Consider the following 72,089-nt stretch of genomic DNA (forward strand, 5'->3'; position numbering starts at 1 on the left):
TTGGAAATCACGTCTGCCCTCTTTTTGAGGCAGCAATCACAAGCAGTTCCCATTACTGGAAGACATGTATGAATTAATTACTGTCCTCAGGGCTTGGTAGCACCATAGCTAGAATCCATCCAACAGACCGTTCTTATACCCTGGAGCAGACTTATGAAAAAGGGGTGAGGAGGAGGTACCTGATAAATAATTGCTCAGGCCGCCGGCACTGCTTCCTTAGCTGTTGAGGGTACTTGTGATTTGATTCCTCACAGCCATGTTCATTTCTGCCTGATTCAGCAGTGGAGTGGAAATTTCGTTTCTTCATTTCCTTACTATTATTTATTGCTGGCAGCAAATAGCAATTTTTAAAAAAAACAGAAACAAAACAAAACAGTGATTGCACTAGAGGAGAACACTAGAAGGAAAAAATTCTTGGCAGATGCTCGTAGTATGAGGGAAATTTATGTAAAATTAGTGAAACTATAACATTCAGAATGAGTGGTGCTGGTTTTCATTACCTAGTATTCCCTGTTGTGTCAGGAATGAGTAAATTATGCCACGCAGAAGCTATTTATGCCTGAATTTATCCTCATCCACTACTTTGCGTGGAAGGGAGGCCACTTCTTTACAGGCTGTGGCTACTGTGTTTGGAGTGCCTTGTATTTAGGGCATCGTTCCTGAAAATCAAGTTCATCTTCCGGGGATCTCCTGAGTCAGTTCTGAAAACTCAGAAATCAGTCAACTTCAAAACTTTGGATGCGGTCTCACTGACTGCATTTCACCTCCTTTCTGTGTGCAAGTGAGGCAAGAGTGAAACAGCACTGCACTGAGGAAAGATGCTTTTGTTATCGTGTGGCTTGCTTTCCCTTCTCAGTTCATTTCATGTTTTTCTTTTTAAGAAAAGTGTCCTTTTTAATCCCTTCCCACTCCCTCTCCCAGGATGGAGCCCTTAAAGCAAGTGAGACAGAATAATAGAGCAGTAATGCTGGTTGGTTTGCTTACATCTCATATTTATGAAAAATGTTTTTTTCTGTTGAACCCCACCCTCTGTCTTGACACAGCTGCTCTGACTGTACTCTCCGTGCAAGCCAAAGCTGTCATTCCTCATTGGGCGCTTCCAGCCTCCATTTTACTCAGAGAACCTGAAGATGTCCTGTGAAACCCAAAACACACCCACTGGTATCCATCAGAGCTGTTTCTACTGACGAGTTCCCAAGCAAAAATGTTTTCTTGTTGTGCATAGTAAGAAATGGAACTTTTCTGCACACAAGTTACTCAACAGCAGGATTTTTTGGTTACCGCTTTCTGAGATCTGTTGAATTGGGAGTATCCTTTATTTTTTTATAGGTAGAAAGTCAACAGTACAGGAAAGTAACACATATAGGAGGCAAAGAAATCCTTAATTTTTCAGTTAGGCTTTTTTTATTTAAATCAATAGTTTAACAAGTGCTTAAACTTCCCCGGCAGTTTAATCTGGAACATAGTTGAAAAGAAAAATACCTTCTATAACTTTACAAAAATAAAATGATTTTTTTTTTTAAAAAAATCCTGGACTTTAAGCAAGCACACTCCAACTTATGCAAGATAGACATTATATCTTAAAATACAGACTTCTGTTCATAAAAATTACTTTCTACCCCAGGGCAGCAGGCTCAATATGTAAACGGTATAGAAACAGAGCAAGAACACCTGTTTGATTTTTCTGATCCCTTTTGTCCTTTTTCTTAAACGGAACCTGTTAAAACAATTTGCCCAAGAACTTCTTCAGGTTACCATTTCTTCTGTCAGGTGGCTCCTTAAGTAGGATATTACAGTGGTGCTGAGGGAAAGACTTTCACCTTTCAACACTGGCAGCTATTGAAGGTATTGACATTAATTGTTTCACTTTTTAAAACTACTGCATTTCTGTATGGGACAAATCACTCATTTTGTAGGCTGTCCGCTGCTAAACCACTTGTGGTTTAACTTTTTTAGCAGCCAGGGCTGCCAGCACATGAGGTCAGGTTGGAGAAATAAAATTAATGGAATATATTGCATCATAAACGTATACGGTGCTGTGCAGCAGTTAATTGAGTGCGTGGTGAAACTAAAAGATCAAGGAAGCTTAGCTCCTAGTTCTATGCCTGTAGCTTAAGAGAAGCCCTGCAGAGAACGTGGATTGGCAAATAAACTGCACTCTGAAGACTTACAACTTTGTTCGACTTGGCTTCTATAGGCAAATAGAAAAATAAAAGATAAAATATGTAGGCACAAGGAGGGAAGCTGATGCAGCATATATGAACCCGGATCATAACATTATGGTTTTGGTTAACACTACAAATAAACTAGATTAGTCCCAAATCAGACTTCTGGCAATGCGCTATGAAGGTCTCTTTCAAATGCATCCTTTTAAGCTATCTCTAGGTTGTCACCTAGAAAAGAAAGAGTAAAAGGAGTTCTTGTACAATTTTTACATTTGTCATGTTTGCATTTAGTGTAATCGTAAACCTCAGAAAACGTAGATCTTTGCAAGTTTGTGATTTGAAATGCAGTTGAGACATGAACGTGCTTTTTAGAGGTAAGAACCAGAGAGGTGTTTCTCTTGAAACTGTTGTAATATTTTTGACATTAAGAAATTTCCAGAGGAGCCATGAAGCACTAAGAAATTGTAGACAATTGCCCTGATGAGTACAGAGCATCATGCTGCAGTTCCTTTACTCTTGGCTTCAATCCTACCCCACAAGCATGGGCAGGTTTCAGCTGGGACAGAGTTGTGTGTGGCACTTGCATAGAGAAGGAACAGGATCTGACAACTCCCAGCCATTGGTATTTTTTCCAGAGATGAGATGACCTAACATGGAGATGGTTGATGGTGGTGGAAGAAGCTTGTTTCATGTGATCTAAGGACCATCATCCCATACCCGTCCTCATAAATAAAGACTAACATGAATTCACTCATGCCCCTGTGTTTTGAACAGAAGAAACAAAGCTAGCATTTGAAAGGACTTGTTTAATTATCTTGTAATAGCTCAGTAACTCATTTGGAGTTAATGCTGGTGTTAGTCTGCTGAATAAAAAACTCAAGCCTAACTAGAGAAAACCAAACTCTGTCCTGGTTCCTAGATTGTCTTTCAGAAGCATTGTGCCTTGTTTTTTGACCTCTAGTTAAAATTATCTTCCTGATACTTCTCTACCAGCAACTGATCCAGAACTGACTCTTCAAGTAGGTTTGACTGTGCAGCAGAAAACCATCAGGAAGTGCTGATCAGAGCAGCTGTTGTTCATAGGGCTTTATTCATTGTGGCGAGTTGGCTTTCAGCTCCTTTCAGTAGGCTGAAGGAGGATCTGATATCAGGTGCACAGATGAACACTTTCTCTGGTGATTACTGAACCATCCTGAGCTCCGTTCCTCACTCATAGTGAGTTTTCTGTGACTTTCCATCTGTCTAAGGAAAAACCATGAAAGATGCAATCTGACCTGGCTGTCTCAAACCCAGGTGATCCAGCTTTGTTCCCACTCTGAGGAAATTTGTGTCCAAAGCTGACACTAGCTTGGAAAACCTGTCAAGGAAGCATGGACTTTGAGGAGGAAGGGAGCCTGAGCATAGCCATTTGCAACTCTAAATAGAGTTGCAGAATGCGTTAGACCCCACTTGCTTCTTTACTTTGTCCACCTGGCTGACACAAAATCCAAGGCACAAATACTGCATATGGAGTACGTAAGGCCTCAGGAATATGAAAACAGCAGAAGTCCCTGCAGCCTTACTTATTGGTGACTTACCTGTACTGTTTGCATCTGACAGAAAAATGCTGCTTCTGTCTGGCTTCAAGGGGGCTTGGTTGTAACTACTTGCTAGATACAAAGGGGGTCCTCAAAGTAATTACATAGCTAAGGCTACGGAACAAGAAAATATTAAACCGCTGGTTATTTTTACAACTTAATGATTGTAAAAATAGCTTAAATTACTTAGAGTATTTTTTTAATTAGACGTATCAACTGTTTAGCACTATCTGAACAGAGGGCTGCTGATTTGGTGTTTCTTTTTGTGTTAAGAGCTGTGAGATAAAGGCTAGATAAATCTTTGTGGATTTCCTCCTTATTTACATATCTACATCAGAGCTCTGAAGTCTGAGGTGTAATCCACTATCCCAGTACTGGCATGACACCGAACCCTTCCCAAGACCTAAATTCTGATGAGAAACCAAGCGCTGGTGAGAAGAGTACCACAATGGTAAGATGGCAGAGACGACTGAAGCAGGATAATAGTGTTCTACCCAGCAGTTGAAAAAAAAAATAAAAATAAAAAGAGACCCCCTCCCTCCCCCCAGAAGTCTGCAGTCCTAAAGTGCAATTACTTTTGTGCAGTCATGTCAGGCCAGGGATCAGACTGGATGAAGTTCAAAGCACAAACATCAAACGAGTGCCGTTCGGGATTCGAGGAGGAGGGGGGAATTAAGGAAAAAAAACAACATTTCTCAGGCATTCAAGTGCATCAAGAAAATAAATGTCTCTTTCTTTCTGAAGAAAAACAACCCCCAGTCTGGTGGAATCCTGGCTTTGTAGTCATGAAAAATAAGGGTTTTTTTCACTTCTAGCTGAGAATGGCCCAATATGACACAGTACAAATAAACAACACCAAAGTAAGAGCTGGAATGCTAGGATATTTCTCCGGTGCCCTGCTGTTGTATAGCCTTATTTTATTCTCCTCTGGTGACTCTTCAGATCTGGGTACTGATGAAGCACACTGAATTAAAGGCATCTGGTAAGAAGTGGCTCTCTTCTCTGGTCGGTCGGGGCTGGACCCGTCGCTTGGTCTCTGACCGTTGTACAGCAAGTACCTGCCCCGGGCGTCCTGCTCCATTTTGAAGATTTCGTACTCGGTGTGAGGTAGGCGTATGCCAAGCGCGATGCAGCCATTTGTGTGGGTGACGTCTTGCTGAACCCCAACTTGCCAGGACCCCTGCGCTCCACACTCATTCCCGTTGAAGACGTTGAGGAGAGAGGCTGTGGATATATCCATGGGAGTGACCTTCATGTGATTCACTGCAACAGAGGAAGAGAGAAGCTCTCAGCAGAGCAACGAACACAAAACAAAGACAATGTGTGGAATGGGGTATACCTCTGAAATCAGAATTGTCTCTCCTTTTTCATTCTGAAACCATTGTTTTATATTGCAAATGTGGCCAGTGAATCTATTCGCATCAATTTACATCTTTGACATAATTGCTTCTTGCACAGAACACACACAAACTCAGTAGAAGAAAACCTGATGGCAACATATCTAAGTCAGAGATTAAGCAGAGCTTTTCATAAATTCCAGACAATCCTTTACAGATAAAGACTCTTTGGTTATACTAGGAGACAGCTAAAAGAGGAAACACTAAAACTTTACTCATGTTTTATTATCATCCATATTAATCCATAAGCAGCGCTGTTCATAATGTATTTTTCATCATTATTTTAGCACAGTACCCTGTAAAGCTAATGAAATAATTAGTTCCAGTTGGAAATTTTGTGAAGTAATGCAGCTGCATTATCTTCATGTATTACCTGTCCTTTTTTCCATGAATTATAACATATTCCTTTACTGTAGAGAGATGCTTTTTTCTCATAAAGTTTGGAAAAGCCAAATCAAACGACCCTATGGAATCTGAATAGCGACTATGCCTTGTGTGTGCTTGACACTGTATATCAAGAAAAGATGGGCTGAAAGGATCAGTGCTGACCAAAACTCAAGCAAATAACCAGCCTTCGTGCCTCCCAACACACCAAAATCCCAAATTCTCTTGTAGGTCATTAACATTCACATTAATTGTCCTAGCTGGTGTAAAAGATCATCTATAAAAAGCCTGAAAGTTTTATCTAAACCGAATGAATGACCTTGTAGGAAGGTAAGCTGGCAAACTATAAAGCAGAAATTTGAGCAAAAACTGGATGTCACCCCAGGAACTGGGCTGGAACATGCTACATACAGTTATAAAGAGCAAAAGCTCCGACAGGCAAGGCTATCTCCCACCTCCTATGAAAATCACAGATTAGTAAATTACTTCTTATAGTTAGATGCTTTCTTAAATTGTAGCCATACTAGAAGCTGTACGTTTCTCACATGGTAACTGAAACAAAGAAGAGAAGAGCCCATAGAGTGCTTGGGGCTTCCAGAGGCTCCACTGGGGATGGCACCATGGCTGGATATCATGTTTTGGAGATGTTTGTTTGTGTGAGTGGTTAAAGCCACTGAGTTCTTTCTAAGCAGAATGCTATGGGGCTGTTTGCACAGGAAGGCTTTGCAGCCACAGGGATCTGGGTGGTGCTACCAATAAGCGTTCCTTCCCAAAGTACTCCAGGGGTTTTGGTTAGATACATCTAGTTATCACTGTGGTGGGATTAATCAAAGCTGTCTTGAGGGAGATTGTTATTTGCTCTAGGCCCCCTTGGAAGCTGATGAAAAGATACATGATGTTGCTGTTTCTGTCTTCAGCAGAAAACATTTTCTACCACATATGACCTGAAATGCCTTCTGAAGGTGCTTTTTTCTTTCTACAGAAGGAGCCCTAGGACACAGATCTAATCTCAAGCACTGTGTTTACATGCTTGAAGCCTGGCCACTGGACTCCAAGACTTAGCGATGCGAAAACTTATTCTCTTGCATTGTACTTAAAGATCTCTGCCTCAAATGAGTATTGCTTCAGTGGTGTGAAATACCACACTGTTGTATAGTTTGGCTGGGCATTCACACAGTGCCTGAGAACTTCACAAGAAATGACAGAACAAAATAATCAGCAACCAAATTATTATAAGCAAACTATGCTTTAGTCTAACTATGTGACCATCTCCACCCCCGGTGTAGCGAGCCACTCTACCTTTGAACACGAACTCCGTTCCACCCATCACTTTGGATGAGTGCACTCCGCGGCTGTACCGCCCCTTGGCATAGATGGTGAAGGTGGGGTGCTTGCAGATGGGGTCAGAGTAGTGGTAGTAGTGACCTTCCCAGGTATTATTGTTGTCGTGGAAGATGAAGTGTCGAGTGAGGAAGAGGACCTCTGGTCGCACCTCACAGCGCTGGCTCACCCACTCTCCGTGCAGCCCTATAGTCAAATCTGCCTTTGGAGGTAAGATGGGAGGATGGTGCTCGTCTGACCGGTAGATGATTCTGCACGCAATGCATGTGCGGTCGTGGTTCTGAAATAAGCAGAAAGGAACTCTCATTAGGCATTATCTGTGATAGAGGGCAATGAGTCAGGCTCCCCATTTCATGTTAAAGTAACACCAGCTCAACATTTTAAGGAATACTTTCTTCTTATCTTTTTTAATGTTTTCCTGCAAATTCTTACCATTCAAAGCATCTGAAACATGGCACTATGTGGTTTTGTATGTATAAGACTGCATAGCAGAAGTGGAGTTAGATTAATTCCCTCATCTGCATTTCTCTGAAATAAACATTTTACTTGAGCTTTTTATTGGATCCTTCAAATCACAGAAGAAGCTGGCAGATGATAATTTACTATGGTTGGGACTTCACAACTCTTGTGTTAGAAATGAACACATTTGTTGAGCTCTTACTTTGCATTTGTCTTCCTTTTAGTTGTTAATTTGGGTACCATAGATGGACATGGGTGTCCTAAGTACATTTTTCAGTTGGATGGCAGCCTGGGAGAACAGTAACCAGCTATTTTAAAACCTTTTCAGCTTTTCTGAGCCTTAATGTAAGCTTGTGAAATGTACACTACCACCAGCTGCCACCAGACACAGTGAGAGCTTTATGGGCCTCTCCAGCAGGAATGGGTTCTGTGGTGCCCGCTGGGCTTCATGGTGGCTCATTGCTGTGAGCTAAGCACCGGCCTTAAGGAACCAGGTAACCCGAGTACTGGGGGTGTCTTACGAGCAATGTGAATGCTACAAGTCCATGGCAGGAGGGGAGGGAATTCCACGCTGAGGCTACCACCTCCTGACATCAGAAACTGATACCAGAAACCTGTATGCTATTCCTAGGGCTGTTTCTGCCTCTGCAAGATTTCCTCATGTTGACAAAAGAGTTTGGCCTAGCTATTCTCTTTTTAAACTTTTTTTTTTTTTTAAGTTTTTCACTTCTTCAATGGCAAGGTAGACAGCAGCAATACCATTTGTCTCTGCTTTACTAAACCTTAAGTAAATTTTATGGACCAATAAAGGATTACAAACCTAATATTTTAGCTCATTCCATTTATGAAAAAATATTAGATCAAGAAGAATAAATGCTGCCCTGCCAGATAAAAGCAGTCTTTTATTTTTTGCTAGTGCCTGTTTTGGGTTGACCATGTGCTGTGTTTATATCTTGGGATGTCTAGTCAGCTGGCGATGTGCAATGGGGCTGCAATCTAAGCTGTAAGCAGCCTTATACTCAAAGTGAAAGGCGAGGACCACACAGATGGCTTGTCCCTTCACCTTTCAAGGACACTTGATCCTTCCTGGAGAGAGGAGGATGCACTAGGTGGGATACTCACATCCATTTTTTTCAAACCGCAAGGTGTTTTCCTGGGGTGCAACTCAGGGTGCTCTGAGTTAAAAGCTGAAGATCCCCATGCAGCCATCAGTTAGAGAGATTCATACAAATATTTTTCTCTTTCTGCCTCTTTCCAGCCCTGTTTTCTGAGAACTCTCTGAGCTCTCTCCATTATGTAAATGTTCTTATTCATTGCTCATATTCTAAAGCCTGTGTGAGCTGTGATAGAGCCAGCATTTCCCCACTCACTCATTCTCCTTCAGCTCATAACACATTATGGGTGTCATTTACACAGTCTTACTTAGTGTCCTGAATTTCTCCAATAATATGACCACAGGTAGCTTCAAAGAATCAACATACAATTCTCACAATATATCCCTTTCACACATATTAAACAGGATTTATATATATTTGCACCCACACCAGACCAGGCAGACACTTAGAAGTCAATGAAATCCACGAAAAGTCTACTGTTTTATATCCCTTGGATGTAGAATAATGGTCTATGTGCAAAATAACTATCAATGATGCAGCTCAGGCTGATCTGAACCAGTGCTGACCAGCAGCCACACTTTAAGGAGGAAGGAGGTTGGACCTGGTGACCTCCAGAGGGTCTTTCCATCCCAAAACACATGGTCTCCCAGGAACCATGTGTCAGCATTCTATTAAGTAGATGCAGTTCTTTCCCACTGTGGAGCTTGTTAAGATAGATTTTAAGATAGATTTTTCAGCTAAATTCTGCAAGCAGGTGCAAGGGCCATTAGTATCTTAGTGAAAATACAAAGAATATTTAATAGAGTAATTTAACTGCAACTGGCAAAGTTTGCACAGATTTGTGCCATCATAACCGTCAGCAGAGGCTGGCACAAAACCTCTGGTTCTCCTGAACACTGAAAACACAGATAACACACAAGGACTGTGAAACTGAGTAATTTTCTGACACTGCAAGTTTCAAATTGGATTTTCTGATGGACAAGGGAGGAACGAAGAGCCAGTTATGTTTCCTATTTTGCTCTAGATTTCTTGTGTGACCTTCCTGTGTGACTTAATCTCATTTCATAGAAACACAGACAACTACAGCTTTTCTGTCTGGGACAAGGCTAAGTAAAAACACCGAGTTTTCAGAAAGTAGACAGAAATTTCAGGGACCTAGATGTAATTAAAAATAAAATAATAATAATTATCATAGAGAATGTGTGTAGCTCTATTCCTGGAACAAACACTCAAATACTATCTGACAGAAGCCCAGTGTCCACCTTCCTCTTGCCTGCAATAAAATCTCACTAGGTTTCATCTGTAAGTTTCTTTGAGACTTACAAAAGTAGTCTGCTGAGCCTCTATTTCTCTTCAGGGGACACCAGGAACTTCTCTGGGAAGCGATCTGGTTTATTGGGTGGTTTGTGGCTCAGAATTGCTGGGAGGCAGATGACTTGTAAATAGCTAGGAAATGAGTTGGTGCTGGGGAAAGGTGAACACTGCTTTAGCACATATTGATCAGCAGCAGAGCCACCTCATTTCCATTTTGCTCCACCCATGAATGGACACTGTTCAATGCGCCAAAGAATGAAACATTTTTGAAGTGTAAGAGAAATAACATTTTGTCTTGTTGGATATCGACATCCAAAAGACGCTGCTGCTGCCTTGCATGGACACCTGCAGTGATGCAGGACAAGGGGTTGCTCTGTGGAAGATCATGGGACGGACTGGTTGTCACTAACAAAGTAACGGCTAATAAACTACAGTGATGACAGTAACTATTGCTGTGATTGCCTCACTCGCATAAAGTGAAACAAGAAAGTGAGGAAAAGACTGTGTTATAAAAGTGAACATAGCTTACATAAGCTGAATTGGTCAATAGTAGGAGACAAATTCTGTTACAATCCATTTTCTTTTGAAGTGAAGTTGAAAGCTCCTATGACCTCCCAAAGGAGACCCTGGCAGACCAGGATGGGCCAGCCAAAGTGGTTTGGTTTGTGTTCACATTTCTCTCTCAGGAGCCTGTACTCCACAATCAGTTTGTAAGCCAAGGCAATTTAACCTGGGAACCAGTGGTTTCTTTGCCCTTGTTCAAAATCTGAAGAAAACCAAACAGAAACCCAGCCTGTTTTCTTCTTGGTCACCCTTGGCTGTTTGTGGGATTCCTCTGTTGTTTCTCAGGTCTAGTGAATGAACACGAAGGAGATCTGGAATCAGTCCTATTTGCAGCAACAGTATTTTTTTTAGCTTGTAACCAGGAAGGACTATCAAACATAAATGTTCTTTTTGCCATTTTTCTAGCCATGATTTAGGTATGTTCTCTCCTCTGCAATGTCCCATAAGTTTTATGAGCCAAGGCTCTGATGCTGGGCAAGGGAATATTATTGTTGTTTCATGTCCTCTCCATCGTATTGGGAGTACACTGGTGCAGACTGGTCACACTCACAGCTGCTTATTTCCTTGGCTATGGCCAGCAGCAAAATGGGCAGAAAGTCCATGGAGCCCATGGAAAAAAATCATAACTACAAGCGGGCTCTTTCTCCTTATCAGAGGTGGGTTCGTTTTTTGAGGCATAAGGAGGAGTTACCTCCCAAAACTTCTACACTTCATGCAGTGCGACTATGCTAGCTGTCTTTACACTGTCAGTGGAGGTAATTCCTTGGCCAAACTTAAGGAAGGTCCAAATTAACTCACAGAAACTGAAGTGAGGTCTAGTAATATAAACACTTCTCTGTAGCTCATCTGACTCTTTGATGTCTGTGGTCCTTATCTTGAACTTCTCTAACTCTGCGCAGCCCTTCTAATTCCAAAGGCTTTGTACCAGCTCTGAAAGCTTGATAAGAAACGTCCAGCCTGCCTGTCTCCTAATTACTACTGATGTGCCCCAATGAAGGGGCTGAGGTGAATGGACACTTTCTGCAATAATGAGGGAGTGGGACAGGAAGAGGTTGGGATGGTAAGGAGAGAAGCAGAAGTACCCTTTTCACAGGCTAGCTCAGGTACCTCATACAGATGCATCCTTCCCTGAGACCAGTGCTAGTATCTAAGCCCACTTAAGTTTCCTTTTTTTTTTGCTGTGATACTGTCTTTCATGGAGTTATGACCTTCTTAGTGGAAGAATATGCCACACGTAAACTCCCTTACTACGATGTCCAATAACAGATAAGAGAAAGATCTAGTTTTGTTATGAGGCAATTGGACTTTATAATTATAGAGTAATTTATGTTTAACAATTGATTGCATTTTTCATTGTTGCTTTTTCAGGTTGGCTCCTCTTGGATCTTAAGTGGCAAACCACTCTCTTTCCATGTGTCTTAGAGAAAGACTATTTTCTAAAACTCATGTTCAAACAAAGTAGGGAACAGAGGCAGAGGACATTCGAGTCCAAACACGATTAATTCCTCTCTAATAATAAGCTCATTTGGGCATGACATAAACTAAAAAGCAATAAAACGAGCAGTGGACAGGATGAACATCTGTTCTGTGTTTTGATAATCTTAGGTGTACAATGCAATATTCTTAATAGTGGGGCCTTGCTAGAAGGACCACCCCCTGAAATGGCTGCTCCCCTATAACTAGAAGATCCCTTCCTGTGAAAGGTGGCTGCCTCCTTGCAGCTCTGCAATGCGAAATCGATGGTGCCCCAACTCCTCGCCTTCTTGGGTTTTTCCTTAAAACCAATTTCGGAATTAATCCACGAGGCCGTGTGAGCTGAAATAAGCCTGAATCTCTGTCTGGAAACTCAGTTCTCGTACTTGGGGAGAAAATAATTTGTGATCTGAGAATTTCCACCAACATTTTTCCTTATTCCTCCCTCTGCTGCCTCAGCTGAAGTGGTAACAGGACCAGAGAGCTCTGGAATCCAAGCAGGGAGGTTTCTAATAAAAACAGCAAACAAGGCTGAGCTTCCTTGATCTTTTTCCCAATTGCTGTGAATAGTCAGAAACATAAACCCTCTCAGCATAGTTTAGTTTTCTCTTAAGAACTATGGGATTCTATGGCTGCCTAGGACTAATTTGACTCTAATCAATTCACAATGTTTTTTTTATGGTCCAGGCCAAAAAACTATCATGCAACTGGGATGTTCATTGAGCAATGGTGAAATGAGCTTCAAATAACACCTGGAAAGATCTTTTCTGAAAGCTGTTCTAGTTTTTTTTTGAACACTTTTGTATTTCAATGCTGTTGCTACAGAATAAGCCATCTATGAACCAAAAACTTTTCAAAACGTAGAGAAAATCTACCCTTTCCTTATGGTTCCAGCAGATGCTGAAATCGGTGCTTAATACCAAGGAAAGGACCAACAAGATATATTGCAAATTTTAGGGACAAAACAAACAAGCATTAAAGTGGTACAGATTAGGCTGAAAATATAGTTCTTTTCAACTAAACACCTTGTTCAAACACATTTGCTCTCTTATGTACCTATTTATTCTTTATATCCTGAAAAATGTTTTCTCTATCTCAGTCCAAAAATTTCAAATCACTATTTGTCTGAAATGGCTGAAATTGTAACTCAACTCTTCTCTTGCAGAATTACACTAGGTGAATATTCTGATATTTGGCTACTTACATAATGGAAAATAAACATCTCAACTATAACTTACTGTTTTCTAAGGGAAGATTCATTGCTCAGAGCACTTAAGAGTCTAAGAGATACATTGTATTCTTAGCAGAACAAACTGAAAAATTAATGTGATGCTTTTAATTAGATTCTTATTTCAAAAAGAACATGGGAAATTTTTAACTGAGTATACACAGTCTGGAGCAGGAGAGATACAAAACAGAGTTTTGTTTTCTGGTATTCAATTTCTCTCTGAAAGACCAATGTTTCTCTTCAAAAAATTAGAAAAAGGATTTTTAGGGAATTTTTTTTTGTATTTTTAATGGAGAAATTTGACCATTGTCTGACAGGCTCTCTGTCATCTTTTATAGTTGAAAATAGCTGGCATTTTTCTAAACCAGACACATTAGGAAGACAAAAGCAGAAGGTAGCATTGTGTAGTAAGCTCCTAAACCATGCAAAAATATGACAACTCTCATCATAAGAGGCTGGATGTTGGTGCAGACGTGGGACTGCTGCTGTTTGGAGCTGATCCCTGCTAAGGAAAAGCAGCAGACAACTTGGAGTAGTGGTAAACTCGATTAGTTTTCTCAGTAGCAGTTTGTTTTACACCTGCAAAGTCTTTAAACTTGGTTGAAACGACACAGCAATTTCCCCAGGTAATTTGGGAAATCATCTCTCCTTCTCTTTTTATCTGGAGCCACTGCACAGCAGACACATCCTTCCCATAACATAAACTGGTTAAGAGATTCAGGTATCAGCTCTGCCTCAGCAAGATAGAAAAGCACACACTCTTTGTAATCAGCTGGGCTGCCTTCAGACTTCTCCTTGCTCTCCTCTTCCACTCCTCAGCAATGCCAGTGTCAAACCAAAACCCAACTCAAAACCTTTTGCGGAGCAGTGGCTTGTTTCTGTAATGCCCCCCTTGGGGCTCAGGCCTTTCAACTTCCATCTTTTATTCAAACCCAGATATTCAATGTGGCTACACTAAGTACACCCTTCCCTCTTTGTCCCAAGGCCACTGTCAGTTGGCCTTGGTCTCTCCTCAAGGGCTGCTGCCACCACCAATTATTACTCAGTTACAATAATACAATGCTGAAGTCACTTATTTCAAATTTCTGTAGCAATATTCTGCCTTATCAAGTCATGCACTGAAATGAATAATATTTCTACAACACTCTACTTCCACTGTCTGAGCCTCCATGTCTGTGCTGGTGGCTGCAGCGCAGGAAGCTTGTCTGGAAGAACCAGGTTCTCATTTCATATAAAACTGCCCTGATCTGCACTTGTTACCAGTGTGTAGCAAGAAGTAGGTCTCATTCACGGTTGGAGAAGGAGGACAGGTTGCATCTATATGTAATGCAAGAAGCAAGGGCTAGCAAAAGCCCCAAGTGCTCATCCTGGCTCCCTTCTGCACCCTTCCATCAGTGGGAAAGATGCTCCTGACCAAGCTGTGGAGCTCCACACAAGGCAGCCCAGGCTATGGTTGTTCACGAGGTTGTGTTGCTTTTGCATCGAGGGCTTCCCTTTTAGGGTGCATCCTGTGGCCAACTTGTCTAACATGGGCTGGGTCCAGCCTGTTGTATCCAGCATATCTTCCTTAGATGGAGATGGGTAGTGAGGGACCAGGTATTGGTTTTCCTCAAGTGCAGGCTCAGGCCTGAACTGCCTGTACAGTACAGACCTAACCAGTGCCCAGGGATCTTGCAGGGTCCAACAGTCACAAAAACCGGGATAAGAAACCCCTGCCATAAGAACACATGTTACCATGAGGGAAAGCACTGAAGAAGATGGAAAAGAAATGCTGTGCTTAAGAATGATCTCTCACACCCACCCAAATACCATGTGTCATGGGCAAGGCTAGTTGGGACTGGAACGAGGCATGTCTGGTCAGGGTGCTTTAAACCTCACCACCCGAGAAAACGAGGTGCTGGGCTTTAGTGTTCGTAACTGAGTATTCCCAAGATGAGTGCAAATAGAAGCCCTTGCGAGAACATCAACTCAATGAAACGTTTCCAACTCAACAAAAGAAGTTGGACAGCTTTGCCTCACATTGCCAAGGAGTTGAGTCCAGAGAAGGGACACTTTTATGAACTGCTCAGTATAACATCACGCTCTGCTCCTCCACTGCATTAGATAACTGCAGACCAAGACATCTCTTTAACAAATGGCTACAATCTCTCTCCACCACAAAAGTGATAATTTGCAGGCTTTCCATGACCTCATGTGAAGCTGAGTTGGCTAATGTGCATTAGGCTGGCTCTGGGGAGTTTACAAGCACGGCTGACACAGTTAGAATTCAGCCTGCCAAACAGAATGAAGAATAACAAAGATTTAGAACTTTAATTAAAAATTCTGAAGCAAGTGAAATGCCGGAGAGAGTGGTTACTCCTTTGCAAAGTTGTCTGCTTGGGATTTTTTTTGATGAGGAACTGAGGAGCTGCAAACAGGAAGGAGGGTGGAGATGTGTTCAGACTTATCTGCAAATGCGCACCATATATTTTAAGATATTGAGGAACGTTTTTTATTAACTGCTCCCACGAAGGGAAAGATAGCGAAGGAATCTGAAGGCACTATCATTACACAACTGTCTGATCTACAGTGTTGATTCTGTTGCACAACCCTGCATAAAACTGAAATAAACACAACTGACTTGAAATGCAAAAGTCTTCTGGTTGTTCTTTTCTGATACAAACTACTTCAGCCTGGGCAAAAGACAAGAACAAAGAGAAAATCGGCCTTTTTCTCAGAATGTGCTTGCATGTCATCTATCCCATTAAAATTATACTAATTTATGGTGACATGAATATTCTGGGAAGTCTCAAAAAAAAAATTCCTGGAAAACCCGAAGAGGCAGTTTGAATGTCCATCTTCAGGACCAGAGTAGTCAAAAATGAAGCTGCCTTATATGTTTACTATGCCTTTAAATAACAACCTATACAGCCCTCTGAATCATGTAGCAATATTACCAGTGAGTCCTCCCTCCTCTCTTACAAAAGATGAAGCAATTGTGGTTAGATGCCAGCAGCAAGGAAAGTGTCAGTAGTTTAGATACATTGAGTTGGGCTGAAGGCCTGTGTTTTATTTTGCTAGACTATATAGCTAATGTTGATCCCTGGTACTGTATTTGCAGAACACAGTGATAGTTAATTCAACAAAGATGAATAGGGTTTTAAAAGTGACGTGCAGCTTTTGAAGGTTCACAGAGAAAGTGAAAACCAACCTTTTGCTTCGGCCCTTGCCTAGCACTAGCACTGCTGTAGGCAGTAATTGCAGAGTGGCACCTTCAAAGGAACTCTCTTCTGTGCAAGGCCACAGCCAACAGTGCTGCTGAGCGTGGCAAGGACCGGCCTCAGCTATGAGCTGTTTGCCTCTTCTTATCTCTGCAGTGCATCACACATGCTGTATTGTTCATAAGCCTGGAATTAACCTACTTGAGCGTTCTTCTGAATGTTCTTTCTTTGCTCCCCTCATAACTTCCATAACCATGAGCCTTTTGCAAGTAATAATGAACAAAATAAACCCTTCAAGTGTTAGCTTAATCTAGAAGTCTAGTGGCACTACTCTAGTAGTAAACAAAGAAGTTTTGTCCTCCAAAATTACACTTTTTGGTTGAGATACTGTTTTGCATATTTCTGTGAAGTGCTTCACATGTTTAACATCTTTGTTTAACACATTTATTAACTTACGCTCACATTTCCCTGGGAGCTCCTCAAGTGCATAGCATTCCCCTACAGATGAAGTCACTGAGTTTCAAAGACATGAAGAACCAAATTTTCAAAAACACCCTTTATTCTTTCGCTGCCTGGCGGAAGCAACGCCCAAGCGCCAGGCTCCATACGTTGAATCTGTATTAGCTGCAAATACCGACTGCTAGAAGTCATCTCCCAGCAGCAAAAAAACTTGTAATAGAGAATCGATCCATTGGAACTGTGTTTTAAAGGAATAATGTCTTACTGAAAGTGTGTGGCTAGCCAGTGTTTGAGCACAGCAAAGGCAGATGGAAGGTTATCCTAGTGCGTTATGTTTTAGGCCTCCTTTGATGTTAGAGACCACTCCAGCCTTATTCCTAAATAATGATCTAACTAGAATGACCGGTCACCACAGCCCTGCTCTCATCTTTCACATTACTCTGTCAGATGGTAAAATAGCACAAGGCGTTCTTTGTTTACAAAGCACTATTGCTGAGGCAATTACATGTAATGTGTCCCAGTATTGCTGTTGTACACATTTCCTCTAGTTTGAGAGCAGATACCTCTGAAAACATCTTCTGTCCTTCCCCATTGCAAATGAATGCTATATCCAAGCCTTCCTTTGCACTACAATTTGCTGTATGCATTCTTAAATAAGGTGTGAGTTTTTGACCAATCCGCCAGGCTCCTTAAGTTTGTTCTAATCAGGAATATTTTGTATAATAGCCATGACGATGGCCAAGCAGTTCCCCTGTCCTGCTCTTCCCAACCATATGCTCTCTCACGCTGGCTAAAGAAGCTGCACGTGCAATAGCTTGAACTGCTTGATAAACTTTGCAGCATCAAGAGACATCAAGGATGTTTAACCCTATTTATAAGCAAGTCTTAACTGACATTTTGAGCTAGGCTAGAGGACCGGTATCCGTCAGCTGCACTCAAGAACTTCCATGTATTTTACAGGAGGGATTTGTTTAAGGTATGCTCTTATCTAAGAGAATTCGTAAAGCCTTAAGAGATGACATATATATTTTTAAAAGATCCCTAATTTTATATGAACACTTGAGATATAGTAATCTGTGAATTTATTCAGATTTGTAGCTCAGCATAAAGCTGTCTGGTTTTTGGACAGCCGTTTTGATTTACCATTCTGTGGTGAAATCACTGCAGGAATCTGGAGAAGGTCCAATTCTATTTGTTTAAAGTCCTGATCGTGTGGCTTTGGCATTCCTAACATATCCAGCAATCATTTGCTTTTAATTACCATTCATTTCGACCACATAAGTAATGAATGTGGCTACCACATCCAACTTACAGGCTGTGTAAACTCTTGAGCTGAGTGGAACTTTCCTCTACATAGAGGCTTAACTATAAATTTAACTCAATATGTGAATCCTCTTAACTTATTTTAGGCAGGCCTTTATAAGTTTAAAGTAAAAATAAATAAAAAGGAAATGAAAAAAGCCTTAAATGAAAGATTCCACACAATACACCTGATTCACTTCAGAAGCAATTTCCTGGCCTCCTCAACCTCTTGGTATGACTGTAGAAACCTTAAGAAAACAAGTTGATTTAATGTTTCTATTTATTCATGGTGTCCAGTTTCCAGAGGAGTCTGTGACTTGTAGTTTTAAACTCAATTTAGCATTTAAACTCATTTTCAGCTGGGTCCCAGTGGAGCAACAATTAGAAAAGGAAAAGAGTTCAAAGAAGAAAGGTTATAACCTTTCAGCGGTATGTTTGCCTGGACTTTTTTTTTTTTGTTAAAAAAAAAAGCTTCTCTGTTACTATTCTTCCTACATTCAGCTAACACTAGGTCAGACGGCTGGGTTGTGAACCTGTTGGTATGGAGAACTTCACAGTTAGGTACAAACCAACACCCTTAAGTCTTTCATGGCAGCTGAGGCAAAAGTCCATTTTTTAGGGGTATCGTTATTTGTTATCATGCTGAAAGCCTAGTATTAGCAGGTCCCAGTTCTCTTGAGAAAAAAGAAATCTCACATCAAATCTCAGCAAAAGAGACAAAAAGACACAGAAAGAAGCTGTGTTGCACACTTTAAAACTTGTGTTAAACCTCTGCATCTTTTGTCGCTGAAGGCTCCAGCTGAGACTGGTGTCTCAGCAACCCATCGGCTATATATATATACATTGTGGGAGCCAAGCAGGCCTTGCAGCCAATGTTTGGAGGAGAAACAAACTCTCCAAAACTCATAACTGGCCAAACTGGGAGTTCAGTGGTGGCCTGCACATGAGGACCTGGTGCCCCCATTTATGAAACAACAGCAGTTTCATCACGGTGAGTTGGAATCTGCATGTATTCTGGTGTACTCAGAGTTAACTTGTGCCTTCTGTAGGAACAGGATTTTCTGTAGCCAATATGAATGGGCTTCCACTGTCATAAATTCAGCCTTGAGATTCAGCCCGTACCAAGACCTGGCTACCAAAAATCTTATTTGGAAGCACTGGATTTCAAGAATACCAACACATAGCTAGTTGGCTTGTCTGCTTTTTACCTCCTCTAGTTCTTTTAGACATATGATATGGAAGCCTCCCCTTGGAGCTACACCACAGTCTCCCCCAAGTGCGAGTGCATGGGTACCCCCAGGCAAGACCTGTCCATTGGGACAAGCGGGACTACAGGATAATGGTATGCAGGGTGACCCTGGAAGGCAGTCCGAGGCTGCTCCTACTTTCTACACAGAGATGTCATCCACTCAGGTCTGAATAGATCGGATCATGCCTGAAATAATGGACTTTGTGAATGTAATGAGAGTTTTCAGCGCTCTCATGGTTTATGGAGCTAACCTGGATAAAAAAAAAAGAGGCTTATGCAAGATTTGATCCCTTAAATATAAGCATTATATTTTAGAGGCATTGTAATTTAGAGGCAAAGCATGATGGTAGAGTAGCAGAAGAGACCAACATGAATATAGTTACCAGTGTGTTCTAAAATAACAGCAGACCTGGACAAAAAAAATCTTATTTTTATAAAGCTGGTTGACAGTACACCTGATGACTCTGACCGTTAAGAAATTACTACAAGGTGGAAGTATTAGCATTTACTATGCTATCTATCAGCCCATAATAAGACAGCTAGATTTGACCAGAAAAAATAATTAGCTACGTGAATTAAATCAAGATTTTGTCTCTGTTTTATGTGGTTGGAAAAAGATGTACCATATTTTCTAGAACAGATACAACAGACAGCTGGTGTCAGATAATCCGTACCCACAGATATATGCAAGGAAGAGACTTAAGAAAGAACCTTCACTCCCAAGTAAGCAAAGAAAAAGTCAATGTACTTGTTTGAATCAAAGAAAAGTAAAATTTGGATGAGCAATGAGCTCTTGTTCATCTGTTCATCTGCTGTTTCTGAAACTCTCTGTTTTGGGAAAACATATTTGAAAAGAAAATGCAAATTTGTTCCTGGTCACTTGAAGAGAGCATAAAAATGACAGAAATGACAGCAGCTTTCATACTGAGACACAGTGGACTGTGGATTAAAATTATCCCTAGGCCAGGCTATAAAAACAAATAAAGGCAGATCGTGTAAAGTCCTGAACCATTGAAATTTGCTGCTCAGAAGGGGCAGATGTAACCCAGGGCAGATGGTTTCACATGGAAGGGAAAGCCAAGGTTTTTTCACCAAACTCTCTCTTCCCCTGTTGTTGTTTTCTCCCTTTGCTGATGAGCTGTAGCTGATTTTTGAATCGGTTGTGATTAGATCATTAAAAATGGTGATAACCCATTAGCTGGAAGTGATGCTGCAGCAGCACCCAGCTGGAGCACAGCGGCAGCAGAAGCTGACAATGTGGTTCCAATCGTTGCCTGCCTTTGAAACGTCACCAGGAAAGATCCATAGACAGACCTTCTGCTACAGGCCATCAGTGTCTACTCCTCCTGTTTGACTTTTATTTAACTTCCTACGGGTTGATCAGTTCCCAAGGAAGCTGAGGGCATTTTGAGGCCCCTTTGAAAACTGAATTATCAAATGGAATCAGAACCTCGTTCAAAATTCACCTGTTTTTCATTTAATTTATGTGTATGCCTGCGTCTGGATCCATGACCTGCACAGCCCATCAGTTTCGTTCCCTTCATGCTGCCCCTTTCATGTGTCTACATTTCAATTTCCTCTTTTTCTCTTTAGGTTATGGATCACTCAGCTTCCATATGCTGACAGAATTTGATTTCCTCTCTCCCTGGTACTTCTGCGGCTACACAAGAATCCACTGATGCCTGTTTCTCTTGTTCTGTTTCAATCCTGGGTCAAACTTTCTCCTCGGCTGCTAGCTTACTACCATGGTCCCATCCAAACACCGCCACTTGTATACAAATCTTTGATTCCACCTTCAGAGTGGCCTTTATTGACGTTAATTCACCAGACTACTTGCACATTTGATGCAGTCTCATAAACAACAGAAGAGTTACTGTTGTCAAGAAATATTCTCTATGACCATTTTGTAATTGGCTGCATCATCTGTAAGTGTGCAATCCACCTCGTATTTTAGAACCCCACTTACATTTTAGGTTACACTAGTGCACTGACTCGTAAGAGCTGAATGTGGCCTTTGTCACTAGTATCTTAAAAAGAGGGCATATATACACACACGTACCTTGGCATTTTGAAGAGGAGGTTGGTAACTAGAGGGCCGATAGTACCTCCTCTGAGTAGCATCAGTATGAATGTCTCCAAGAAATAGCTCTTCTACAAGGTGGTCTAAATTGTGGTGCAAGTACTGCTTCTCCACACGGATCAGCTGGAGTTCGTGCATGGCAAAATTCAGAGCTTTGGTGCATTCACAGCCATTCTCTTCTCTCAGCAAATCATAGCTCACATCTTGCTCCCAGGGACTATCTGCTGGTATAAATCCAGGACAGGTATCGTTCACCAACTCACTTAACTTTTTGGCTACTGCTTCGTTGTGGCATATGATCTGTATGCTGCGTAGTTGATAATCAGCTTCAGTGCCCCCTCGGATGATCCAGGATGCTTGGCGGAGACGTATTTTGCCACGTATAACTAATGTGTAGATAGGGTTTGTGCAGCGATTGCCACCATAATAAAACTGATAAGCTTTAAATGTATTATTGTGGTAGAACCTGTAAGATCTTGTGATGAACTCTGGGCCTGCTCTAACTTCGCAGCTGTGGGGAAGACAGAAAGTGATGGAAACAAAATTTTAGCAAGATGGCACATTTTATACACTACAGGTAATAAGACTGAGTAAACCCCCATGGGTCCACATAGAAATTTGGGTGCTAATGTCCCTCTAACATAAATGGGGGTAAATAGAAATTTGGCATCTGTCGCCTGCCAGTCAAACAATTTATCTGCAAAACAAAATAACTGCTTATTAAACATCTATTCTTCTCTTTTGCATGGTAGATTTAGCCAGAGGACTGATAACATCAGAAAGTGAAGCGCTGAATATCCAGGTAACAGTACAAAGAACTGGTTTCTATGCCGCTGTACAAGCTTCTCAGTGCAGCTCCACCAGTTCTGGTCTGCAGAGGATGTGTAGGATCACGTCCTCAGCTCTTCCACTCTGACTCTCAAGAGGGCAGTTAATGAAAACTGCTGACTGTTAATGCAAATCTCCCATTTGGCTTGAATGTGGAACATGCAATATTCAGGTTTTCAGTTTTTATTTTTGTTTCTTTTTTTTTTTTCTGAAGATCTGAATGGCAGTTAAATCCCACTTCCTGTAGAAAGTCCTTTTGTGCCTTTAAACTTGTCCCTCCTGTCACATGCATACTGCTTAACATGAATACAATCCTTTCCATTAAAAAACCACACAGCCTTCCCTATTATGAGACATTTTAAATAAGCATGTGAATATTGCCCGCTGAGCCACAGAAAGCAAAATAGCTCACTGAATTAAAAGTCATCATGTACAGAGAGTAACAGAGCTGGTGAAACACAGCTTCTTAATTTCTTTTGCTAATAAAACCTGTGCTAGACACACGCTCTGAATATAAGGACTCATTCAACGGATCTAATGCATATAGTCAAAGACAGTACAATGTTATGTTTGAATAAGCATCCATTTTGGCAACTTGCTGGGCTCCTTCCTATTCAAAGAGAGATTTAAAGATATTTCACAGCATGCTGTTTCAAATCCAGACTATAAATTGATTCACTGAGACAGCTTCATAGCATGCTATTCTGACGTACATAATGCTGCTCCTTCTCCTTTTATACATAAACATATAGCAAGCATCTGGAATTTAGACCATCCCTATACTAAAGCAAATATTTCCCCTGCTGCTTAAAATGGGAATATTCTTCCTTCTTTCTCTGCTTCCTTCCCCTCTTCTCTTCCACCTATAACACTCACACATTGTTTTCTCTTTCCTTACCCAGTAGAGACCCAGTGTCCCTCAATACTAGGAGGCATCTGCACAGTGATCCGGGCTCCATTGTGAAGGTGTTTCAACATATGATGACACTGTGACTCCTTGAAAGCCCTCCATGCACTCTTCTCCAAGGACCGAGGATGGGACCTGCTGTCCGGGTGAAGAAGAGCAGAACCTTCTCCCAGCCCTGTCATAGAAAAGAGTATAAATGATCAAGAGGTCCTTGTGAGAAACGCTTCAACATGATAAAGGAAGTTGAGAATATCTTGTATTGAATGACTCTTGGTTGCAGTGTTACGTGTCTAGGAAAGTACTGCTTGCATTTCTTGTCTTGTCTTTAAAAAAACCCACAAATACAGAATCAATCATAGAATCCTTAAGGTTGGAAAAGACCTCTCAGATCATCGAGTCCAACCATCAACTCAATACCAACATGCCTACTAGACCTTTTCCTGAAGCGCTACATCTGCATGTTTTTTGAACGATGGTGACTCAACCACTTCCCTGGGCAGCCTGTCCAATGTTTCACCACTCTTTCAGTAAAGTAGTTTTTCCTAATATACAATCTAAACCTTCCCTTTTGCAACTTGAGGCCATTTCCACTCATCCTATCACTTGTTACTTGGCTGAAGACACCAGAACCCACCTCACTACAACCTCATTTTGGGTACTTGTAAAGACTGATGAGGTCTCCCCTCAGCCTACTTTTCTCCATGCTAAACAATCCCAGTTCCCTCAGCTGCTCCTCTTAAGACTTGTGCTCCAGACCCTTCACCAGCCTCATTGCCCTCCTCTGGACATGCTCCAGCAACTCAATATCTTTCTCTTACAGAAGGGCCCTGTACAAGAAGCTTGTCCTCTCTGTTAGCCCACTAATAATCCACTGCATAGATTTACTTTACAAAATATACTGGGCAGAGGACTTTAACCGAAGAGTGGTGTTTCCACACCCAGGTGATGTGGTCGGGACGATCAAAAACCTGGATCTGGACAAACACTCTGTGGTTTCAGCCCACCTCTAATTTGAACGCTTCTATAATAAACTTGCAAATAAAGCCAAGGGAAAACAGATATTAAAAGCAAAGCCTCTGCACAGAGGAAGCCTCTGTGACGACTGACATGGGTCAATTAAAGGCAGATTCTGCTATTTTTATTTTAAAGGGGAAAAAGAATTTCAAAACCTAATTTTATGTCCAGTGAACAGTAATTTTGGTTTCTAGTAATGTATACATACAAAACCCACCAATGCTCTCTCTACACAATATTAAGTGAACAAAATGGATACATAGCTTCAGAAGAAATGCATCTTTACTCTTTTAGGCACAGCCTGCTCTTAGATATGTTAGAAAACACAGATCAAAAGAAAAACACACATTTAGAGGTTAAGAGGTGAAAAACATGAACCTTATATAATGGGTTGGAAAGTGTACTACTTTGCCAGAAGGAATTTAAGAACTAGCAGGCTAGAAAACAAATATGGGTGAAGGTGAAGGACTGGTTGCATGCCCATGAAGTCAAAGCATCTGTCTCAGGAGTGGGATGTCTCTCTAACACATGCTCCCAAGCACAGGGTCTGGGATTCACTTCCATCTTTTCTGGTGCCCTCTTGGCTGACCTGGCTCAAGAACTGGGCTCTTTGGGATCACCAGTGTGTGGTGCAACCCTACGCCACACCAAGCTGCCTAACACTGGATCCTACACTTTATTGCCGAGGCACCATCTAAGAGTGAGGCACGTGCTTGGGCAGCACACAGCATCGCCACAGAAATTACAAAAAAATAAGTATTGTTTGTTTCTAGGCAGACACCATTACAAATTTTTGCCATTTCCTATTGCAAAAAAAAAAAAATTGTGTCAGTGATTCATTATGTTGGCTAAGTCTTAGATCTTCCAGAAAAAACTTAAGTTAACACCTGGGAAAATGGCATAGCTAAAAATATAAATACATGCCAACCATTTAAAAACAGCAATTCCTAGGCTAAACAAAGGCAAGGACTTACCCAGTAGGCAGGGTAAAGTATGATCAGAAAGAACACAACAAATACTTGAATGTAAACAGTTTTCACCACTGAATGATCTCAAGATTTCATAAGATTAATGAATACAACCTCACAAAGTCTTTACTGGTAAATCTGGTAGCTTTGTTGCAGGTTACAAATAATTCTTCCATCTGAATGAGAATTTATGGCCCTACTTTCTAAAGGGTAATAAATACTAGGGATGCTTTGATATTTGAGCATACCATCTAAGATGCCCTTAAAGGAGCCTGATTTTCAGAGGGTCAGTACCTCTCCCTTTCTGGAAATCACGGCTTCTCAGGTAATTCTACATTGGTAAGCAGAGCCACTCATGTTAGTGCCAAACAACTGCTGTTCTGCAGTTACAAACAGTATGGCCACTTCAGAAATGCTATAGTCATGTCAGGGTGACACTTTGCTTAGGCTAACTGCATCTTTGGAGAGGCAGGAGTTGCTAGACAGGGTCAATGCTTCATGTGCACGGTGGTACAGCCTCTTGGGCTGAAGCCAGCACCTCTGCACAGCAGCTCTGTTCCGTGCTATGTCTGCAGCCCACTGCACCCGGAACATCAATTCACGATCTGAAAAACTTGGGTTTATCTGAAATCTTGTGCGTATGGGGTGGATAGCACAGGCCTGCACACTGCCAGGAGAACAAGTTCAGCTAGTTACAGGTACCAGTATATTTATTTTTGTCATTCTGAATCACAGCTAGTGACTGACAGTTTGCCTTCTAAGAGTCTTCTCTATCTCTAAGTTTCTACACACTCAAAAAGCCCACATTACTTCAGCACCTCGGTCTGAAATGGAGCGAGTGCTCCTGTTCGCGGGCTCTGAGCATCTTTTAGGTCAGAAGTGACACCGCCTACAAGGTTCCTGGTAGAGGCAGTAACCATCAGTACTAACTGTTTCAATAGAAACATAGCTGTTGGGGTGTCCCCTGCAAAGAAATTATCTCCCAGTGACTAAGTCTTTGAAAATTTACATCTCCGTTTGAAGTTGTTAAGTGTTTGAAATCTACCATCAAGAGGTTTTGAAATAGTTCAAGTGACTACTTCCAAGGCATATTTATTATACCATTGCTTTTAAGCAGCTGTATTTTGCCTAGCTCATGTCATATGATTCATGAATACAGACACACTTAAAAGTGAATGACTTATTCATTTAAACACACTTGGGCATTTAATTTCTCCAAGCAAAAATCCTTCTGCGGGAGGATACCATCTTGTATGTGCACATATCAAAGGAGAAAACGCAGTAACCACATTATACATTCCCAATTATTCCCTGGAGCACAAAATAAAAAGAAGGGCGTTTTGAAAAGAAGTCAAACTTTATGTGGTATTCTACAATGTCTTTTCTTTGACATAGCTCAAAAGCAATGTGGTCCCAGCTCTTCCTATCACGTCTGTAGTTCTGTCTGCAGCTTTTAAATGATAAGCTGTAACCAGGGGATGAAAAGGAGATTTGCATGGATAGCCCCAAAGATCTGTACCTGCAAAGAGGGTATTTGTTTGGGACTCTCCATCTATTGAAATATTACAAATGAAAGCAGGAATAAGTTTAGGTAATCAAGACATGCATGAAAACATAAAGTCTGCAGAGAAAGAGGAAGGGATGCAGAAAACACACACGTGCTGTCCAACATCACATAAATAGGACATTAACATCAGAATATGAATTATGGTATAAAATCAAAAGGCAGCAACGGGACCTTTACCTATGTGTGTGTGTTGCTGGGGCAAGGAAATAGTTTAGCACAGGCTCTTTTCTTACCAAGTAATTAATTCAATGCCTTTATATTTACTGACACATGCCTGCACATATATGACTACAATACAAAGGTGCCATGACTTCCTCTAGTTCCTTCTCAAGATCAAACATAAGACTGGTGATATGTGTCCCATGCAAGACATTAAACCAGACATCATCTTCCTGTGCTTTTCCTCACAGCAGGTGCTCAGTGACAGCACAGTGTCTCTTGCTCCACCCCTGGCAGTGTGCAACGAGGTGTTGTACAAAACCAAGATCCTGCAGGGATGACACCACAAATTTTAAAAGATCCATTTGGCCTTGTTAAATAGGGCATTGCTAGAAGGCTCAAGGTTAAAATGCGCTTTCATGAAACTGGGAAAAGGCTTTCATGGCTCTTTAAAAGCCCACTTGGGAGCTTAGATGCAGTTGCACCATAGTTGGAGCCACTACTTTCATTCAAAGAGATCCAAGTCTGCTGTTCACTACAGCACAGACAGATGTTTAGGTTCCATGACAATCCCATTAAAGTATCTCAGACTCTCCCTGACTGACTTCTAAATTTTTGTGCGTTATGAAGGAATCTTACCCACTTGTGAAAAATAAACAAATAAACAAAATCCACCACTGCATCACTCAAAAGTGTGACGGACTTTAAACAAAAAAAACAGTCTTTGCATGAGACTCATAGCAATAATTCTGTGAAGCCTCCGGCTGGTTTTCACTTTAGCTACAATACAACCACAGTTCATAATATTGTACCACTCAAAGGAGCAAGTCCAGAAAGAAAATGAAAATTCCAGAATCTATCAGAAATGCCAGCTAGAAAAACAAAGCAAACAAAATGCATTTTCTGATGAGTTGATACCCAACTTCTCTTTCATAATCCAGCTGTAGCAGTGTAGATTACATCTTTAGCATCAAACTAATTTAAAATAGCATAAGAGGTGCTACAGCTAGCTGGGGATCTCTTCTCAGACCCTCACAGATCACATTTGATAGAGACTGACGCAACATCCATCTGAATGGGAAAGTGGAGGTCTGCACAGCTGCCACTCCAGGAAGACACAGATAGGAGCATGTAGTACACCAGATAGGGGACTTCAGGTTCTCAGGTTATAAACCTGTATCTGATGTGGGAAAAACTAATCAAGATAAAAATAATTGTTAAGGGAAGATAGGATACTTTCAAGTTCTTCAAATACTTCTGCACATAGCTGCGAGTAAAATACAAATGTTAAAAGGACAATCTGTTGGCAGGCTGTTACCCAAATATGTTCCAAAAATGACTATCACAAAGGTTTCCATCAACATTTCTACAAAAAAACACGTGAGCTGCTAGAATAAATGTTTTAATTTTCTGGAAAATAGCATGCAAATAACGTACAACTGCAACACAGATAATGATAAAAAGAATTGTGCTTGAACATAAATCCTTACAATTTAATTCAAGCTTAAACACCCTGGCCAAATTATGTTCAGCTATGCCAGATTGCAAAAGTATAATGCAAATAATCTTAAACTGTTTAGATTTAATCAGTTTAATTAACACCTTTACCAGAATTTAAACCATGACTTCTAACCAGACTCAAAGCTATTAGGTGTTCAGCAGGTTCACCCTTTGCTAAATAGGAGAAAAAATGTTACCTGAAAGTAGGATTCAAACCTGGGTTTAGATTGGGATCACTGATCAGGGTCCACTTCACTTTTTCTTTCATTTATAGCAATGTAAATCCAGAAAAGCATAATTCTATTACGAATTAGAATAACCTCAAGTGATACTACAAGTTCAAAATATGGCTTGATCTCCAACAGAAACATTTTAACATTCATTCTTTATTTCCACAGCAAACTGCTTTCAAGTTAGAACTTGTTTGAAACTTGAAGAACCTTCCAACAGATAAAGAGTAATTGGCTGGATTAAGTTTATAGCTTTCCTTATCTGGGCAGTTGCCCTGCACAATTAAATAAATACACATTTGGATTACACTCTTTCTTGATGTGGGATAGTGTTAGATAACGCCCATGACAGGCTTTTAGCTGCAGTGCAAACTTACGTAATTGCTACAGAGAATATAACGTCCTGTTACGAAGCTGTGGTCAGTGTTTTCCAGTGTTTTCCCTGCACTTGAAACTTCAAAGAGTTCTTGCAGGATTGGGACCTAAATTAGCTACTACAAACAAAAGGGTTGGGAAAGGAAAGTTGGGTTTATGGTCATGGAAGCAGACAGGACAACTATTTCCTTTCACATATATCTGTTGCCTTTCTTGTGCATACAGAGTTTCCAGGTACAGCTTTCAAAGAGATGCAAAATGAGTGTTTCAGAGTGTGGAATATCCTGCAGAGAGATCTGAAGTACGTTTAGATGGAACAGCTAAAAAGAAACTTCCCCGAGGCTGACTGTCCCAGCATTGAGGTCTTCCGTTACTCTGCAGCTCAGTCCTTACCCAACGCCCCATCTTGGAAGAAGTCAGAGAACTAAGTGCCAAGCAGTTACACAGCCGATAACCTCTGCTAAGTTGAAGTTTGACTCTTATCTGGGGTGACTGCTGCTACCCATGCAAGCTGAAACGCCACTGCCCAGAGCGTGGGCTTCTTTATGACGCCCTGAAGGGTTAAAGCCCACCACCACCCTTCAGGGCAGCAGGAACTCTGCCTGTGGCTTGAGTGGGTGCAGCACCGGGCTGTTAAGTGTGATTCAGGATCGACAGTAGTTTGGTCTTGCACTCTTTGAAGGAAACATCTGCTCTCTGTCACAGACATCTGCTGTGCAGCCTGCAGACCCTGCAGAGCTGAAGGTGTTTGCCTTCAGCATGGTTAAGGCTAGTTTTGGGCTGCATTGCCTGGCAGTACATCTCCTACAGAGACCATACAGGGCACAAAAATTGTCCTTGCTGTTCATGACACCTACACTGTACCATTATGAGCCCATAGTCAAGCTACAGAGATAAGTGAAATTGAATTTACCCTGATGAAATTGTGAATAAAATTGAGTCCATCTTCTAACTCTCCCTGCAAACTTTACAAGTCTTCCACTAAGCAGTGTGCCTTCCCCTCTTTTTCTTTGTTGTCTTCCAGATTTCCAAAAGCAGCATTGTACTGAGAGAACAGATCACATATGCCTCTAAGGATAGAGCACAGTATTTGTCCATTTTATGGATAAGGGTATTTACATCTACTAATACATTCACTTACTATTTTCCTGAACAGGTTTTGAAATAAAACACTTTTACGTAACTAATTTAAGCAATATTACCAGAGAACTTTTAAAAACAAACAGTTTTTCTCTGAAAAGCCTAACAATCCTGTCCTCATCATTAGTACTATTTCCATGACGTTAACTACAAATTGTTTTACTTTAAGTTTCTAATTCATTACTCTAATGCTAACATAACCAGAAATACACTAAGGTTTCTTCTTAGCATCTGTATTTGTAAAAAAGTTTACAGTTACAAAAGAAATTAGCCAAATTTGTTTTGAATCCACTTGAGTATAGCTCTTATTAATCAGGTTTTCTAGAGCTGAATGGTCTTAGCATTTGACATCTGAAACTTCTGTGGCTTTTTGTCTAAGCAAAGAAAACAGTGAAAATGGACAACTTCCAGCTGCAGATCTTTCTTTTTTTGACATTGTACAGGTTTTATGAACAGAAGATTTTCCAATTTTTTGTTCGCTGATGTTAGAATAGGCACTTCTTATTGTAATGAAAGCAAAAGCTTTAGCCTTACAGGATATTTTAACTTGTGCTATAAAGCTTTAAGCCCTAAAAATCCTCAACCACCCACCCACACTCCCTCACTTTTAACCCTTAAATCGCCAGGTGCAATAGAAATGCAAAAGAAAACATCATCTGCTATAAAGACGCTTAACACTGCAATCCTCTGGGATTGATAGTTATTCTTACATATGACCAGCTCAGGCTAGCTGAGGATGTTCCTATTGATTCTATGGTACACAGCGAAAAGCTCTGGGCCAAGTTAAAGCTAAGAGGGTGAATACATTTAGACAGTCTGCATTTCGGTGCATCAATTGCCACCAATGTCATTTTCAAGTTTGTAAGAGGGCAGTAGTTTCCCAGCACTTGAAGCTCAGATCCAAACCGTGCACTCCTACATTACCAAGGTGTATATCTTTATATACGGGCTGCTGAGCTATAGCTTTCTGTAAGAACTTAGGTATATGTTATTTGGTGAAATATAACTACAGATGGAAGAAATAGATGATTTTACTCCTTCATCCTCTTTTGGCAGCTGCTGTTTTGATCTGATCGCTGGCCCTGATTTTAATGTTTCCTGCTCTAGCCGGGTTCAGCTCTCCTCTGTAATTCCAAGCAGATGAGCCGGGGAGTCCAACCCTGTAATTACATCTCCCTTCTTTACCCTCTAACTTCAAACCTCCCATTTTGACTTTTATATCTCAGATCACAGACTTTTAAAGAACACCTCTGGCGTTCCGGCAAGTCTGGCTCAGCTAAACACGTTTCTATGCTTTCCGGATTTCATAGCTGAGCTGTGAGAAGAGTACAAAACCCCCTCCTGGGGAACAGGGTCTCCTGCTCTTTCTTTCTCAAAACAAAACACACAATCAGAAGCCCATGCTCTTTATTATTTATTGAATACCAACTGTGTGCTTAGCACTTGTACAAACACAGAGAGATACAATCCCTGCTCCACAAAATCAACTCCAGGAACAGCTTTGAAATCCTCACCCCAGCTCACAGATCTCACACTGAATCCATGTAGGTCACTTACATTGTAACAGTTAAAAAAAATTCCTCTTTTTACAAGTAAGCTTGGGGTCCTAAGAAATTTAGCTGAAGAGGGTTGGATGCCACAAAGTACCTCAGAATTAAGAACACTCTTCACAATGATGCTGTAACCGAGTAAGTAGAGTTACTCTTTCAGAACAATATTGTACCCAGATTTTTCAAATCTGGCTGCCAAATGTTCGACATAGCTAAGCAGCTCATTAAACAGCCTCCTTTTCAGAAGTTGCTCTTGAAGAACACTGGCTTTCTGGAAAGATGAGTTATCTGTTTAAGTGCCTAAATAGGGATTTACAAGATGAACTTGTAAGTTTAAATTTAAATACAGTGTCTTTTCTCAATAAAATTTTGCCTATTTGTGCAGTTTCAGAGAAATGACAGTGAAAGGCTCAGCTGAGAGAGTGTCAAAGCAGGACTGTGCGTAATAACACCCAGAATCTCTGTGAACTGCAGCAAAACACTTTTTGTTTGGTACACAACCGAGTGCTGGCAAACTTGGCTGCCTAAGGCTTCACAGCAAACACCCCCACATCAGAAAACTTTTCTTCGCCTGCAGGTGAAACGAGGGTCCTGTAGGACATCTCGGCCAAGTTCTCCAGAGTCTGGTAGAACCAGCCCTTTGCCCAACGGTGTGTAAATTGTCTATGTGTGAGGTGCCCCGACCAGCTGCTCCATCCAAGCAGTTACAGGCGCACAACGGTAACACCACCAACATGAACTTCGGAGCTCGGACGCTTCCTGCCTGATTTTGCCTACACCGGCTGGTTGCCGCTCTCCGCCACGCGTTTGGGAGAGCGATGCTGCTAACAATGGGGTTCAGGCAGACCGAACAAGGTCTCTGCATGCTCCGGCATCCAGAGGGACCTTTCCTCTGCACGACCTAACCAGAGCAGCAGGGATACAACACCCGTACCCAGGACGGGCAGGCGAGTGCAACCACATGCAAACCTTTCCCTGCACCAGCGAGTTTGTGGGGCTCTTTGCTGCCTTTTCACGCACACAAGCGCGGGCATATATGTATACATATATATTTATATATATAGTGTCTGTATAAATATGTGTGCCTGTATACACATACATGTATATACACACATATATACACACATGTGCACACATATACATGCATTTATATACACACATACACATGCATATATACACTCACATATGCACACACACATATATACGTGTGTATATATATGCATGCACATATAGACATGCATATATATATGCACACACACATATATACACACATACATATGCACGCACACACATATATACATGCATATATATATATGCACGCATATACTGCCACACACACATATATATAGACATGCATACATACACATGTATATATAGACAAACATGCACATATAGTCACTCACACATATATATGCGCGTATATATATACGCACTCAAATATATACACACACATATATATATATATATATATACGCGTATATACTTCCAGGCACACATACATACATACACATATACACACACACATCTATATACAGACACAGGTACCTATACAGACATTCCATATGCGCGCACAGACAGACACACAGACAGACACACAGACAGACAGACACGCGCGGCCCCGTTCCCCGCGGTCCCGGTCCCGCACGCACCGTGCAGCAGCAGGGCTGGGAACAGGTATCTCATCAGGCCGCCGCTCGGGGCGAGCATCCCTGCGCTCCTCGCCCCCCGGGGGCTGCGCTGCGGCCGCCGCTCGGGGCCCGGCGATGCCCTCTCCGCCACCGCCTCACTCGCCGTCTCCGCGCAGCGCCGCGCCGGCCCCGCTTCATATTTCCCCTTCCAGCAGGAGGAGGAGGAGGAGGGGCCGGGAGGCGGGGACTCCTCGCGGGGCGGGGCGGGGGCGGAGCAGCGTGGCCACGAGCCGCTCCCACGGCCGGCGGCGGGAGGGCCGCGGAGCGGAGCCGGGCTGTGCCCGCGGGCTCTGGGCGGGGTGCCGGGTCCTTCCTCGGCTGCGGGGAGCGGCAGGGCTGCGGCTCTCCGTGCCCCAATCCCGCTTTCCCAAAGCGAACGGGAGCTGCCGGCAGAGCTGAGGCTCTGGGTGCCCGAATCGCGACACTCGGTGCCCTCATCATGACTCTAGGTACCTGAATCACGACTCGGTGCCCGCATCAAGACTCTAGGTACCCGAATCGCGACTCTTGGTGCCCAAATTACGACTCTCGGTGTCCGCATCATGACTGTCGGTGTCCACATCACGACTGTCGGTGCCCTCATCACGACTCTAGGTGCCCGAATCACGAGTCTTGGTGCCCGAATCATGACTCTAGGTGCCCAAATTACGACTCTCAGTGCCCACATCACGACTCTAGGTACCCGAATCACAACTCTTGGTGCCCGAATCACGAATCTCGGTGCCTGAATCATGACTGTCGGTACCCTCATCACGACTCTTAAGTGCCTGAATCACCACTCTAGGTGCCCTCATCATGATTGTCGGTGCCCTAATTACGACTCTTGGTGCCTGCATCATGACTCTTGGTGCCCGAATCCTGATTCTCGGTGCCCGAATCCTGCTTTCCCAAAGGGAACGGGAGGGCTGCCGGCAGGGCTGCGACTCTCGGTGCCCGAATCACGACTCTCGGTGCCCGAATTACGACTCTAGGTGTCCACATCACGGCTGTTGGTGCCCTCCTCACGACTCTCAGTGCCCTCATCACGACTCTCAGTGCCCAAATCACGACTCTCGGTGCCCGCATCAAGACTCTAGGTACCCGAATCACAACTCTTGGTGCCCGAATCACGACTATTGGTGCCTGAATCACGACTCTCAGTGCCTGAATCACGACTCTAGGTGCCTGAATCACGAATCTCGGTGCCTGAATCACGACTGTCGGTACCCTCATCATGACTCTAGGTGCCTGAATCATGACTCTAGGTGCCTGCATCACAACTCTAGGTGCCTGAATCACAACTGTCGGTGCCCGAATCACGACTCTCGGTGCCCACATCACAACTCTTCATTTCCGAATCCCGATTCTCGGTGCCCGAATCCCGCTTTCCCAAGGGGAACGGGAGGGCTGCAGCTCTCCGTGCCCAAATCCTGCTTTCCCAAAGGGTTACAAAGCGCGGCTGGACAGAAAGAAAGCTGACCCGTGCCCTTGCCTCGAAAGGAAGTCTTTGCTTGGTTGCGGCTTTCCGCGTAAATGGGGCATTTTAAAAGCTAAAAATAGATGCTACGGTTGCCTTCTTGGTGCCGCACTCACCCGTACATTTTCCCTCGTGTCTGTTGTTGATTAGTGTTGGTTTTTAGTCTAATCTTACGCTCCAGTCATGCAACCTCTTTACGCATGCGCTTCATGTTGTGCATGTGAGCGGCTCATGGGCCTGGGTGTAAGCACGAGGCTTTCGTTTGTCATGTCCTCCGGACTCGGACGTCATGTTTTCCTGTTTGTGTTTGGCCTCTTGGACTAGGCTGTAGGGCCTCCTGGCAAAGGACGTGTAACAAATTGCAGGAAATTTTGAGAATAACCAATGTAACTGAGTTCTGAACAACTTAACCGAGCTGAACTATTTATACGCTGCGTGCTTAAAAGAAATACTAACAATGATGATTCCTTGCAGCTCCCTTGAGAAGGAATAATACATTTAATCTTCTTTACTTACACGGTGAGGAAACTGAGACAGTGACAAGTTAAGTGGTGAGTCAGAATTAGCGCTCCAGTGCCATGGATTCTCAGGGTTATGCCTGCCATCACACAAATGATTTTTAAGCCAGAAAGGATGGTTTCCAGAGCGCTTGGTGGCGGTCTGTACAAGCCTGCAGTGGTCAGATATCCTCTCAGTGACCTGGAGAGAGAAGCACAGAGTAAGATGCTGAGTAAGGCTGTAAAAATATTGTTACCCAACACTGCTTGCTCATCTTTAATCCATTCCAGTAGTTGCCACAGAGGTGTGTGGGGAGGGAGGCGATGCTTGCTGTCGGCGCAGTGTGTGTGGAAAAATTGCTTGGGAAGCCTTGTGTAGCCACTTGACTATTTTCAGGACTAATACAGAGCAAAATTCTTATTTTTTAAGCAAAATTCTTATTTTGCCACTTTTAACAATCCTGCAGTGGCAGAGGCACCCAGGTAGTTTTTCTTTTCCTGCAGGTTTTGTCCGTGAAACAGATCCAGTGAGCAAGGAAAAGAACAATGTTTGCTTAAGTGTAGTACAAGCTGCTGTATTTCCGAGTTGTGGGGACCAGTGATGCACTTTAGATCTGTGCATGACTGTTACCTCTCCTAAAAGAAGTTCCTGACAGGATGATCGGTTCCTGCTGGGTGTTCAAGTGGGTGAGAGAAGAAGTGAAAGGCAGCATCTGTGGATTGCTCTGTTGTCTGCCTTGAGCACCAGATTATTATGAAGGGGTCCTGCCTGGTGCAACAAGACAGCTTGAAGAATCTCACAGGTTTGGAAGGTATATGTATAATATGGTGTAGGAGAGCTTTTAATGTAAGTAACGCACTATTTACTTGAATGTAAAGGGCAGGCCAGCATCTCCATGTGCAGTAATGAAGGACTAGCGGTTTTGAAGTATAACTGTATAAAACCATCAACATCTGAAAGGAGAGGCTTTCTCTATAGACAAAACCTGATTTACCGTCCTCAGATAAAGCAACATAATTGTCTGTAAAAAGATGAGACTAAGAATCGCCAAAAAAAGTCATTTATCTCAAAAGTCGGTTATCCCAGAATCTCACAGTTTCTTCCTGGGACGTGGCAGCTTCCCACAGCAGCATCACTAACAGCTTTTTAGAAGAGGAAAGGGCGGTGACTTTATTGCTCCATTGGCCAACTTGGTAACTTAGGGTCCGCTTGTGATTTTTGTGTCAGTGCAGCTTCAGATATGGTACTGAAATAAAATAAAATCAATACCGAGTGGGCTCAGACACAGGAGAACTTTCCCAAACCAGCACAAACTATGCTTTGTCTTTTACTTGTCTTTTTTAATTTTTGTGTTATTTTAAGGTTATGGTTCTTTTCAGCCTGATATGCAACATTTTTTTTAACTATGCCCAGTCACACTTGTTTCGTTACTGTGCCCCTGTCCAGAATGTGTAATCTGTGATGGGAAGCAGTGGCAAATAACAGCTCTTTGCACTTTGTTCTAAGCAGCATGTCACATCAGTGCTCATTGAAAACTATTAACCAACCCAACCACGACATTCTGAACTTGGTATAATGTAATATCACTTACAAAGGCATCTCTCGGCCATATTCTCAAGAATATCATAGGGGTGAAAGCATTCAAAATGGGAGTTGTCAGCAGAAGTTTGCACAGAAAGGAGCCGTTTTAAAAAAAAAAACTGATGGGAAATGTACTTTTTGGCTGGGGCCCTCTGCAAAAAGTATGAAAATAGGAAGAAAACGAACTTGTTGGACTTGTTGTGTGACACTTCAAAGATCTAGGCATATTAGCATAGCACTTGTCTAGCTAAAGTGCTGGCTGGTTGGCTGGCTGCCAATGCCAATCTGGTGGTGAAAGATAGTTAGAAGAGAGAGAGGATGGGAGAGAACGGAGGCAGTGAGTATGTGGGACACTTTACGCTATGGAGAAGAATGGGATGGGGCAGCACTCTTTGACTCGGTAATGCTTTGGCAGTGCCACAGCTATGATTTGCTGATGGTTATAGTATGTTTTTAAAAAGACAACATGTTCTCTTGAATAATTCAAAGAAATGACATGAAGATTTATTTGAAAGGAGTAGACCAACTAATTCGCAAAGAAACAAGCGCCTGTCAGATTTCTATTTGTGAATTGTCCATGACAAATTCAAGAAAATAAGTGAAGAGTTGGAGAGAAATTTTCCTACATGTCCAGCTTGAGTTACAATCTGCAAGACCAGCCTGAAGCTTGTCTGATACATAGAAATACGCACTGTGTGACTTCTTAATTTGGCTTCAGTTGTTTGAGGGAGATGTTTACAATGTAAACAAATGGCATTCGGTTTGTTTCTCCTTTCAGTTTGGACTGAAAATGCTGTGGTTTATGGAGTATAGCACGGTTTATTAGTTACTGCATCGATCAGTTTTATATTCTTAGAGTAAGGTGTTTCAGCTGCTGTGTTTTTTTTTCTTATTCTTTGTTAGCAAAAGTAACTGAGAGAGCCTTTAGCAATATTTTCTAGATGTTCAGCAGAATAATTTACCTTCCCCCACTGGGGACCTGATCTTCGATGCAGCCACTGAAGCCATTGGAGTTTCATCATTATTTTAAGGGGTGCTGAATCCGAGTTTAACTTTCTCACCTGGTAATGCTCACCTGCAAACTGTGGGTCTGAATTAATACAAGTTACCACAGAAGTCTATTCATTGTTCTTCCTTGTTCAGGTAGATAACTAGTCTGAGAAGTATATTTTGGTAATGAATTTATTTTAGTGATCTAAGACACAATACACATGTTGAGGCATTGCTACCTGGCACTGAAAATGTAGACCAAACATAGTTAAAAAATCAAGGTCTTGTGGCCGTGGTCAAGAAAGGCTCGTTTTCCTCTATTTTTTTAGATACATGTAGAGACATGCACACACGTACACACACACAGAGCAAATGGCTTTCAATAAAATAGGCACTCTCCTTTTTCCACGTGTTTTTGTCATTTAAAATATGCTTGTGATTTGATTGCTCAGAGCCAAAGAAAAACTTCTCTGTGTAGAATTGCTTTACTACGAGCATGGACATTTTCATGGTGCTGTTGTTGCAACCAGAGCTTTAGGGCCTGCTCCAGCTCCCAGCAAACTTGGTGGGGGTCTTGCCATTGATGATGGCAAGGGCTGGATCAGGCCCTGGATGAGGCTGCTGGAAGCACCAGCTGGAAGAGCAAGTGCTTGTTGTATGCTGACAGCTTTCATCTAGAAGCACAGCAAACAAGAGCTGAAGCTATTTCTTCATCCAACATATGTACGAGCAGCCATCCTAACCCTCTCCAGTGCTGCTGGTTTCATTTGTTCATGGCATTCAAATACCATGAAAATGAGTGTGGTGAAAATGCCTTCGTAAAAGTTGTTTATGCCTTCTGTTGTTTGCGCAGTGGCTTTCTGATGTTGTGACTCAAAAAAACAATCCACTCCATTCTGCTAAACCAGCAGATTGAAAATCTGTTGCACTCTGGCTAAAAATGTCCTCCGTATATCTTCATGCTCTGCAGCACTGTGCGATCAGCTGAAACAATGACGGTTTCCATTGCTGAAGACAAAAGAAAACTTATGGCAAAATTTAAACACATGTACTGCTGATATTTTCTCAAAGTAAAATTAAAGTTTGATTTTGATTAATTTCTCAGAGAAAATGGAAGTTCTGGCAATTTTTTATAAACTATCCAAAGAAGTAGCTTTCATTTCCAAACTGAAAAATGGATTAATGTGACCTGCCAAGCTTGTTTGAGAGTCTCAAGTAGCAGCTAATGCACCTTGGAGCTACTTTCTTTGTTTATATTCTTCTCATATTCCTTTTGGGGCCAATGCTCCTCCAGGTTAATAACATCCTTGGAGAAATGATTTTTCATCTTTTGCAGAGCACTGCCTGTGGTCTTCCTTCTACTTGCAAACTTCTGGAGCAAAGGAAACACATAGGGGAGAGACAAAGAGTGGGAAATCGAACCTATTCCAGGCAGCCCTGTTAAAGATAGAGCCATTGCTCCGCAAGGAGATGAGGAAGTTCTCCTGCCCTTCTGTCCCTAGCTGCCTTGAGTGGTCAGTGGAACGGAGGGGACCCTGAGTATGGCCTTGAGGGAGCAGGTGGGATATTTTCTTTCATGGTTTTGTTCAGTGTTTGTATTTGGTGATGGGTCCCTTGCAATGTGCCTTAGGTACACAAATAGCCAAACACACGTTGAAAGCATGACATTGTGTAACAGTGCCCCTGGGTTTTTGTAGTGGCCCTTTGACTGGCTAGTATCCAGTCTCATTCTTGTACTAAGGTTGTTTATTTCTCAGCAGCCACTTTCAATCTTGAACTCGAATTGCAGGTATCAGAGTCTTGGAGGCCTGCAGATATCTCAAATGTACCCAAGTGTAGGCATTTTTATTTTGTTCATTCAAAGCTGACCCTTGTTCAAAACATTCTCTGAATCTTAAACTCAGGGTCACGCTCTCAAAACCACTTGTATGTTGCGCCACAAGTGCATGTGATCGAAGCTTCTTCCTGAAGTGGGACTAACCAGTGTCTTTAAGTAAAGGGATACCACTTCCACACACTTTCAAATGACGTCATCAAGGTGTAATCATGGCCACTGCTATCACAGTTGGCTACAAAAGAAATGGTAGAAGCTGTACTGAAGGACATGGAGGACAGGGAGGTGATTTGACAGCCAGCATGGCTTTGCCAAGGTCAAGGCCTGCCTGACCAACCTAGTGCCTTTCTATGATGGGGTAAACCACATTAGTAGACGTGGGAAAAGCAATGGATATAATCTATCTGGACTTCTGTAAAGCCTTTGGCACAGTCCCCCACAACATCCTTCTCTTTAAATTGGAGAGACATGGATTTAGTGGATGGACTATTCAGTGGATAAGGAATTGGTTGGATGGTCACATTCAGAGAGTAGTGGTCAAGGGCTCGATGTCCAGATGGAGATCTGTGACAAGTGGTGTCCTTCAGCGGTCCACATGGGGACTAGTGCTGTTTAGTATGTTCATTGGTGACACAGACAGCAAGATCGAACGCACCCTCAGCACGTTTGCAGATGACACCAAGCTGAGTGGTGGAGTTGCCACACCAGAAGGATGGGATGTCATCCAGAGGGACCTGGACAAGCCGGAGAAGTGGGCCTGTGAGAAGTTCATGAGGTTCAACGAGGTCAAGTGCAAGATCTTAACACCTGAGTTGAGGCAATCTGTGGTTTCAATACAGGATGGGGGACAATGTGATTGAAGCAGCCCTGTGGAGAAGGACTTGGGGATGCTTATTGACGAGAAGTCCAACGTGAGCTGGCAATCTGCGCTCGCAGCTCAGAAGGCCAACCATATCCTGGGCTACATCAAAAGAAGCATGGCCAGAAGGGCAAGGGAGGTGATTCTCCCCCTCTGCTCCACTCTTGTGAGACCCCCACCTGGAGTACTGTGTCCAGTTCTGGAATCTCCAACGTAAGAAGGATGTGGAACTGTTGGAATGGTTCCAGAAGAGGGCTGTGAAGATGATCAGTGGGCTGGAGAACCTCTGCTGTGAGGACAGGTTGAGAGAGTTGGCGTTGTTCAGCCTAGAGAAGAGAAGGCTCTGAGGAGACCTTTATGGTGGTCTTCCAGTACCTGAAGGAGGGCTGCAAGAAAGCTGGGGAAAGACTTTTTACAAGGGCATGTAGTGATAGGATGAGAGGGATTGTCTTTAAATTGGAAGGGGGAAGATTTAGGTTAGACATTAGGAAGAAATTCTCACCATGGGGGTGGTGAGGCACTGGAGCAGGTCGCCCAGCGAAGTTGTGGATGTCCCCTCCCTGGAAGTGTTCAAGGCCAGGTTGGATGGGGCATTGAGCAGCCTGGTTTGGTGAGAGGTGTCCTTGCCCATGGTAGGGAGGTTGGAACAGGTCCCTTCCAACCTGAACCATTCTATTATTCTATTCCATGATTTAATATATTTTCTCACATAGTTTGAAAATAAGGAGAAGGGGGAAAAAAAGCAACAAGAAGTCTTGGGGAGTTACTATTTCTTGTCTTGGCAGCCAGGGTGGAGCGGAGGCCCAGGGCAAGCCTTTGCTCCTGCTTGCTGTGCAAGGCTAGTGCAAGTCACTTGGTTTCTCAGGGTCTCAGTTTCCCCAGCTGTGGTAAAATATGTACAATTCTGTAGATAACTTCATGGACTGAAAGCTATGCATATACAATATGAGCTGTAACTTAGGAGCTCACCCACAGATAGAATAGCATTAATATGGCTTTAAGTAAGAGAAATCACAGAATTTTTGAGACTGCAGGAGATCTTTGGAGGTCATCCTGTCCAACCCTCCTGGTCACACAGGGTCACCTAGAGCTATAATGCCCAGGACTGCATCCAGATGGCTTTTGAATGTCTCCAAGGTGGAAGACTCCACAACTTATGCAGAACAACATGTATATACACCATCTCAGGGTATTCCAAATCAACTGAAGTAGGTTTTGAATTCCTTCCATCATTTCCACCTATTTACCAATGTAAAATGTATTTTATATACATATATTTGTATAGGTGGTGTATGTGCATATACAATACATGTATATGCACAAAATGTCTGTTTTATGTATGCATAAAATCTTTGAAACATCTGGATAGTACATTATCCAAGCATATGCTTTTCAAGTCTATACACAGCCAGCGTGCTTGCTGACTGCCTGAATTAAACTGCAATCTTCCCAGACAATTCTGTCTGCAGCTGTAGGGTGTTCTCTAGGCTCCTTAAAAGCTGCCAGGTTCTGTAGGAAAACTGCTTATCTGCTGAGAAAATATTACCAGCTTCTTGGAGAGAAGTTTCTTGGAGCAGTGGCTAAATTACAGTTGTAGGTAATAAAAAGAGGAGAGAAGAAGGAAAGAAAAGGCACCAAGCAGCTGAATTCTGGCTCATTTCTTTCCTCTCTTGTTTCTGTGCTTGGTACAAGAAGTAGGAGAAGAACAGCCACGGTGGTGTAAGGCATCTCTGTGTTTTCTGGAGCTGATGGTATTTAGGCTCTAGAAAATAGCTAGTGAGTATCTGCTCTGAGTAACTGAAGGCTGTTCCATTGCTTTTTACGTCTTTGTCTATGGTAGACAACTGCGCTGAGCAGTCACATGGTCTTTGTATCAAGAGGATACCTCCTATGTCCCCTCCTGCCTTTTATTTTTTCAGTCTGGACAAAGTTACAATCAACTTGTGTCAAACAGCACACAGAGGTGCCTTCTCTTCCTGATGTGGGAGGAATTGATGGCAGCGCAAAAGCCCTTTATCCCTGTCCCATCCTCTGGCTGTGGCCCTGGGAGCTCTGGCAACCCCTTCCACAGCCCTCCTCTCAGCCCCTTCCCTTTATACTCCTGCCTGGCCTTGCACCAGCAAGGAACACTTACATGTGAAAGATTGGGAAAAACATCTGGCAAAAGAGACATACTTGCACCTCTATTGCCTTGCGTGGTAATGAGCTGTGTGCGCGTAATGCTCCAGGAGGAAAACAGAACAGAGATGTGGACTACAGAGAAAGCAGCAAAGGATTGCTGACCCTTGCACCACTCTTCCTCTGTTGGACACACGCACGCAAATAAACACTCTACACACAGACAACCCATGGAACTGTTTTCCCATCGGAATAATATCAGCTACTTTAGTTATAACCACAAGTGTGCGCGACTTACTCAAGCTATCAAGTTACCAAAAATATCCCCTTCAGCCCACTCTTTTAATTACTGAACTGTTCCCCATCACATTACAGAAAGAAAAAGTAACATTTGGTAGTAATTGTCTGACCTGAAGGAGTCTACACATAGTGCTCTTTGCTCATTATGCAAGGGTGGTAGACTCCCTGAGATATTTCTAATGGAGTGTTTTGCAGAGGTTGCCTCCACTGTGAATCCAGGGGCAGACAGCTGCTGCTGCTGCTTCACTTTGGTCTCTACTATCGGATCTGGAGGGAGCTAATGTGGTCAGAGCAAGCGGCTGGTCAGTGAGTCTGAACTGATGCATGTGTGGGGAGCAGAGTTTTCTTCTGAGCATCGTTGTATGTTAAATGGGAGCAAGCTGCCTGCATTGAAAGGAGCTGTTTGGAAGGGAAAGGAAGAGGTGAAGTTCATACAAATTCCTCAGGTCGTACCAGATATGCCCCGTGGATTTTAATTTTCACACTGGGGACACAGAGCAGCAGATGGGAACTAACATTTCACTCACAGAATGTAAAAAAAGAGTGCCTTTCTGCCTGCTCTCTGTTTCTACAATTGTCTATTATGAATATAGACAGTAGCATGGCTGCTGTTTTCTGATGATGGCACCGCAACGGGGTCCACATTCCTATGGACTGAGGAATACGGGGAAGAGGAGTAGGGGTGACTGAGCATAAAGGGCCCTCTGCAACATGCTCCACTGCTCACAGACTCTCTCCTCCCTTGAACATCAATATTAAGAAATCAAGAACAAGAGAGAAGTGCGATTTGATTGCTTAAATGCTTTCATGGTCAGCCATTACCAAACTGCTATTACTCATATTCCTGTCTGACATGAGTCTGTAGCTATTCATGAGCTCCCCAAACTTACTTTTACTTGCTTGCACGTGGTTTTGGGCATCTTAACAGTATGGGAGTTTGCTCTGAAGAGCTATGTATTCCTTTTTAACTGGTGAAATGCCCTATATGTAAGCACTGGGAATGATTTATGGCATGATAGGGAGGATAACTTGTAACCCAGGAACAGAGAGATGCGCAGTGGTCTCTAAAGGATGGCAATTAGCCTGCTTTTTATCAGCCCTAATGATGATGATGAAAATATTTATCCCTTTACTTGCTTTTTTAATTTTCAAGCACACCTTTAGCACTAAGTACATTGTTTCATGTTTTGTCCAAGTTTATTTGGTTCAGTAGTTTCCTATTGCAGTCAATGGTAGTTTCATGTTTGGTTTCAACAGGAGTGGGGTAGGTTGCAGGGCAGGTGACAAATCCTTTATGGTTCAGTTTGAAAGCAAGTGCAAACAACTAAAAGAAATATCTTAATAAAGATAATTTGCATGTTGAAACCTTCATTGCATAAATGTGCCATTAATATCATTAATATCTTCCTGGAGGTAGATGCAATGAACTTCTTTGAAGACGAATTGCTTAACTCACCCCTGGCATTACTTCAGTGGAATCTTACCGGCTTCTGACAGTGATTTATTTTGTCTAGAGCACTTTCCTCTGGGAGTCCAAGATATCTATCTTTTCAAATCCATACAATCCAACATCAGAGAACTCAGAAGCAGGACTCTCAAGTTCCAGTACTAGCTCACCCATGAACTAGCATTATGCTGGTTATCTAATTTTATTTCTGTTGGCTTTGGCTCAATCATAAATCTCACAGGCATACTTATTTCTTGCAAATCTTTTCAGAATCTCACTTTGAAAGGTGTACTCATGAAAAATTTAAATTACCACAAATTAAATGCTTCTAAAATAATTTACAAATAGAAAAGGAAATTCATTCCCACTGAAAGGAAAGAAGGAGATGTTCCCTGAGGCTGTTGTAGAATTTTTTCATCGTGCCTTATATAATGGAATAGCGAAGAAATACTCTTCGTGTGTTTGTTTGCAGCAGAAAGAGTCCCTGTCCTCTTTTTCACTGTTGTTGCAGTGGTGTTTCCTTGCGTATCCAGGAGTTGAAAGTGTTCACTTCTATTGGAGAAGTGGAAATGGTTCAGGCTTGAGTATGGGTTGTAATGGGCTCCGTTTAAAAGTTGTCAAATTCGACATGGAACAAGAAATTGCCTCTACAGCTGTTAAAGAAAAAAAACCCAACAGTTTAATCCTTTATGTTAAGCAAACAATTGGGTATCTTTAAGCCCCTGATGTTGACTAGGAGCTGTTTTGGGTTTGAAATGGCCTTAAGTATTCATTTTCAAAGTCCTACATTTTAAAGCATTCTTTGCATCTTGACCCAAAGAAGGTGTGAATAATAAGAGTGGGAATGGAGGCACATTCCACATTTTAAGTTTCAAGAAAATTTGCCTATATTGCAGCAATGCAGGGTGGATTTTAATAGTGGATGGAACCCATATTGGTCCTTTGCCTGAAAGAGGGTAGATTTAGATTAGATATTAGGAAGATGTTTTTTACTGTGAGAGTGGTGAGGCACTGGAACAGGCTGCCTAGAGAACTTGTGGATGCCCCATCCCTGGAGGTGTTCAAGGCCAGGCTGGATGAGGCTATGAGCAACCTGATCTAGTGGGAGGTGTCCCTGCCCATGGCAGGGGGGTTGGAACTAGATGATCTTTAAGGTCTCTTCTGACCCAAACCATTCTGTAATTCTATGATTCTGTGATGCCTTGACTTTCTGTTATAAGAGATTGGGTTTCTTTTTCTCTCTGTGATGATAACACTGAAGGACTCCAGGGCAGGCCTGAACTCTTGCTTAACAGAAAGCTTTTAATTAATAGTGTGGTCACTTGTTGCTGAAGACAAAGAAAACATGACTTAGCTAAGCAGTTTCAGATACTTGGGCACAGCAGAGACAATGCAGAACACTCACAGGCAAAAAAATATTTTGTTATAGTGATAGAGGGAAGATACACCCTCAGAGATTCGATGACAGTTAACATTTAGATATGCTAACAAGATAAGTTTTATAAGCTTTTTGTAAAGAAATATTTATCTTCTGCTGAAGGACACTTGGTAAATATTTGCAGCTGATGAAACACTAAGCAGAATGGGGCACAGTTTATCGTACCATCGACATTATATTATCCTGTTACTATTACTCTTCTACATATGAATATTAGTGTTAAAATACTTAAGCATATCTTAAGTATATTCCTGTTCATATACGTATACACACACACACACACACACACACACACGTATATATATATATATGCGCCAAACTCTTTTATGTCTAAACTGTAGATTGTGTGTCTGTTTAGAGAGGCGCTGGCATTGTAAGAAATATTTGCAGGCCTTATGTGCATTCAATGAACTCACAAAAATTTTTAGACTTATTTCAACTTAAGCAATTTCATCACATACATTCAGAAACTGAGGCTGAAGAAGCTGTTGAACTTGAGCAAATGCTTCTCCTGAATTGCAGTCATTAAGTTAGTGTAGTGTTCTCTATAGTAATCTGTTGTTTTCACTGGCTGGTAGTTTTCTGAGCTTCTTAGCCAGGTCATTACTTTAAGGTGAAATATATTTCCAAAGTCTCTAGCAAGAAATTATTAATTTGTCACCACCTCTGTGAAAGGCAAGAGAAAAAGTTCTTGCTACTTGTCTGAAAATGCCCTCTTTGATCCTAGTGAAGAGGCCTAGGGCTCTGAGGAATCTGACTCCTCGTAAAAGGGAACTATGCATCTTTAAAAACATTTATTAAGCATACCGAAAAAGATGACTTCATCTAGGTGTCCAAAATCAGTGAGCATTTAGGAAAAAAATCTACCTAATTTATACCAGGTTTCACAGTTTGGTCTTGGTGTCTGAGATGCACAGCACCATTTTGTCTACAACACATCATTTCTTCTTGGATGAAAATGATTCCAGATTCTCTTCGGTTCTGTTTCCCGGTGAACAGAGGGTATATTTAGCCGTCTGGGACAATCACTTCATGTTCTACCAGGGAAAAATAATTACCATACTTTCTTAGTGCTGATGATATAGATCGGCTTCCTGATGTACTGATGAGCAGTAATTGAATAACGCAGCAGGTGGAGGTCTGCTTCTCCTCTGGAAATCAGATCGCTCTGTGTTACATCATAATTTCTCAGTCCTTTCTGGATTGTCCTCAGATAAGATAGCTCAGATTTGAATGCTTGTTCTAAGAGAAAGACGAGGATAGCGAAAACTGTTGTCTTTTCGTCAGCTTACTCAAATCTGTGTAGAGCAAAGAAACATGGGCTCTGAAAAATAATTTTTTTTACTCTATCTGCCTGAGTAGAAATAAAATCAGGAAAATAGCAAATTGCCATTGTGAAAAATTTCACATTTTCCAGCTATTGTATCCTTTAGTAAAATGCACAAATTGGGAAGTGTGACTGATCCAATTCTACGGTTGTTTCAGGGTGGAGCTTGGCAGGGCGCAGGCTGGGTGGCAATGCAGTGTGCCTTTTGGCTTTTGCTCAGTCAAGCTGAGGGACTTCCCACTATGTGCGTGTCATTGTGCACTCTGTTCATTACATCCCACCTTTGGGCCTTGGAAAGATGATGATTTCTGAGCAGCTCCAAGCTGTTAGTGAAGCTTTTAGGACAGACTATTCAGTCTTCCACACAAGGCACTGGATGCAACATCAGTGGACCAGGTCCTGGTCCTTCTAGATGTACAGATACAGAGAAAGCAAAAAAGAATAGAACTTCTAGAGGAGTAGAGAGCTAAATGTGTACCATGTTGATCTACATGTACACGGGAGGGTCCTTTAACATAATTACACATCCAAATAACTGCACTAGGCTTCCATTGCTTGCCCTCCTGTCCCGATAACTCAAGTCCCCTCAACCACACAGGGTAAACAGTCTAGGTAGAGAATTGCTGGATTTTTTTAATTTTAGGCCCCCTTCTTTCCCATATGCTTCGTGTTTTAGTTAGGCAACTGGCTAAGACTTTAGAGACTGCTTGTTAGTATCCATGTGGATGTAATTTAACTGTCTTTTATTCCAGTCATGCTTTTATTTGAAATGTTAAAAGATAGTGGTACAATACTAAAAGGAAACAAATAAAAAAAAAAATAATAATGTGTGATTCCTTTCAGAAAAGACACGTTATTCCATGAAGTGGGCGACCACTGTGGAAAAAGAAATCAGGCTGTTAAAGGAAAGGAATTAGAAAGGACAGCCAATAAATAATAACAAGTATCAGTGTCCAGCAGATACTGGTCAGACACTACGGACAAATTTTAGGATCCATTCTTGCATGTGCTTATGAATAATCTTATATGTATGGGAAATGCATATACTTGTGTCTGGAGGGCATGCCTTTATGTGAAAAACCCTGTTACGCAAACTGATTTCACTGCTCGAACTGTAGGTAAGTGGCAGTGAAGCATTGAATTAAATTAAATCAGGTTAAAACGTTCTTGTATTAACCTTATGGTGTAGGTAAGCATTATCATGTAGGCAAAGATGAGGCACACCATACATTTTCATGCATGTACTATGTAGGTCAGGCAGCTAATTTAATTTTGACTGAGGTCTTATTTCCTGTCTTTGTTAAATATATTGGATCCAACAGTGTAATATACATGATTTTTATGTGGAATGCAGCAAGATCTCATATCCACATAGTTTTATTTCTGATGAAATATCATCTTATGTATTTGTAAACATTACTATTTCCTTTCTGGAAGGTCCTAACATTATGCATAATTTCATCAGTTTCTGGCATAACCATTTCTGACATGACACATACTTGGACACGCAGCACATGCACACGGAGGATTTAGTATCAGCTACGCTCTCATGGAGGGATGGATTTGCCTGTATTTACAGGGCTTTGGGGCTTCCAGGAGGCTGGAACACTACCGGATGGTGGAAGAGGCAGAGCTGTGCCTGGCTGCAGGGGACAAGCTGTTCTCCCCACGCAACCTCCTGGGGAGCCCTGCTGGAGACTGCCAAGCTCTGCACAGCCACAGCTTGGTCTTTGGGGCCAGGACTAACCTGTCCTCACAACAGGAGCTGGGAAATTCAGCCCAACTTTCCCAGAGATGGTATCTGTTATTTGAAAAAAATAGATGCTGAAAGAACCAAGCTGATTTTCTGCTTTTGGATGCTTGTTCCCATGTGAGAGAGTAGCTGCTTCTTCTGGTCACCATGAGCTGCTCTCTGGGAGTGACAGTGACTGTGAACAGGGAACTGATCTGCCCTCAAAATAAACATTGCTCAAGCCAGTCACTTTTTAGCATGAAGAGATCATGCTGATGCCAGCACCAGGAGCATTAGGAAGGACTGGCCAGGGGTTAGGTTGTATCCCAAGGGGCACCTCTCTTGGGAGCAGGTATGAGGGATGCAGAGCACTGTATGTCCAGGACTGTGGGGAGGTCCGGGTGAAACAGATGTACAGGTGTGGCCAGCATTGTCATTCGTCTATTTCTGCCGCAGGATATTGTATGTATGGTAGGTGAAGTGAGACAGATTTAGGTTCAATATTTTGCTTGCTTAAATGGGAAAAAAAGGTATCATTTAAGTTGCATTTTAAACAATTTTTGTTTCATTTCTTTATCCTCTCATCAGTTTTCCACAGCTAAGTATAAAAAGATAAAAATATTGCTTGTATTTTTTCTCTCTTTTTATGACCTTTTTCTTGCCAGTGCAAAGAAAATCTTAACCAAAGATAATACAGAGAAGGTTGGGGATTTTCTTCTGCTTTTAAAGTAGCAAACATTGAAGCTTTTAAATAATAATAAAAAAGAATCAGTTGGAATTGCTTGAAAACCACAAATATCAAAACTCTATGTTTACAAATATAATATTTTTTGATAGTAGAAAACCTTCTTTAATTAAAAAAAATGCCTGCTATCCCGCTGACTGAATTATGCAATGGTTTGATGACAGTTCCAGAAATGAAACCCAGAAAATTTAGTTCTTTGTGTCAAGCAGGCCACTTTACTTCGTTCTCTTCCAAACAGAGCCAATTCTTAGTGCAGGATGTCTCACTAGCATGGAAGGTATATTTTCAGTCTTCTGAAAATCTGAAGTTTGGGATGAGTTCAGAGTAAGTATTACTGACCCTTTTTAGACTGAATAAGCAAGCCCACAGGACTTTTAGCCTGACCCTGTCAAATTTAGCAACCAGCGTTGTTGTTGGATGTTTTGCTGTTGCTGCATTAGTGTTTATGCTTTCACTGTGTATAAATAAATGTATCTATTTTGAACAAATAGCAGAATGTTTGCGTGTAAGTCTATGAGACAAAATGTTCTCAGGCACCAAATTTTCAGACAAGCTTGAAAATACTATAGTTCATCTTGGCAATGAAATAAATTTACCCATTTCTTCTATAACACCTAAAATCATCTCTGCAAGGAGATACTTTTTAAAATTACTTTTCTTTACCCTGGCAGATAAGATATCGAATAGAGCTCTTGAAATATCATACAGGTATTTATACAGGACAGCAGTAAAGCAGGATTATTTTCTGGTTTTGTATTTTTTAAATGAAACATTTTTCTTTAGCTTTAAAGTTAGAGGTTTGGTTCAGCCCAACCATCTTTTGGTCATTCTGCTTCAAATGTCCTGCTGATTAAGTGCCCAACACATGGGGAATCAGATATTCTGTGCATTAATCTATCACTTTTTTACACATCTTCTGTACGTTGCAGTGTGAAAATCAGCAACCATGTACAGTTCAATATGGGTGCGGTTCCTTGTCGATGGCTGGGACATTCCTCAGATGACTTCACAGAAGTCTGATCTCCAGAAAAGTCCTCTTCTGTGGTAAAGATAAAGGACAGAAATGTTGGAAGAAGAGTGTCTACATGACACTGTTGTTATCAGAAGAAGGGAGTTGGCAGGTAATTTGGATATAAGGCAGTTTAGATACTAGCAAAAATCTGTCACTAAAAGTAGCTTTGAGCCTCAGAGATAGAAAACAGAAATGTAGGAATGGCAGTGCTGGTCAGAGCAGGCACCTGTCTAACCTAGAGTCCTGTCTCTAATATTGGTGAGATGTGGATGTCTATGTAAGAGTAGAACAGGGGTTATCACTTAGTGCTAGTTGTTGGAGTGGGAGGCGGACCTGGAGTAACAATGGAGGCTCAATATGAGTATGATCGTTCTCATTTATTCATACACCTTACACTTCTTATATACTTTTCCTAATAATGCACGTGCTAACAAAACAAATCCTAATTGGTTATGTCCCACTGTTCACGCACCTCGTGCTGTCACACAACTGGCCAGACGCTCTTGAGCATGCGAAAAGGGCAGATACAAAGTTCTCATCATGACTCTTCGGGACTTTCCCGTGCTGGATTCCACATTCTTGTATTCTACTCCCTTTTATCTTATCTCAAGGTCAGGCCTAGCTACAGACAGCAAACCCTGGATTGTTCACTGCTATTAAATCATGCCCTCATTCACCGAGCCATTCTTCCACAGCTAGTCGCTGGTGATTTGGGGCCCAATCCCCTTCTGAGTTGGAGGAAGCAGCAGCCCCTTGTGAACCTTTGTTTCATGGATTTGTCTGGTTGCTTTTTGAAACTGTTGGCATCCATAACATCCCGAGGCAAAGTGCTTCAGAGCTTAATAATACGTTGTGTGAAGAGCTGCTACCTGTCCCTTGTGCTCAACCCGCCACCTTCCCAATTCACGCTATGCCCCTGGTTCCTGCCCTGGAGGGGACAGTGTTCTCTTTATGCCCAGCTTGCTCCTCCACACCGAGACACACCTGTGTGATTTATAGACCTCTGTCATATCCCCGCTCTGTCATTTTGTTTCCAGCCTATTCTGTTTAGTGATTTCTGGTTGGGAAGCTGTTCCACACCTTTGATCATCCGTGTGACCTTTCACTGAACTTTCTGCAGTTCAAATATATCCTTTCTGAGTTCAGTGGAAGAAAACTTTGCAGGATATTCAAGGTGCAGGCACATGAGAAATCCATGCAGTGGCATACTAATAACAATTAGCTTTGCTCTTTTCTTTAAAAGCCCCCAATGTTTGATTTTCCTTACTGATATTCACCTGTATTTATGTGAAAATATCCACATAAAGGAGGATTGTACTCTAGAGGGGGAGGCAGCTTAGAGGCCATAATTTTTAGATCAGACTAGACCAGGCTAGCTGAACAGTAGTAACACACAAAAAGTTTGTTTTAAGAAAAACAGAATAGAATGATTTTTAAAAAAATCCAGAGCAAAATTAAACATTTTTAGGGCAATTCACCCAAATTTTCTTTTCACAGTTTTGTTTGAAAAAGTTTTGTGTAAAAGTTTTCTCTATTTTTCTCTATTTTTTAAATAAATATCTTGGTTAACAGATGGTGCAGGAAGTTTTAGGCCATGAACCTTACATTCAGACCTTGCAAAAGGCTTTGAACTAGTTAAATAAAATTAATCTGGAAGATCATAATGTGTGTTTGCACTGGGAGATTGTGCTGGGTAAATTCTCGAACTTCATTGAGCATATCAATTAAGTGGTCAGTGGATAAAGTGTTGGTAAAATTTATTTAGACTTGGAAAGAACTTTGACAGCAGCTATTAAAAAACAAAGTAGTCACTGGCTGAATGTCAAAGAGTTGTAATTACTGAAAAAGTGGGAAGGATTCAATTTCCATCAGTGATCAGTTTTCATTATTGCAGTATCCTAAGAGCAGGGTCTAACAAGTTTCCATATTAGCGCTATTGTTTAGTGTATGCGGTAATAACTTGGAAGTGAGGATGAGCCTAGAGGCAGCAGGTCAGCAGATGGCCCCCAAATAATTTAGGTTAATCAAGGTGAAAGAAGTAGGTAGGAGACAGACTGGAAAAAATTTGGTGAACCTTAGGAAATCTAGATAAATGAACTCTTAATAGCGAATGAAGTCCAGTATTGATAAATGCAATTTGTATATGCAGTAATAGTTATAAAACAGTGAGGCATAAATGCAGTGCAAACGTACGGAAGTGCCCTGCACACTGTAGACAGTTCTATGTTACGGGGATTCAAGAAAAAGAAGTGAAAAATCTGTGCTCAGCATGCCACTTCTAAGCTGCTACAAATAACATATGCAGTAGGGAAAGCCCTACTCACACAAGAAATAGAAACTGTTCAGGTAGTCAAATCACTCCTTTTTAATTTAAGAAGTCCCTTAACTACACAGGTTTGAAAGATAAAACTTTCATAAAGAACATAATTCTGAAGATGCTGCTTCCATTTGCAAAATTATAGTCTTGGTAACTGCTAGAAAAGTGTTCTGACTGGCAAAATCCCCCACTTTGACTAAATAAGGTTAATTATCATTATAAGTTTGAAGATCATAAAGATAACTATCTTTTGGTGTACCGACACTACCAGTAGGTTTGAGAAAGTTCTCACATCACAGGCTTAGTTTACTTCAGACTCGTGGAATCGTTTGTATTATGTGACTGACCAGTGTAGAAATATAATCCTGCTTCTTGCAGAGTTAGGGAATAAAGCACATTTAAAATTTGTTTTTTCCCCAACATCGAACCTTGTGTATTTCTGCCTTCTACAAATGTTTGAGCTAGTAAAATCCAATATCATAAATACCCAGAAAAAACCCCAAACATAAAAGAGCAAAACACCGGATGGGAAATATCTGTTTAGAAAGTTGATCAAAAATTTGCATTTTTTTTCTTTTTCCCCCAGTATTCACTGTCCTGTGTAGGCATGGAGGTAGCTTTATTTCTTTAAGTAGGGAATACTTTTCACCTAAAGCATTCACCCTTTTACAAACCATTAAATTCAGGTTACAGTGCTCATGTCTGAACTGCTCTTGCCTGTGTTGTGGAGTAGTTAGGGCATATCAATTTGAAGCAACCTCCCTTAGTTTTGACAGCGCCAATATTGTGTCAAAGGGCCAAAATAAGGTAAAAATTGAATTTGACCAGCAGACTTAAGTCAACACTTTCTAAACATCCTGTGTCTTGTTGTGACTGCAGATGACAAGGGGCTGCATTTCAGTCAGACCCTCTGAGTGCTTTGCTGGGTCATGGGGGGGATGTGGAGAAGGTGCAGAAAACGGCAGCATTTGGATCACAAGTTCATAAGAAGTCCTGCAGTAACGTGCAGACCCCTTTCAGCTGTTTTTAGTGTGGGAGGAGGCAGAGAGCAGGCACTGTAGATTGTGCATGGGGCGCTCAGCAAATTGTTGCCTGTCTCTCTTTTCCTTCCTTTGTTTTCTTTCTTCTGCTCAAGCAGATTTGCTGCAGCTTGTGTCAAATGGATTCCATTTGTTAGTTTTCAGGGTTGATGCATTATCTTACCTTACATCTTGATTGACTTTTCACTCTGTGCTTTTTGCTCTGCAGCTGCTCACAATTCTTTGCTGTAAGTTGTCGCAGATGTAGACTTTGACTCACATGCTTGCAAAGTGAATCAGTGGCAACATCTGTTCCCCCAGAGGGATGGGTGCACCAGCCTCAAACCACCCACAGCGGCAGTGCCGATGGAAGCTGGTATTTCCTGGCTTGCATTCTGGCAAGCATGTTCATTAAAGTGGAAAAAAATCCAAACGTCAATCCATGCTTCTGTGCTTTTGTGCATAGGTGTAAAGATCTCCCCTATATTCAAAAAAACAAGCTCAGAGAAAGGGAATCATGTGGCACCAATACTAACACACATCTGAAAGTTCCAGATGAATAGAAAGTTCCATATATGGTTATTGCAGTCAGAAATGTCATTTTTTGTGTGTGGCAGATGGTCCAGCACCCTGTAAGGAATTATCTGTTATAAATATTTGTTACAAAAAGCGTTTTATAGGATGCATTTTGCTCTCTTGCTTTAGTGGATGTGCATGCACGTACCTGAAGCTAACCCGGATGGATGTTCCCTGCAGAACTGAATGCAAATCCTTGTGAGGTTCTGCCAATCTGAAGTGGCACCTGCAGTCTGACAAATGGAACATAGCAAGGTTTTGGATAATTCAGAAGAGGAGATACCAAGAAGAGATGAGCATATGTGAGGCTCATTAGGCATCAGTTTCGGTCCTAAATTGTGACCCAAGTCTATAGTTCTGCGGACCACAGAACCATAGACTCACAGAATAGTTTGGGTTAGAAGGGACCTTAAAGATCATCTAGTTCCAACCCCTCTGCCATAAGCAGGGCCACGTCCCACTAGGTTAGGCTGCCCAGGCTTGTTCTGTGATTAACTGTGTATTCTCCTTTAAAGAATGCCTCTGAGAAAGATCGTAGGATTGAAAACTCTCCAGCTTCAATGGTAAAATGGTGGAAAGCCAGAGATGAAAGGCCACAGAGTCAGGAGCAAAGGAAGATCAAAAACGAAGGGAGGTTTACCAGAGTGGCTTTGGTTCCCCTTCCCTCTAATAGTGACACAAGGAATGTTGCGAATTGTGGGCAAAGTGACTGTGAAAGGATCATGGCAATATGTGGTTTCACGTGCTCTTTATGGCCACACTCAGCTCTGCGCTCCTCTACATGGAAGTCCGAGTGGTCAGTGGAAGCATCCCTTTGATCTTTAAGAGTTGCAGGCCAGGAGTGCAGGCTGGCCAGGGGCAGACTGTGAGGAAGTCTTGGCCTGCATGCATTTCCAAGATTTAAGCATCTTATTTCTATAGTTTTAGGACAATTTAGGGCCATTTTTCTCCAAGACAAAATATTGGGTGGAAATATCTTCATCTCCAGTATGAGGAAAGACAGTATATAGGTGGGCAGATAGAGGTATCTGTTGTTTGCTGGCAGCAGCTGTGCTGAGAGAATCACAAGGAAATTACCTCTTTACCAGACCCTTAGTACACAGGTTTACAAGCAGGAGATCACACTGCTTCAGAGGTGACTTGATGGGAACTTGATTGCAGGAGTAGGGCTTGCAATCAGAAATGGGATCATGAGCCTGGAAGTGCACTGGGAAGTGAGGTCATGAGTGGAAAAATTTAAGAAACTACTCTAAGAACTGTGTTTAGAGCATAGTCACCCTTGGCTACTCTTGCATGCTGCCATCCCTGTGTCCTTAATGCTTCTACAGAGGATTAAAAAATCCCTTACTGATCCATGAGAATACTCACTTGAATCCTATTTCTTTGGTACAGTTCAAAAAACTTGCCAGCAAGCTAACAACAATCTTCTGTGTCAATGTGAGGAAAAACCTGGGAACTTTGTGATCAAGGACTATTTCTCATTTTCATTAAAGCAACAGGAAAGAGTTGAGCCACAGGGGAGACATTTAGAGTCAAAGAATAGAACTTGCCTCAGCAAGGCTGTAATGCATATACACACAACAAACAGTGGAGCTTAAATCACAAAGTCTTGTAGCACCAGACTAGTTTCTCTGAGAATTATCATGTATAAGTGAGACTTAAGAGCTATTTGTAATTTCAAAAACCTATTTATTTATATGTGCTGTTCTCATGAATCCAGAAGAAAGCTAGTTTTTCTCAGTTTAAATAAAGTCAAATAAGTTCTATTATTTTCCTTAGGAACCACGGCTATAGAGAAACTAATGTAAAACATGAAAAAGGTGGTGAGATGTTTAAGCGATATTAAAGTATTAGAAAGGGAGATGGTGCATTGTTCTGTGCGAGCAATAGAATAATTTTACATGATAGTCAGTCTTTTTACTGCACAAATATTTATGGCCAAATAGTTTATGTTTTATTAGGAACATTTTAATGCACGTGAATAAGATCCTTATCTGTACGTATTAACAGTGTCCCCTTATAATGGGGCCTCAGAGAGGTTTTCGTGATCTTCAGGAGCGGCGAGATGCAAGATTTCCTTAGAACTGCATTTGATCTACAATCAAAGTTCCTCTTCATATCTCTGAAAGTTTTAATGCCACCTTTTGAGCAAGAAACAATAGGAATATCTCAGAGTTTGCCAATTTTGAATAATTATTTTAATTTAAAGTGCTGGATTGTGTTCCCATTCCTACACTGAAATATCTTGCAGGCACAGAGAAGAGGAATTATTTGTGGAATGTGGCCAAGTCTCAACACACAAGCTGGGAGATATTGGCATAGACTCACCTGGTTTTGTGCGCAGAGAAGTGTTGAAGTGTAGGAGTTTGGACTGTTTTTTCTTTTTAATTCTTTTTATTAAAGGGCAGCAGGTCCAAATTTCCCATTGCTTGTTTGTCTTTCACTTTTTTCCAAGTCAGAATAACTGTGGCTGTCAGTGGGACTTATTTTGTTGCAGACAGCATCAGACAATTTCCCTTCCCTTCCCTTCCCTTCCCTTCCCTTCCCTTCCCTTCCCTTCCCTTCCCTTCCCTTCCCTTCCCTTCCCTTCCCTTCCCTTCCCTTCCCTTCCCTTCCCTTCCCTTCCCTTCCCTTCCCTTCCCTTCCCTTCCCTTCCCTTCCCTTCCCTTCCCTTCCCTTCCCTTCCCTTCCCTTCCCTTCCCTTCCCTTCCCTTCCCTTCCCTTCCCTTCCCTTCCCCACGTTTTTCCTTTCTCTTTTTCACCTATCTTACAATAATCATATTGTCTTCTACTTAGACGTGCTTGGCACACCTTTTCCTGTTGCAGCAATTTGTTTTCGTAGCCTGGAGTGCTTACAGCAGCTCAGCAAGTGAGATTTAGCAATGTATCATTAAGGTTCTGTCAAGAATTGGTAATTGAATTAAAAAAATAAATAAATCAAGATTTTGTTTTGCTTTAAAATGAATCTAGACTTGCTTCCATTTTTTTTTATCCTCAAGAAAGGATGAAAACTCCCCAAATTACATTTAATGTTGAATGAAATATTCTGCTCAACCCAAAATGAAACATTTTGTTTTCCAAGCATTTGCAAGAAAAGCAAAGGAAATGAAGGGATAGATTCGCAAAACTGGAAAATGAAAAGGAGTTGGACACTCCTTTTAACCTATTGCCAGACAACTCTCCCGAGTTGTCGCTTTTCAACTTTGTATAAATATTTATTGGAACATAGAAACGAGCCCAGAGGAGTGTTTCAACTTGCAGACTACTTATTTTAAAAAAATATTTGACAAAAAGTAGACCACCTTCACTCCGGTTCTCATTCTGGTAAAGAAGGGTGAGTTTACGCACGCCCCCTTTACACGATGTAGCCTAAACACTTCTGATATGTACAGCTCAATATGCCTGTGCCCCTGAATCAGAAAGCAATGAATTTTAAGTTAGAACTCTGTAGGAAGCATTCAAACCATCAGGTTTGATTGATGGTTTCTCAGTCACTTCTGTTGAAGCATTTCTGCCCTGTATGGGATTTTTAGAAACTGAGACAACTAGAGCAAATGAGTGGGACTCCTTATTCTAATGGGTAGGATGCTCAGCTGAAACGTGGGAAACTTGCAGTTTAGTAGTTTACTAAGGTTTTTAATTACTAAGGAAACCATCAGGCAGACGACCTGCCCTAAACACACAAAAAGGGTTCATGTTACTGTTGAACTTTTGGGAGGTAAGAACTATTGGTTGCATCTCCTCTGGCAAAGCAAGGAAACTCATGTTTTCTTACATCCATCCGAGTTCTGCAACTGCTATAATATTAGTTAAAAGAACACCACAACTAATCGTTTCGTGATTCCGTCTTCTAAAATTTTTCTTCAAGCCAAAGGGATTTGGCGAATTGGACCAGTCTGCCCTTTGCTACGTGTATTACATGGCAGATATTCCACCAAATAAAAAATATCCTTGAACACGTGTGGATTTACAGTACGAGTCCAGGGTAAACTGTGGGTTGAACGAAGCCTTTAAGGTGAAATTACCCTTTTCTTTCAAAAAGGTCTAGAAATCAAAACTATGAATGACATTTCTCCCAACACAAATACAGCTATGGCAGAGTAGTCCATAGACAATGAAAGATGTTGAATAGTAGATTTTATAGGGCATATGTCATATCCCTTAGGTATAGTTTTGTACTTGGTCTACAATCTTGACTGAATAAGCTATGTTGAAGTTGCTTTTGGCATTTATGTCCATGGAGAGAGTATTAAGACTAACAGTAAACAACCATTTTAAGCTACACTACCAAAGAGGATGAGCTGAGAAAGGCTTGTTTTGTGATTTAATAGATTTTCTAGAATTGTACTTCTCTGTGGTAGCACCTTCATGGATGTGGAAACTTCCTGTATTTTCTGTTGGCAACCTCAGCATATGCCCAGGAATTCTAATGCAAGGTAAGAAAGCTGTGTTAATAGCAGTCAAATACTACTGTTCATAACTTGAGGGTAAGTGAAAAGAGAGACTGAGAAATGAGATTTTTTTCATTACAGTTTTTTGCTAGAGGTGGAAGATGAAAATTTTGGAAAAGTGAAAAACATTCATTTTGTCCATAAAAATGTGGAAAACTTAAGCAACAACAATGAAAAGGGAGAAGCCAGCCCCGACCCAAGTATTCCATACAGCTCTCCACTGAACTTCTGGTTTGGTAGCTGAATTGAGGGCACTGGAATAGACTCTTGCTGTAATGGTGACCATAAGTGAATTTTTTCCCCTGTTTTGCAAGCACTCAACATCAGGACATTCTTGTGGCATTAAAATACAAAATTTCAGAATATTTCAGAAAAAATAAGGAAGCAAATGCTCTTCTCCACACTTTACCACTGTGGCTGAGTGAGTAAATACATATAGTTTACTTTATGTTTGATAGGACTGCATATGTTTACAAAACATTAATATTCATGCCAAAAGTCACATACCCTTACGTAATTATACTATAAAACCCAAAATAATTTAAGATTGATCAAAACCTTTCATTTGACTCAAAGTCAAATATTCAGTTTCCTTTGTGGGATTTTAAGCTCTTTTAAAAACTCTTTGAAGTAACTGGACAATTTTAAAGTAAAAAAATACCATTTTAAAACAAGAAAAAAACTAAATACTGAAAATATAAAATCCCCATTTTGCCATGTCATTCATCTTTCTGAGATGTCACTGCCAGAACTTTAAATTAAATTTAACCTATCCTTCCATGCCCTCCTGCAAAGTGTTTTTCAGCAAATAAAATGCTCACTGATCATAAATAACCTAATCTATTCTGGAGTCCTTATGCTGTACTCCTTCCTCTGGTTCACACAGTATATTTGCTACTATTTACATGCTCAAATAACTGCCCTGACATTCACTCATCCAATGATTTTTGCACAGAAAAGTACAAAACATGCTCTTCAGAAATTTAAACAGAAAAATCTACGACAAAAATATACTATGATTGCTGCAGGATCTGAACTGCTGTCCTAAAGAAATTTGCAAAAGTGCAGCGAGCAATGTTATTTGAACTGCTGATAATGCCATTCTATCCTTCCTTCAGTGACCTCCCTCTAATGGGTCTTTCTTTTCTGCCTCCTCATGGATGACCACTCTGGTTCTGCTGGTTCTGTTGAACTTCAAGCTTAGGTCTGCACGTTTGCAGAGGAAATGGGAAGATTTTTGCATACTTGCTTTGTTTTCTCCTGTTAAAAACATTTCTTACCTGAGAAAGAAGGAGTTAATAAGAATAGGCTTTCTGCTCTTCAAATGTCAGAGCCACAGTTTCTCATCACCCTGTGAAAAGCCCTCTTGTTTCTGTGCTCAGCTCCTCCCCAACTTCAAGCAGTCTTATAATCCCTTTGACCTTAGAAGGTCAAAGATATGTAAAAAGTATCATTCTTTGTGTAAAAGCACATTAATCATCCTTACCTAGTCCTTTATTCTTTTTTGAGGGCCCTGTGATAGTTTAATTTAAGAACCACCTTCTAGCATTAATATACATACTTTCAACTCTTTCTTAAGCAGGTGAAAGAGGAGAAATTGTTTCTGTCCCTGCGTTTGCTGACTTCCTGAGTACAGGCATCTAATTAATTTTCATGGTTCATTTAATTGCATAATTTAAAATATTAATGTGTACTCAAAATACACATACATATGTCCAATAGTACTTTAAATATTGTTTAATTAAAATAGTTTAATGAGTGGAGGTAGGTTTTAAAACATGCTGCTCTCCTTTTCTATGAATTTGGCAGGACTTGAAAGTTCTGGGACTAAATTCTGATGTTAATGCAAATCTGGAGTTTAATTTAAATCAATGAAAAAAAAACCTCTGGACTTTCACCTGAAGACGGGCTTCGTCTCCCTTGAAGAGCTGTATGCTGCAGTGGAGGGGAAAAGGGAACAGGCAAAATTAAAACCCCACTAGAAATGAAGCATTTTACAGCCAGACTTAATTAACTGCATGGAGCCTGTCAAGGGTCAGGCGAGATCACTGCAGAAAGTGCAAGACTCAAACAACACCGGTACCAGGAGAGTGAGGGAAAAGGGAGAAATAAACCTTTCAGGAAGGCATGGCTTCATGCTGCAAAGCCAAGCTAGCCCACGGTGAGGTTAGAGTGCCTGTGATGGAAGAGCTCCTGCCTCCTTAGGTCCTGACTGCGACAAACAGCTCAAGGTGTATTGATGCCAATGGGCAGTAACCATGCTTCTTACTGAGCATGTGCTCAGCGCTCTACTGCATCAGGACCTAAATTCAGAGCAGGAGGTGGAGTTGCATCAAGGAGGTTGGTGAGAACTGGGCAGCTGAAGTTGTTTTGAGCCTGACTCGTGTTTTCCCAGCTACCCATACTTGATGCTTTTGGAGGAATAAATTTTTTTGAACTGAAATAGCTGTGCACTGGTACTCTGATTTTGTTTGGTAGGCTTTTTTTTTTCCCCTTTCAAGTAGGATTATTTGCTAGTGGATTGGCAGGAGAGTTTTTGCCTCTAGTTTCATGAACAATGTTGAGACTAGTATGTTTGATTGTGTATTTGCCTGCTGTCTGCGATGAAATAGTTGGAAAGGGTTTGTGCAGAAGTCTTTCTGAATGGCATAGTTCAAAGGAAAACCACAGGCTGCAGAACTGCAGAAGTGTCACAGCTGGGGAAAAAGAGCCCAAGGTGATTTATTCTACCTTTTCGTTTGATGTTATTTTTCCTTTGTAAACAGCCTTGCACTAAAAGAGTATGAGTAGCGACTGGCCGCTACGTTGATGTGCCAAGGAAGTTATACTGATGTACCTAGACCTGTCCACCTTTTTCTGTCCCTACTGTTTTAGGACTGGAGATCAGTTCTGGGGACACATGGGGCAACAACGCTGCCCTGAAATTTGGGTATCTGACGTGGCTGTTCTCATCTTCCTTCATTCTTCTTGACATTATTCCAAACCTGGCATAAAGCCTTTGGAGCAGGACAATGAGATGATGAGAGAAGGACCACTCAAATTACACAAAAAATCCAGGGAAAAGTGTTTGTTAATGTATTATCTTTCCCTAGTAGAGGAAGCAAAATGCCTCTTGGTGATTGTTGTCTCCTGCTGGCTATGGAATGGCTGTTTCTGACAGCTATATGGTTCGTTGATATTTTTATCTTCCCTTCTCTCTTCCCCTTGCTTCCTGGGGAAGAGCAGCAGCTCTGACCAGTAAATTCTCTACACTGAAAGTGAACCAAAATCATGGATTGATGCCAGAAGGGCTAGAATGCACTACGGACAAATTGTTATCTCAGCTGATAGCATGGGTAGACAAGCCATTGGGCTGTTCATGCCGCTGGAGAGCACATTGTGAGCCAGAGGACTGGATGGAGAACAAAAGGAAATATTCTTCTGTCTGCGAGAAAGTTACATGACTCTGAAATTCTTCTGCTCCTTAACATGGGATCCTGCTGTCAAATTTATCTCAGGCCATCAGCCCATCAGACCCTGTCACACACTTGTCAGTCTTTTAGCACTGCCACCCTTACAGCATGGCAGCTTGCTGGAGCTGTGATTGGTGCCCTAAGCTCAGACCCACAGCTCCCTTTCCTCCTGAGCTTCTCTGTTAGTCTTTTCTTCCTCCTAGCGTGATGAGACCCAGCCTCCTTCCTGCAGCAACTGCCTCTTCTCTTATCCCAATATCAGCACTGAAAATTGCCACCATCACTGCCCACTGGGATAAATACTGCAAAGGGGTCTTTCCCTGGGTCTTCACAAGGGTACAGTGATGTGCCTCTGGGCTGTTCCTATGGGTATCTTTGTCTTCTTTCTTCTGAAGTCTCAGCAACTGTTGTCCTGAAGCATTTCAGGCATCTGTCTTGCTGCCCCATGGATGTGATCCATTTTAACCTCCTGCTTTCTGCACTAAACTATTTACCCCCTCCATTACACATGATTTTGGCCACTGAGCCAACTGACTGTACAGGAGGGGCTTTTCCCGTTTTTTTTTTTCTTATATATGAAGTCACAAAATCACATCACAGGAACCGTGTATTTACTGTTCTTGATCAACAGCTATTTCTTTGTTCAAGCCATGAGCGGCTTGGTGTCCTAATCCTGCTAAAGGTACCAACTGAGCTGGCCCAGCCGTTTTGAATACCTACCTGGCTAAGGCATCAAATATTGGGCATGAATTTTTCTAACTTAACTCCCAGAATTTGAGTGAGGTTGGTCAATAGTTCAAGCCTGGTTTGTGATCCCAGCCCAGCTTGGAAAACCGTTGAAATCAACCCCCCGCTTAAGGCAGGGAGGACCAAACTGTCCTCCAGAGACTTTTCGAGAAAAGTATGTAGCTGGCTGCAGGTTTATTGGAGGGAGAATAAAAGCATAAAAATTAACCTATGAACTGTCAGGCCAGGTGCTTTACCTGGTGATGTGTGTTTCAGGGTATTGGCAAGCTCTGATGTTGTTAATGGACGTCCCAGGTTTCCTACTGGGATACAGAGAATCAGAGCATTTATAATTTAGCAAAGAGCATTTCCAGATACAGATGTTAAGCAAATAATTGAAATTGCAAGGGCTTGTGCAAAAGTTAAAGAATCTCTTGTTTATATCTTTGGGAACAAAGCACAGTTTATTTTGGGTACTTTGATGTGCAGGAAGGGTCCTATCTAAGACTCCATGCTTTGGTGGAAACTGACACACTCCTGCCTTCTCCTTGCTCAAATCCTTCCCAAATCCAGGAAGCGTGAACATAACCTGAGAACCGTGCCACATACCGAGGTCCTACCTGTTTCTGGTGAATATGAGGAGGAGTTCAAGAGAAGGATTTGAGGCGTGCTTCTCATCCAACCCGTTTGCTTACTTTTCACTCCCTTTTTGTAGCTGGAGCAAAGATAACAAGCCTGCCTATGAGGAAAGCTTTTCATGTGTTACAAAGAAGCTGGCTAGAGAAAGTTGACAGTTCATTGGTATCCAGGAAGAGGTCGATTTCCTTCTTTATAAACATCTCAGAATAAGGCTATAGCAGTAATAAAATATTAAACCTCCACCTATTTAGTTTCTTCTGCAGTCTGTCAGGAGAGAAGTGAGGGAGAAAGTCAAAGGCTCGTCAGTGTGCCAGTGCATACACATTGGATTATTTCCCCAGAAAGGAAAGAAAAAAGTCAGCCTGTGAATATCTTTGGTGGGTGAGCGGGAAAAACACACCACTTCTTGCTGTTAGATTTGTGATCATCCACCCAGCCCTACATTATTTACTGTAGAGGTGAGCAACTTTATGGATCACACCACTTCACAGATAGTAGGTGACTAAAGGAAGGATTTAGTATAGGACCTAGAAGTTATTAAAAGTTGTCTGTGACTTTAAGAAGGTATATCATTGTGCAGTCTGGTGGAGAATCTGTTCATAATATCTGTCTTGTTCTTACTGAGTTTCCTAATCCTAATCAGAATAATTTTATCCCTGTTTTTGAGTACATTGTGTATAGCAAATGTATTCTGAATAGTCAGGACTTTACCAAGAACAGTTAAACCTAATTTTGCTTTAGTATCTTTGAGATGATTCTGAGTTTGGTGGTATGGAAGAAGACAGTGACTTTCCACCAGTTCCCTCTCCAGTTTACAGTGTTGTCTAATTTGAGCTATTTGGATGTGTTATGGCACCCAGACTTCCAAAGAGCTTGGGCATGCAGACAGGAAGTGTCCCAACTTCTCCACCCTTTGCCACTGGAAAGAGCCAACAGATCCAGCCAAGGTGTATACAGGGGAGTGGCATTTGTCAGTGCAGTTTGGCTTCTCTTGCTCAAGAAGGAATAGTTCAGGTGGAGAACAGGCACCCTCAGTTCAAGAGAGGCAGACAAAAGGAAGGGCAATGCTCTCATGACTACTTGGTGTCCAGCCACTCTGTGACATTGCCAAATATTCTGCTGTGTGACAGGGACCACATGCTGTGCAAGACAGCACCAATAACCCCACAAGAGTCTTCTCTTGGTCAGCGTGTTGGATTATGAAGATCAGGATGGAAGTGATCAGGTAAGGTAAGGTAACACAGGAGAGTGTCACAAAAGATGTGATGAGACTGGAAAAGTAACATGAAACCTGGATATGGGAATTGTTAGCACTGTCTTGGACTGATGCTGTCCATTGCCAAAGTAGGAAATTCTTTTTCTTACAAAACATAGAAAAAGACATCTTCCACTTGAAGTGTGGGTCTGGGTTATCTACTGATAGTTCAAGGCCTTTACTGGATTCAAATGCTTAAGTGTAGGAATGTAAAAACAAATGCAAACTATTTCAGCCCCAAAATTCTCCCTTAAAAGAGAGAGAGTTTTTCATATGAAAGAGACAGGGTGACTTAACAGTGAATGTAGGCTGGATATGGGTAGTCATCACAAACAAATGACTCACGAGATACTCTGCCATGTTCCTCTGCCCTTGGATGTGAAATGCACACAGTAGAGTGTGGGTAATAAGGCCCCATGACAAGAGGCAAACTGGAAGTATATTTGAAGATGGGATAAAGGTACTGCAGTCAATTAGACTCTGGGAAACAGGCTGCATTTAGCCAGAAGATCTGGTCAAGAAGGTCCTCAAAGGCTTAACCACAAGATTAGGGACTCTAAACAGCAGAGCACATTCTGGTATAGTAGATGAGATAAGATGTAAGCAATGTAAGACAAGCAGGTAGAGATTAAGGGGAAGAAAATTAACATAGGTCAAATCAGAAGTCTCTGAAGAGGAGTCAAGAGCTAAACTGGGAATTAAAAGTGAAGTTCAATGGCCAAAGCAAAGAGTAAGCTGGTAAGGAGCACTGTATGCTGAAAGCATACATATAAGCTGTGGCAGAGTCAATTTCTACTGGATTAACAAGGACCAGAAACTCTGATTTTGTCCCAAGTCTCACGTTCTTACAGTGACTAAACTTGGAGGATGCACTTGTCTTTCTTCTAAGAAAGATTTATTTGTCACAGACAGAATCCTCTGAGATCCTTATTTTTGTAGACTTTATGAAGATAACCTTCTTTAAAAACATCCGAGGCACATGATGGTAGTTCTTTCTCCTTGATTGAAGCAAATATTCAAAATAATGTCCAATGTCCAAACCCTTCTAATCTAGATCTTCCAACTCACCCAAGGTTTGTGGTTGGACTGCAGGAACTGCTGAATGACTTCTGTGGTCTCTATGCCACAGGCTGTGATCAAACCAGTCCCTCTTGTCACCAAGTCTCAGGATGCTTTAGAGAATGTCACACATTGTGGCAACTGCGAGGACTCCTTACCCATTACTGTTGCTTATTCTAATTAATCTTCTCTTTCCTCTGGGTTAAAAACTGTCAAGCAGAGAAAAGAGTGTAAAGTCATTGCCGTTTCTCTTGGCCTCAACAGGCTACAGACCCATGTTATTGACTACAATAAAATTACTCTGGAAAGGAATTGAATATTTTGGTGCACAGTACTTGAATGAGCTTCAAAATCTTGTGTGTTGCAGCTGAAAGGTCAACATCATTTTGGTTTGAAAATGCTGATGTTGCTCTGGAGGGCTGCTACTGTTACAACTTCATTAGCGTGATGCAGATTCTTGTCTCCCTCACTCTGTCTTTTCACTGAAGTAGCTCTGGTGGCTTACTGGAGGTACGTCTAACTTAACTCAATATAGCTGAGAGGAGAATGAGGCCACAAATGTCCTGATCCTACCTCTTTCAGACAGGAAGGTACTTCTACTTTGGATCCTTTTGGGTTAAGAGAAAAAAGAAAGGAAAAAATGCTTTTAAAACCTCAAAAACAAACATAACCTTTCTTTCCCCTTAGCAGCAGGTTTTGCTTATGAAGTGATAGCATGTGATCCTATTTAGTGTGCTGGAGCTGCCCCACAATGATACAGTACATTTTCTATTTTCCTTTTGGGAAAGAGTTGGCTCCCCAGCAATGATGTGTGGACGCAGTTCGGTTAGCTGTTGAACCAGGAAACAGTGGGTTTGCAAAGCTGACGCACTTTGGCTATCTCTGCCATCTTCCATCTTCTGATGGCATAGGCAAAGTTCATCAAGGCAAACATAACCTAGAAGGATTTTTATACAGTAAAACAATGAAGTATTTGTTTCAGGCAGCTCTGATGACACTGAAATGATATCACTAGAAAAGCATCTTTTCTGATGATAATTACAGCCTACTGCTAGATGTAGATCTTGACAGAATTTTATTAGTCTTATTGCCTACATGACCCAATGTGGGTGTAGCACGAAACATCAAGCCACAGCAGAGACAATGAGAATGGCAGAGCACTGACATGGCGTGGGTAAGGTCCCGCTGCAGATCAGTGGCAGAATATTCTGGGTTTCCTAAGTCATAGCACCTGAAGTCTCTTCTGTGCATGAAACCCTGATTACAGTGTACAAGCCTAGTGGTTTGCTAGAGGAAGACAGAATATATCTGTTCTTCTCCAGTGTGAAATCTCTGCTTGTGGATGCAGCTGAAGATGTTGGTACAGATTTCTGTGTGATGACTTGACTATTAGAATAAAGGATTTTTGATTCCTTATGCAGATTGGAGGAAGACCTCTTGAACCGCTACTTGTCTTGCCCAGACAAGTGAGATGAATGGATTGTTAGTATAAACAGTGGATTGTTAATATTAATGGATTACAATCAACTGATGGTGGATCTACTAATTGCAGATCCCAACCAATTATTTTTAATGAAAACTACTATCTCTGCAACTTTTCGTCCCCACTGATCTAGGAGAATTTGAGGCTGTTGGTTTTCATGAGATGGTACAAAGCTTAATTTGCTCTCAGACCTCTGTTTGATGAATGGGGGTTGTTGCCTGCATGTTAGCTTTATTCGGTGGTTTGGTTTAAACCAGTCTATGACGTTGTCTATACACACTCAGAGGCTTTGTTAGTAGAGGCATCTACAAACCAGTCAGTACACTACTTGGCAGCCTGTGTTATAACTCATGCAAGCCAGCAATTTACTGCACAACACAATAGGCTGGATTCATCAAAGCGATAGCAGGGTCAAAAGGGTAGAGTTGCCAAGATATAACTTAGTGTAGTTTAGAGGTAATTTTAGTTTTATTTCCCTTTTGATTAATGTTTAAACTTTGATCAAGAGTTTCCAGGAGAGAACAATAGAGCTGTGGGCTAGATGTTTAAGCCCGAAATGATAATGCAAAACAATTAAAAAAGAAAAGTCTTCCATAACCTCTCAGCAGAACTTTTTCCACCAGAAGTTCTTCATGTCAAAACTAAACAGGCTGTTCCCTTTCCGTCTCTGTTGTTGTGTGAATAAGGACTGCCCGCAAATAAGACTGCTATGTTGCCCATCTGCTATGCACAGCTAAAGGAAATTTAAGGACAATACTACTAGGACATCTAAAGATACCATCTAAGCCCATAAATAATTTATTTTCAGAGCTCAGATCAAAGAGCTCATGGATATTGGGCTCAGTCCATTGGCGGCATGTCCTTTGGAGGAAACACCCACAGTCACGTGATTGTTTTGCCACTGCCCTCTTAAAAGTCCTCAGGCTCAGAAGTTCCCTTTGCTCTGTTTCTCTCTGCTTTCCTCTGGGTTACATTTCACACCACTCATGCTGTGACAGTTCACAACATCCTCTATAGATGAACAGGGGGTTTACTTTTCCTGGATAGTGCTGAGATCCTGTGTTGCCCCAAGGAGGGTGTTGGGTCACAGAGTGAGAGGTAAACTGCCAGAAACACCTCAAACTTGAAGAAGGAAAGCGGGGTTGTGTTTCTTGCCTTCAGTCTTACAGAACTGGATGCTGCTCTGTGTGTAATGTTGCTGATATGACTCTGCAGTAACCTTGTCTTAGGTCTACCAGCTTTGGTAGGCTTTATGAAAACACTGGTGTCATTCATACTTCAAGACAAAACAAGGAGGGCTTAGGATTTGTCTTTGGATCATTCCATGGCCCAGGTGATCAGCTCTTGAATAGTGGATTAAGTGGAATGGCATGATGTTATCACACGGGAGACTTGCACCTCTTGCAATGTCTACAAAACCGGCCAGAGCATACGGGGTTATATCTCGTGTCGGGTGCACCAAGCCACAAGAATGTGGAAAACAGGCTGCATGGAGGGGCAGATAAATGTCAGCTCAGATATACTTATAGTGGTCCAAGGCCAGTGTAGTATGAGCAACCAAGAAATTAGCTTCCAGTGGTAAGTGGAAGCTCTCTGGCTGCTCTGGATAGGTGGACAGTTTAGACTTCACAACCAGATGCAGATTAATGCAGAAGAGCCCCACAGAAGCAGTCTTCTCCTTTCTGGTTAAATGGTCATTACTGATTTTCCCCATGAAGTGAAGAATATTGATTCATCTATGTGGCAAACATACATAACAGCTGCCATACTGCTGCCAAGGAGTACTTTTTGGAAACTGGTCCTTTAAATTTGGCAGAGCAAAACTTCTGTAGTTCTAATACAGGCATTTTGTGACATGATCTTCCTTTCAGTCAGCAAGCTTTCTTAAGCCCTTTCTCCCCCTGCCTCCCCCCCCCTTTATTCTTTTAAAACATTTCTGAGAAAACTTTGTGATTTTAACATGCTCCCTGTGATAACTTTGATAAAATAATCTCAATAATCTCCACAGCAATCTTAAACCCTCTGAGAAGCAGATTGCACAGTCATCACAGACAGCTTGCAAAGCTCTGACGATAGGGAAGCGTGGCCATGGCCTGAGATGTGTGGTACAACAAGCCAGGTTTCGTACAGCCTGTTTAAAGCAGGAGAGCTTGAGGAGAATGGCCACACTCAGATGTATTTTGGTAGCTACTTAAGTTTCCCTATTCTTAGCCACTTTTAATCCTCTCGGGATTGAGGACTTGATTTGGTGGATTGGGAAAATCTGTTTTAAATTGCCATATAATGTATATGTGTTTAAGCAGTGAGATGAATGTTAGGACTGTTCGTAATGCAGATCAGCATACATTATGTTAGCTCTAAAAATGCCAGGAACGGGACTATTTAGTTTTGAAAAAACTCTGTTATACCTTCATCTACATCCTAATTATTCACACATATACAAGACAGAGCATTTTCTTAACATTATATGCTTAAGGCAGTAGCTAAGTATTTTAAAACAGTATTACTTTAAAATTCTTATTGCTTTAATTTACCTGTTTTAGTTTATTCACTGTGTGGATCTATATCTTTTAAAAACACAAAAGGTGATTTGAGTAATTATGGAGCAGCAACATCTGCACCAAGTGATTCTTCTTGCTTGAAAAGAACACTGAAAGTGAAAGAAAAAATTAAGACTAAAATTGTATACTTGATTGTAGCTGGCACAGCTTTTGCAATCTATTAATAAACTTAAATTCATTCATAATAAAATAACAGATACAGGGAAGTCAATTGATACATTTTGTTTAATTGCTTGTCTTCGTAAGAACCCTCCACAAAGGTTTAGATGGTCATGGTGTGAGAAACAAAGTATTTTGAGAAAACAGGAATGTCAACACCCCTACCACTGAGTCAAACTCCAAGAATATTACAACAAAATGTTTACAAAAAAGGACCTGAATTTATATTCTGGGGTAGTATTTACTCTATATGTCAATGATATACAAAAAGAGATTAAAAAAGCCATGTAATAGCACAAAATTATTTCAATGAGTGTGACTGGGGAGAACATTAAGGTGGACTTAACTGACTTGAGTGATTTACATGAAATTCAAGAAAAGCTTTTGGAAGAAACATTTGGATGAATTAACCCCATCATGAGAGAAAAAGATTTTAAACTAATGCCAACCAGCAGCAATAAGGAAGATCTCTGGTGAGGGAAGATATTCCAGTTACTTTCTGCAGGTCTTATATGTCTTCCACTGAATCACCTAGACATTATTGGAGACAGGACTGCAGACTGAAACTTTGACTCTTACCCATATTGGCAATTTTTATATCCCAAAAATCAGTACTTGAGTGTCATTGTGAAAGCTTTGTGTTCAGCATACGAAGAAAGAACTCAAAATCAAATTTATTGGTCAAGTGCTTAAGAGATAGGATGTCAAGCAATTAAACGATCTCATATCTTCACAGTGATGTGGCCTCATCAGAAACATTATGTTCAGTTTAGTCATCCAGTCTTAGGACTGGTTTTAGAGTGTATTCTAGAAAGGAGATAAATGCCTATGGAGATGCTGATATGGACAGCTCTTGACGATAAGGCCATGGAGTGGCTGGGGCAATTCCTTTGAATTCGTTCAACAGTGGTGTATTTCCTTTGTCTCTAGCATGTTAAATATTTAGGCAATGACTGTTTCATTTCCTGAACTTGCATTCATCTTATTTAAAGATGCACTTAAATGATGTTTAATAAAATATCATGGACAGTCTTGAATTTAATGAGTTGCCATGTCAGATTTAATTTAAATCCTTTGATTTTTGTCTTCAGTTTATAGCCAAAAGCTCTGTGTTTCATTTTGACCAGAATTATTGCTCTAGTTATTGGCAGTGGATTGCCTGTATTTACATACCTACAAAATAAAGATTGAGCCAAACTAAATTAAAACTTAATAATAATAAAAGCCCCTCAGAAAACGAAAACAACAACTAAGCTCCATACTTCACCTCCTCAAAAATCCTAAACCACAACACATCAGCAAAAAGTACCTTTTTTTATTACTCAAGGCATGTTTATGTATTTTGGGCCTGAAATGAATAGGCCCTTCTTAAATTCAACATCTGTGTATTTTAAACCAAGCTAAACCTTTCTTTTGGTATTATGTTAAATTGACACCCACAGAGATTACAGACTCATCTTTTCATGTGGAGAGGATGTTACCCCACATGTTTGTTTTTGTATGTGTGTATAACCCGTGCTCCTGCAGTGCCTAAAATAGCTGGTTTTCTAGAATGGATTGAGTGATAATACAGCCCGTGTTGCTGGAGCACCAAGTCTGCTGATACTTGCATGCATGCCCCTGCGCATAAGCAGCCGTGGCCATATGAGGATGATACACATCATACGTGTGTATGGTCCTGTTGTCATGATGTATGGCTGCAAGCATCCTGCAGCTACATCCACACGTGAACTGGAGTGCCACACTCATACACATAAAAAACAAGCAAAGAGCTACGTTACTCTGCTAGAAACCATGACGCCTTTAAGACAGAGCAAAACAG

The 72,089-nt window shown here is 41.5% G+C and overlaps 1 protein-coding gene across 1 annotated transcript; it reads right to left on the bottom strand.

Annotated features, from left to right (window-relative positions):
• Window positions 1-1,363: 1,363 nt before the first annotated feature.
• APCDD1 (APC down-regulated 1) lies at window positions 1,364-33,372 on the bottom strand. Its single transcript, XM_009567985.2, has 5 exons — window positions 33,195-33,372; window positions 23,034-23,217; window positions 21,287-21,818; window positions 6,823-7,144; window positions 1,364-5,005 (listed from the first exon to the last, which is right to left on the bottom strand). Exons 1-5 carry the CDS (start codon window positions 33,250-33,252, stop codon window positions 4,554-4,556), a joined length of 1,548 nt encoding a protein of 515 aa, XP_009566280.1. The 5' UTR covers window positions 33,253-33,372; the 3' UTR covers window positions 1,364-4,553.
• Between the last annotated feature and the right edge of the window lie 38,717 nt (window positions 33,373-72,089).

The sequence above is a fragment of the Cuculus canorus genome, chromosome 2 (assembly GCF_017976375.1).
Source record: "Cuculus canorus isolate bCucCan1 chromosome 2, bCucCan1.pri, whole genome shotgun sequence".
Taxonomy (NCBI): Eukaryota; Metazoa; Chordata; class Aves; order Cuculiformes; family Cuculidae; genus Cuculus; species Cuculus canorus.

What these genes read in the sequence shown, in the direction of transcription:
- APCDD1 (XM_009567985.2), bottom strand. Translation starts at nt 33,252, where the DNA reads ATGCTCGCCCCGAGCGGCGGCCTGATGAGATACCTGTTCCCAGCCCTG. An exon ending in CCCAGCCCTGCTGCTGCACG is followed by an intron (nt 23,218 to 33,194) that starts GTGCGTGCGGGA and finishes TTTCTATGACAG; the next exon opens with GGCTGGGAGAAGGTTCTGCT. An exon ending in GGACACTGGGTCTCTACTGG is followed by an intron (nt 21,819 to 23,033) that starts GTAAGGAAAGAG and finishes TCTTCCCCACAG; the next exon opens with CTGCGAAGTTAGAGCAGGCC.